General features: G+C 32.0%; 7 protein-coding genes across 7 annotated transcripts; 4 read left to right on the forward strand and 3 right to left on the reverse strand.

Annotated features, from left to right (window-relative positions):
• Positions 1-277: 277 nt before the first annotated feature.
• Positions 278-1,462, forward strand: LOC122601756 (B3 domain-containing transcription factor NGA1-like). The gene is made up of 2 exons (XM_043774494.1): positions 278-1,253; positions 1,311-1,462. The coding sequence occupies exons 1-2, from the start codon at positions 278-280 to the stop codon at positions 1,460-1,462; spliced, it is 1,128 nt and encodes a 375-aa protein (XP_043630429.1).
• A 13,377-nt stretch (positions 1,463-14,839) lies between these two features.
• On the forward strand, positions 14,840-17,711 carry LOC122600070 (protein NTM1-like 9). The gene is made up of 5 exons (XM_043772725.1): positions 14,840-15,083; positions 15,536-15,825; positions 16,478-16,759; positions 16,827-17,246; positions 17,330-17,711. The coding sequence occupies exons 1-5, from the start codon at positions 14,933-14,935 to the stop codon at positions 17,546-17,548; spliced, it is 1,362 nt and encodes a 453-aa protein (XP_043628660.1). The 5' UTR covers positions 14,840-14,932; the 3' UTR covers positions 17,549-17,711.
• Positions 17,712-18,691: 980 nt separating this feature from the next.
• Positions 18,692-20,297, reverse strand: LOC122600130 (soluble inorganic pyrophosphatase PPA1-like). The gene is made up of 8 exons (XM_043772793.1): positions 20,169-20,297; positions 20,063-20,091; positions 19,898-19,963; positions 19,693-19,800; positions 19,265-19,330; positions 19,052-19,172; positions 18,872-18,953; positions 18,692-18,752 (listed from the first exon to the last, which is right to left on the reverse strand). The coding sequence occupies exons 1-8, from the start codon at positions 20,266-20,268 to the stop codon at positions 18,710-18,712; spliced, it is 615 nt and encodes a 204-aa protein (XP_043628728.1). The 5' UTR covers positions 20,269-20,297; the 3' UTR covers positions 18,692-18,709.
• A 2,603-nt stretch (positions 20,298-22,900) lies between these two features.
• Positions 22,901-24,321, reverse strand: LOC122600129 (protein DMR6-LIKE OXYGENASE 2-like). The gene is made up of 2 exons (XM_043772792.1): positions 23,518-24,321; positions 22,901-23,364 (listed from the first exon to the last, which is right to left on the reverse strand). The coding sequence occupies exons 1-2, from the start codon at positions 24,319-24,321 to the stop codon at positions 23,110-23,112; spliced, it is 1,059 nt and encodes a 352-aa protein (XP_043628727.1). The 3' UTR covers positions 22,901-23,109.
• Positions 24,322-32,024: 7,703 nt separating this feature from the next.
• Positions 32,025-33,370, forward strand: LOC122600746 (protein DMR6-LIKE OXYGENASE 2-like). The gene is made up of 2 exons (XM_043773503.1): positions 32,025-32,840; positions 32,929-33,370. Exons 1-2 carry the CDS (start codon positions 32,034-32,036, stop codon positions 33,181-33,183), a joined length of 1,062 nt encoding a protein of 353 aa, XP_043629438.1. The 5' UTR covers positions 32,025-32,033; the 3' UTR covers positions 33,184-33,370.
• A 683-nt stretch (positions 33,371-34,053) lies between these two features.
• LOC122600889 (metal tolerance protein 1-like) lies at positions 34,054-36,068 on the reverse strand. Its single transcript, XM_043773667.1, has 2 exons — positions 35,998-36,068; positions 34,054-35,343 (listed from the first exon to the last, which is right to left on the reverse strand). Exon 2 carries the CDS (start codon positions 35,341-35,343, stop codon positions 34,186-34,188), a length of 1,158 nt encoding a protein of 385 aa, XP_043629602.1. The 5' UTR covers positions 35,998-36,068; the 3' UTR covers positions 34,054-34,185.
• A 19,188-nt stretch (positions 36,069-55,256) lies between these two features.
• LOC122600040 (beta-1,6-galactosyltransferase GALT31A-like) lies at positions 55,257-61,656 on the forward strand. The gene is made up of 11 exons (XM_043772684.1): positions 55,257-55,573; positions 58,619-58,718; positions 58,795-58,856; positions 58,954-59,132; positions 59,208-59,271; positions 59,343-59,415; positions 59,501-59,621; positions 60,224-60,311; positions 60,396-60,521; positions 60,614-60,723; positions 61,278-61,656. The coding sequence occupies exons 1-11, from the start codon at positions 55,428-55,430 to the stop codon at positions 61,424-61,426; spliced, it is 1,218 nt and encodes a 405-aa protein (XP_043628619.1). The 5' UTR covers positions 55,257-55,427; the 3' UTR covers positions 61,427-61,656.
• The last annotated feature ends 10,433 nt before the right edge of the window (positions 61,657-72,089 follow it).

Genomic DNA, 72,089 nt, shown 5'->3' on the forward strand with positions numbered 1-72,089 from the left:
TTAAAGATTTGTAATACATTTGTGAGCCCCATAATTAGTTCAATTAGCTGTATATGCAATTGTGTACCATGATGTGTTCAGCCCTTCCAACAGACAACTTTTTTTGTTAACTTGATTTCAACATACACCCTCAAAACCACTCCATATATATTCCCCTAGCTTCTTCCTTTTCAATTTTCTCTCCAATCTTTTTCTTGGTTAAATTGAATAGAATTATATATACAGCTAGATCAGTAGCTAACTAGATCTGATCAATCCATTGATAAGGATCAAAGTAATGAATTTTCTGGAAAAGGGTGGTGGAAGTGGGGAAGAGATAGAACAACCAGCCACTATAGATTCAGATTTGTGTATGTCTTCTTCTTCTACTTCTTATCACCAAAGTCAACAACAACAACAAAACTTTGGTGGTTGGCTTCTGAATCATGCCCCACTAGGTCATGAACTTTCATCTAATCATGATGAAGAACAAATAGGAGGTACTTTGATGGTGGAAAGAGAGCACATGTTTGATAAAGTAGTGACTCCAAGCGACGTGGGCAAGCTAAATCGACTTGTGATTCCAAAACAGCACGCCGAGAGGTATTTCCCCTTGGATTCATCTAACAATGATAAGGGTCTACTGCTAAATTTTGAGGACAGAAATGGGAAGCTATGGAGGTTCCGGTATTCTTACTGGAATAGCAGCCAGAGCTATGTGATGACTAAGGGTTGGAGCCGTTTTGTTAAAGATAAGAAGCTTGATGCAGGAGATATCGTTTCATTCCAACGGGGTGTTGGTGCTACTGCTAAAGATCGGTTGTTCATAGACTGGAGACGTCGTGTAAACGCCTCCAGTACTACATATCAACCGCATCATCAACTATCGTCATCATCTAATCTTCCTTTTTCATTTCCTAATTATAACTTTATCCAGCCTTGGAACCCACTAGTCTTACAATCTCTTTCAGCAAGAAGAAACCCTAACTTGGTGCTACAGCCCTCCAACATCAACCCCAATCAAATTAGTTCAAGATCGGTTTATTTGGGACAAGGTGGATTTGGAGCAACACGGCAAGACGCTCCTATGATGCAAAGAAGTGGGCTCGGGTTAGGGTTTGATCATCCACGTCTACAACCACCAACATCATCAATTCCACGGCCGGTTCATGGGAAATCATCTGGTAAAAGACTCCGGTTATTTGGGGTTAACATGGATTGTGCCGTCTCAGAAGATGAAGAAGATCATCAAGACTATGATCACCCAAGTGAATATACACACACCGCCGTTGTTGCTAGATGTAGTAACAGACCACTAGTTCCTTCGTCACTTTCTACTATTCCTTACGTGCAATTGAGGCCTTGCGAAGGAGGAACTCAATGTGATGAAAGTATGATGTTACCATCGTCTTCTTCGGTTCATGATTTCAACATCATCTCCAAATCACCAGATTCAAATATGTCACTGGATTTGGAGATCTGACTGACAAGAACTAGTCATCTGCCAAAGGAGATTTAGTACGTTTACGCTTAGCTAATTAATCTGATTATTTGGCATGTTAATTAACAGTGTATCTATACATCTGATCATGAGCAAATGTGTATCAATCATCTTCTAGAATTATGTAACATTTGAAGCTATAGATGAACAGAAATAATAAGTAATGGGATATATGTCAAATTTATGAAAGTTCAAACCCATATTCACATGTGTTGATCAAGGGCAAGTATGTAGCTGCTACCACAAATAAAAGGGAAAGAATTAATGAACAAGCAGGAATTAGCTAGCCAGATGCAATAATTACTAAAAACAAAAGAAGCTAAGTTCCAAGTTCTTAGGTACTTTATCTAGTTCCTTTCATAGTTTCATGTACAATTTTCCAGTGATTTCCAGTTAATTACAGAATTTCCTACTTGCTATTACGTACAATATATATATGTGATACTTGTTATTATTAGTTAGCTAATACATTATGGTTATATATACGCTTTGGTTGAGTTAGATTAGGTTACAAGTGCATGTTATAATATCGCTTAATTTATATGCATTTTTGAACCACCAAAAAAGACTAGCAATTAAGAAACTTAGACGGTTTTTTTTTTCTTCTGAACAGCGAGTGATCAGTAGTTTATAGTTAGTAGTCAGCATTCGAGACAACAAAGTAACCCCACTGGCAAGCTTAGACAATGTTTAATTAGTAATTGTGACATTGATCACCGCAGTTGATCGAGTAATGTACTTATCTTATAGAGACATTGTTTAATTAACTTACTTAGCTAGACTAAGTTTAGTTAAATGATATAAACAACAACCAAGTTTGGCATATATATATATATATATATATATATATATATATATATTGTGGTTAGTAATCTTGTTTAGTTGGAACTCCGTAGAGGTCCGAGGTCTGAGCCGGCTTACTAGCTGCTTAAACATCTTCACGGTGTGGTCAGAAACGGTCACAGAGATATACCCGATTAATTAATTAAGCTGAATTAATACATTTGAATAAAAAAAGACTCTCATTTCTGGTTGAACCAAGTAACTTGTTTGTTAGAGTTTATCTGGACAAAAAAATGTAAGTAAAAATCCATTGGGTACAGCAGTTGGTTGTTTGTTTTAAAGGAAGGAAATACGAGTATATATATATAGATCAAAATGTGCAGACTTATTGTTATCAATCGATGAGAGTACAAGAAGGATAGAATGATGGAAGAAAAAGGTAGATATAAATTGGGGCAGCAAATGGGGCCAAGTCTACTATGTATGTTTATTTAATTACCTTTTGTAGGTTCGTTGCTCTTGTCGCTGCCACTACTGTCCATTCTCTTACACTGCGCGCGTACCTTCTTTTTGGACAGCATGCAGCAGCTATATATACTTCTTTCTTTCTTTACAGGTACTGATCATCGATCGATCATATATCTTGTTCTCTCTCTATCTGCCTGTATGCTGCCATAATACTCTGATCAAAGTTAATTTTCCAGTGAGTGTAGTACTGTACGTATGTGTACTAAACTTGTTACTACACAACTAATTAATCAGAACAATTAAATGTAGAGAATGATATATATAACCAAATTGTATATATAAACTTGGGCATGTTAATTGTTACTCCTATATATGTAAATGTGAAATTGAAGGTTATTCTTCTCTTAATTGCTCCCTTATAAACAAGTTGAAATTAACTTTGGTTATTTTATGAACTATATATATATATATAACAACAAATATACCATGCTTCATTCTATTCCTACATATATTTTTTTTACTCTTCTATATCGAGCTAGCTAGCTAGGTATATATCTATTATTGATAGCTACAAGTAGCTAGTTCAAATTCTTCTATTGAAAAGTACACATATATTCATCATTGTTGCATGCATGTATCATATCAACTTGTATTTCAATATATGTGCAACTGCTTTTGAGTGCAAAATTCATCAACTTTATGATATCTTTTGCTTCATAATTTGGTTAAAAGAGAATGCATAAATCGTATTTTGACTATTTGTATAATTGTATTCCATATGCATTGACACTAGCTACTTCATATCCAATAAAGGGAGTATACATTTATATTTATCATATGATAAACATCTAAGTCTACATTGGTACTTTGACTTTTCTGGTCAAAGTAAATATACTTCCGTATAAAAACATACTCGCATATATTAGGTGATTATGCCGACTTGGTGAGTGTTTATAAACGTTATCTTTTCTTTCTTTTTTACTATTGATCAAAATTTGTTTCAAATTATTTGGTTTTATTAAGGTTAACCAACAATAATATAAAATCCTTTTTAAGATTAAAATCCATCGCATTGCGTTAGTATGATTTGACTTATTGTTTTAAGTGTTAGAACCAGAATATCACATTGTATATACATCTTGTACATATTTCTGACCCGTATCATGTATGAATTAAAGTTTATCAGTTAATATACTATACTAAATGCTAAGAATTCTCTAGACTCTATAGAAGTGGGGACTTTCATTTTTTTTTTTTTTTTGAAGCTTTTTATTTAATTTAGTCCCTCTTGTTGGCTATCACATTTCCTATGTCCACATTTTTGTTTCTTATCGATTCTTTAACCACCAACCGAAATTTCAATATGCGTTATTGGTAGAAATGAATATTAATACAAATGGTACTATATGGTAGTGCAAATTAAATCAAGTTGATGATACGGTTACATAAATTTATATATATAACGTACGAGATAAAGAAATGACAGAGGGCCCAAGCTATATTATACCAATTTTAGTGCATGATGAATTAGAGAGATCGAGAATCTAGCTAGGCATGTAGATTAGGGCTAACTCTGGTGAGATGGTGGAAGAAAAGCTAGGAGAGTGGGTATATGCATACATATGTATAATTAGTGAATATAAACTTCTATAAACAAGTACTTTTGCCTTTGAATTCATTGTTGGTACTTTACTTTAATAGGTACTGGCCTACACTGTCTACATATATATATAGCATCATTATGAAGGTATTAAAAATATATGTCCATACATGTGATATTCAGAGACAACCCTAACGATATTTCATATTTGGTTGAGTTTGCTTCCAAACATCCAAATATGTATATGCATATACCATTATTAATTGAATGTAATGTAAGTGACTGAAGGTTGATACCTATTGATATATTGAAATATTTGGAAGTACTCACTAGCTACTTGATACCATTTTAGTTATGTAACTGATAAATGATGTATTGAAACATATACATATAAATAAGATATAGCTAGTACGTGGTAACTTTTTATTATCATCTATCGCATATTGTAAATATTGTTATTATTGTACATTTTTTTTAACAGTAATTACTCTCTTCGTCTCATTTTAATTGTCTTAATTTGACTTTCAAAGTCTTGTTTTTTTATTTAAAATTTGACCGTAATTATCTTTTGTTTTGTTATAAAACACTTAGAATAAAATATATGAATGCATTGAGTTTTTTATATACTTTTCAATGATATAAGTTTCATCAACTATTATGAAGTACATACAAATAAGTTATTTACGACCAGAGTTAAAAGAAAAAACTTTGACAGTCAAATAGCACACTTAAAATGGAACATATTTAGAGAGTAATATTTAGACACCACAATGATATCCAATTAGACAGTGTGAAGAACTCAAACCAAACATGTACATGTTTTGTAAATGTTTTAATTTACTTTTTCTTTCTTGATGCAATCAAACAAATTAATAATCACGAAAGTGTGTCTAGCTAGCTAGCTAGCTAGCTGCAACAAGTTTAAACTAAATCCATAATCACGTGATAGTATGAAAAAGAATTGATCCGCACATACATATGCAGCTGGCTAATGTATGTGATGTGGTAACTTAGTGTATGACTCCACATAACATGGCAAGTGGATAATGATATTCCGATTTAGGTTATCTAATTAAGAATATACGAGCTAGTGTTTTTAATTCAGATATATGCAAAGCCTAGCTATTAGTGTATTATATTCCGTGATCATTTTCAAACATTTTCATGTATATGGTCATCTTCAATTCAAGATTATACCTAACAAAATCCGAACTAAAAACCTTTTGAAATGATTTCAAATGTTCATCATCAGCCACCTTGGAGGTGATTAAATGAAAGATATATATAGGAGAAAGCGGATATACCAAGTCATATATATATGTACCTAACATTTACTAGATGTATCATGTTTTCCAATTCGTAAGATCAAATTAACTAATTAATTCATTAATTAATTAATAATAATGTGATGGTTAATTTCAAGCGGTCGGTTCTTTCATGAGTTGTCATTATTCAACTCTGGCCTGTCATGGCTACTTTCCTAAAGCAAGTTGAATCTATCTAGCTAGCCTTAGATGTGAACTATATATGTATGTATAGTAGTCTAGGCTCAAATGTTGTAGTAGCTACCTTTTATTGGCCACCTACAACATAATAAATTTTTAGCTTGTGAGTTGTGACCGTTTTCAATATTTCAGTCTTGCATTAACTTTTGGGAATATATGCTTCTTGTCGAAGAACATTCTAAAAATGATTAAAATCTCTAAGTACTCGTATAATGTTTATTGATGTAATGATGAAAGATGTAAAAATATTGATGATAGTTTTTCTAGTAAGGACCGTATTATTACTACAGATATGATGGAGTATTAATTTGTATTTAAAAGTTGAATTATCAAATTACTCGTATAATTTATATTGACATAAGAGTCTAGTCGATACACATATGGTATATCCGTATATATTGTTCTTAACTATATGAGCGGCATAGAACTCAGTTACTTTACTCGATTGGTTAAAAAATCAGCTTGAGTAGAGCTAAATGAGCTCATATCAAACTTATCTTAAGTTTATTTAATGCAACCGAATTTTTCGATATCTTTTTTAATATATATTATGCATGAATATACAAATAATTAGATTAAAAAAAAAACATGAGGCATGAAAATATATGATTGTTATTGTAAACTATGCTAAAATGTGTAGTGAACCTTTAAGGTGAAATGGAAAGTAGGTATTGAAAAGGGAATGTAGGTATTTGAGACAATAATTAATTATGGCCAAAAGGTTGATTTCATTACATGTGGAAGGGTTTATATAGGCAAACTAATTGTAATAAAACCCCTCCTTAATTACAAACAAGTACATAAATACTTATAAGACAAACCCTTTAATCTAAACATGATAAACACTAAGGACATAACAAATACAAATTTACAAAACACGCACTACAGTTATAAAAACTAACAGTTATGTACCTAAGTTTAAGTATAGAACATCTTAAAATATATGAGCTAGGTCTAATAATATATTATATTGTATTATAAATATTAAATATTTATTATGTGAGATATTTTATACTTATTTAAGATTAAGTACAATCATATTTAGAAAAAAAAAAATTATATATATTGAACCTTTTAAGTTTTAACAGCAAACCGGTCTAAAGACTGGGCCGTTGGCCCATCGACTAACCCAGCCTAAGTCAAAAATAGCAAAATTGAAAATTTTGCATTTATAACCCACGTGCTCATGATCCAATTGTTTAGTGTTTACTGCCCGGCACTTGTGTACTTACTGCCCGGCACTTGTGTACGATCACATACTTTATTTGCATCCAGCTTTCAAGAGAAAAAGATGATATATTATTTAAACTAGATTATTTTCTCGCGTTTACGCGAGATAAATATATTCAACTTTTATAATAACATAAAGATTATTTTAACATGTACTCACAACGGCCACAAGACACATATTTAGGATAATTAAATTAATTTTCTTTAATAAAAAATATTTGATAGTCATTAATAAAGTATAAAACTTACCATTTTATGATTAAAATTTTCGTTTTTTTAAAAAATTTTAATTTTATTTAATGCTTCTAAACATGTGTCTTGTGGGCAGATGTTAGAATATGACGTTGTCATTAGTTAATAAATATTGTATATTAAGGATGGTTAATAATATATGTGTGTTATATATTTATATAATGATATAGTAAAGTTAAATATATATCATTCTCTATATTTACAAATATCAAATCCTAGCTAATAAAGCAACATGAAATTACATTGACGTAAGTCATTAAATATTACTCTATCCGTCCCATTTTAAGTAGCCTACTGTGACTTTTCAAGTTTTTTTTTTCCATTCAATTTGACCGTAAATATTTTCGCATGTGTTATATAATACTTTTTATAAATTATATGAATGAATTGAGTTTTAAATGTATTCATTGATATAATTTTCATCAACAACTATATAATACAAATAAAGATATTTACGATCAGGTTGAAAGTAAAATACTTAAAAATTCAAAATTGGACACTTAAAGTTAGACAGATGGGGTAACTCATATATGTTAAAGTCATGTTCATAATAATAACAAACAAATAAAAAATATATAATTATTGTATATATGTTAATTGGAGTAAAAGACTTATCATATAACATATTACTATATATGATTTTATGTTATTACTTATTAATTTAGAACAATAATGAAATAGTATATTACATGTAATGTGTTGTGAATCACATCGAAATTAAACATGAATTATAAAAATTATATCCTTTATTTATTTATTTATTCACAAAAGGTTGTACTGATCATACAAATTCTTTGTGTATATATTTATTCGATCAGACTCGTTAGTAATTTTAGAAACATGATGATTTTAAGCTAAATAATCTCTAAATATATATAAAAGAGAAGTCTTAATTCATAATTGGAGAAGTATGAATCTTTAAATAAAGTTCAACTTTTAATTAGAGTCATTAGATCAAATGATGATGTCATATACCTTATTAACTTTTTGAGATTTAATTTAATTTTAATAAATTTAAATTATTGTTATTTCCTTATTTAATTTGTAGATATTAATAATTAATGTTTTTAATGATATAATTATGAAAACTAATATTTTATTAATTTATATCAATTTTTGTCTTTAAATTTAATTTTTAAATTTTTACAATAAAATTTTTTTTTAAATGCAATACGTTTTTTTTAATTAATTATATTTTTGTATAACATTTTTATCATATAACATTTTTGTTAAATCAATGTTGTGAAAACCGGACTGAATGTCAAACCGGCCTTCTTAATAAAGAACTAAAAAACAAATATGAAGTCTATAGTAAGCTTATTCAAGCAAAACATTAAAACACAAGTACAATGACAATGCAGACATAAAACATCAAAGGAAACGAAAACCTTACCTAGCGAGACATCTAATAAATGATGTATCTATTTTTCAATTGTCTGATTATTGTTAACCGGAATCTAAACGGCCAATAATGTAACTTCATGTTTTTTAGTGGTTTAATTCCTACTTGACTAAATATTTGTCAACTTCTGGTAAGTATCTAAAATTTTAACTTGTCATTAATTTTAATGTTTTCCGCGTATTACGCAGGTAATAATCTAGTTTATATAATAACAATTCATCAAAATTTTGATGTGAAGAGAATACGGTAGCTGAGAGGAACCAACTATGGGCTTACATGTGTTTTTTTTTCTATAGGCTTAATGTTTTATTTTTATTTTTTGTTTTGTTTTGTTTTTCACATCTTTTACGACTTTACCCTTCTTTTTTTTTCTTATCCATCTATTTTCATATCTATATCTTTATTTAAATGAGTAAATCTATATATGTTACCAAAAAAACAAATAAAATTTATACAAGCTAAAAATGTGGCTACGACTGAGGAACAAAAATAAACAAAGTCTTAGAATTAAAAGCCCCTTGTTAAATATATATTAGAAAACAAATGTTGTTTATTTAGTGTCTATTTGGCAAGGGGCTTTTAAATATAAGCTCATTAGCCCTGTTTGGAAACGCATTCGAATTTAAAAGCCCCAACCCGAAAAAGCTCCTAAAAGTCCCGAAAGGTCTTTAAAATAAAAGCTCGTAGGAAGAGAGTTGAAAAAAAAGCCCCAGCCCCTAGCCCCAACCTCAAGCTCCAGCCCCAAGCCCTTAACTACAGCCCCAGTTTCAAGCTTTTGTGCCAAACATACCCTTAGTAGAAATCGACATGATGTGTTTTTATTAACAATTAAAAATATACATGTGCTATTATAACTATTTTAAGAGTAATATATAGGAGGGATATATTTTACGGATCTAGTTTCTACGTTCAAGGAAAAAACCGGCAAAAGACAACAATACCCCTTAATCATTATATCATTTATTTGACTATTCAACAATCTTCACAGTTGGATACTCGCTCAACCGTCGCCTCACATCTGCTCCTAAGATACCATATCCCCCCCCACACATATGTTAATATGTATCATGTATATATATATATATATATATATATTGTGTGTATGATTATGAGATCGATCTGAAACATCGTGGGAACCAAAAAGCTTCAAGGCGACAAGTTTAGATGGTTGATGACGACAAATTTGTAGTCATGTCTTTACAAACACAATACTACAAGTCTACAACACGTCAAACTCGGGAAGTATATAATTACACATCCCTGTTTTTCCTCGCATTAAATTAAATCGTAAAAACCGGTGTTTCACTATAATTTCTGACACGACAGAAGCGAGGCAGGATGGTCCTACAACCGTCAACATAAGGGGTTATGGGTGAACCTTTAAATTTATATGATAGTTGGATTGTTCCCAATAGTAAGGCAATGTAATATTTGAATTAAGTTCCAACGCAACATCATATCGAAGGAATTCGTGGAGCAGTGCCAATGGACCTGTCAGGGTCTTTCGGCCACCAAGATCAAGATAGATGGAGATCTGGTCGTTGGGTTTTTTTTAGAATGGTAATGCTCTTTTGAAATGGTAATATTTTTTGGGGATGGATATCGTCAACATAAAACTTGTACTAAGACAATATAAGGGTATCATTGTCTTTTAAAAGTAAAATTCCTTGTACCAATAAAAAGTATCCTTGAGCAAATCAGTTTCCTTAATATTATCATTAATTAAAGATGAAATAATTAAATTTGATCTAATGGTAATAAATTAAAGATGAAGTTCATCCAAAGGTTCCTATTTGTTTAGGAATGAAAATTTAGGATCTTATTATATATATATTGGTAGATTAAAAATATACATGTGTTATTATAACTATTTTAAGAGTAATATATAGGAGGGATATATTTTGACTAATTATATAAAGTATAAGTATTGATTTTGTCATTAATTAAAGATGAAATAATTAAATTTGATCTAATGGTAATAAATTAAAGATGAAGTTCATTCAAGGGTTCCTATTTGTTTAAGAATAAATTTAGGACCTTGTTATATATATATTGGTAGATAGTAAATAATAATATGGATAGAATATAAAATTCTTCGGATAAACGATAACAGACATGTTTTAACTGTTACCACAAAATATTTGACTCAATTAATTTAGAGATGTTTATATGAACAAATTAAATAGCATGTAATATGCACAATAACGAAATCAGGATTTTTTTTGCCAATGATGTCTAGAAGTTAGAAATCGAACGAACGTGTTGAACTAAGCAGTTAGGCAATTATGGCCCGAGTGGTCGCTTTGCTGATTTGAGAATATATAAATTAATTATCGTACACATGTTAGTATTCGGTTTGAAAGAATAGAGTTTTTGTTTCAATTTTCTTTTTCTTACTATACTATAACATTTAGTGTAATTTAATGATTCAAAAACTAATTTGTGTAAGATAGGAGTGGTTGGTCAGAGATGGCAATGTGGTTGTTGTCTTTCAAAGCGATGTTGTAAATCAATGCGTTTCAAGCTTAGCGGGAATATGGAAGTCATTGGTCATGACTTATGATTTATGAATGTGACCAAACTAGCGAAGGTACAACTACTTGAATACTTAAAAAATTAGCTTTTTCGACCGAGGTTGTCTGGTCAATCGGTTCAATGGAAAATCGTTCGAAATCCACCAAATAGAGCCATATGAATGGGATCACTCATAATTTAAACAGTCATGTCAACTCAGTTTTACAATATTGGTTCAATTTATGATGTTGGATATTTATAACTAGCAAGGTACCAAGGTATTAGAATTAGGGGTCTACAAAAAGTTAAATTAATCCGATCGGTAGTTGGCTTGGTTTCTTTTAAGACTACCCACATCAGTGAACCAATCTTCAATTAAAAATTAATTTCTCTCTCTTCCACCTAGACAACCCAATCTAACTCAAATTTTCACTCACATCCACAACCCAACCTAAATCAATTTTTTATTATATTAAAATGATGTATTATATTATAATATTAAAACTCTTTAGTATAAACTAAAATAACTAAATTACTTTTATGATAGTCATGTAAAGTATCACAAAAAATAATTAAAAAAAACAAATTTAGTAAATTAAAAATATTTCACAATTCACATTCATTAAACATAAATCCAAATTAAATAGTTTTATAAAAAAAAGGTTTTTTCAAATAGCTTCGTTTTTAATAAAACTTATGTCAAAATATTTGCAACGGAAAAATAAAGAATACTATGTTTTTATATTTTTAATAAAAGTTATAAAATATAAGATATTAAAGAAAAACTAATAAGACTTATAATTAATTATATATAATAAAATAATAAATATATAATAAATGTTATCCAGTGAAACAATTTCAGATTGGATTGACAGCCAGATCGTGAGAGTGGCTTTTGTCATTTTCTGGTTTTATTAATATTATATTGTTCGATCCCTTATCAAGTTCACCGATAAGGGTGGTCTAACAACTACTCGCTTCAACTTCCACCTAAGTTTTTGTATTTGTGTTTGCTCGAACTACTTTGTAACAATTTGAGTTCACTAAAAACTTTTAATATTTATAGTAAAATCAATTATTATAACTCGAAAGTGTATGAAACTAGGCTCATTTGTTAACCTGTGTTGGCTATATATATTGATTCAAACTCTAAATAATCCAAACAAAAACAATGTGTGTCTTGTATAGTAATCCAAAGCTTGTAAGGTATTAAGTTAGCAACCTTAAATATATTATGTTACAAAGTGCAGACATTGGTGGTTAACTAACAAAATGGTATGATGTCGCACATCAGACCTTAAATGTATAGAGTTCTTGACGAAATTTGACCGATGTTGCACACCGACCCATTTCAGTGATCGTTGCCGACCAAAATAGCTTGACGTCACATATAGGCCCGTTTCATTGGTCATTATCAAGCAAAATAACTAATGCTACGTACATGCCTCATTTCGTTGGTCTTTGTACACCAAGATGACATGACGTCGTCCATAGTCCCCCATTTTGACCATATTTTCTCCACGAAATGACCCGACGTCATACATTAGTCGATACGCCAGTCACATTTCGACCAACGTTGCCCACATGAAGTTGCACACAAGCCCGGATTCACCAAGTCAATGAAAGAAAATGGTAGGAGCATAACTTTATGCTATACAGGAAAGTGATATTTGTGCCATACAAGTTGATTAATTTACCATAACGGTGCATTAATTGTATACTCGTAATATGTTAGAATACTTGTACCTGTGGTAGATTAATCAATATGTGATACAATATGTTATATGTCTTGCCAATTGATCATAGATCAACAGGTATCGCCACCATGTGATCACATGAGTCCACAAATGAAGGTTGCAAGTAACAAGTTCAAATTTTGCCATAGGCAAGAGGAGAAACTATATTTAGTGACTCATGTGTGAGAATGGTGAGTCACCGAGCATGAGTTCTATGCAGTGTGCGCTCTGGATACCAAAATAGTACATGTGACCAGAGGGTTACCACCCATCTACCTTTTTTTATGTTATATGTCTTGTCACCTCCCTACGTATAGATATATACTATATTATAAAGCAGATTCACTTTCAACTTTCAACATTTAAATTCAACAATGTACACATGTTAATGCATAATGTACCATACTTCATCTATACAACTTTCTCTTTCCTCCATAAATCATTTTATTCCACTAATTCTTTCAAAATCTTTTATCTCAAAAACCGTACATCGATAAATTATAAAAATTATATGGGTATTCTGGCTAAGACATTTGGCTATGACATTCTATGACATATCACCTCCTATGATCTAGCACACTCCATGACCTATCACCTTCATCATTTTACCACCGCAACGCGCGGGTACTTGTTCTCGTATATTATAAAGCAAATTCAATTTTCAACTTTCAACATTCAATTCAACAATATACACATATTAATGCATAATGTACCATACATCAATGCATACAACTTTCTCTCTCCTACATAAATCATTTTATTCCTCTAATTCTTTCAAAATTTTTTATCTCAAAAACCGTACATTGATAAATTATAAAAGTTATATGGGTGTTCATAAAATTTCATGCTCTTTCATTAGAGATGTCATTCGATATACTTTCGACGAATTTTTAAATCCGAGTGTGGAGCCCGTACGACTAAGACATTTGGCTATGACATTCTATGACATATCACCTCCTATGATCTAGCACACTCCATGACCTATCACCTTCATCATTTTACCACCGCAACGCGCAGGTACTTGTTCTCGTATATTATAAAGCAAATTCAATTTTCAACTTTCAACATTCAATTCAACAATATACACATATTAATGCATAATATACCATACATCAATGCATACAATTTTCTCTCTCCTCCATAAATCATTTTATTCCTCTAATTCTTTCAAAATCTTTTATCTCAAAAACCGTACATCGATAAATTATAAAAATTATATGGGTGTTCTTAAAATTTCATGCTCTTTCATTAGAGATGTCATTCGATATACTTTCGACGAATTTTTAAATCCGAGTGTGGAGCCCGTACGACTAAGGCATTTGACTATGACACTATATGACATATAACCTTCTATGACCTATCACACTTTATGACCTATCACCCTCATCATTTTACCACCGCAACGCGCGAGTACTTGCTTTCGTAATTCGTATTATTAAATATATAAAGCAAATTCACTTTTGATTTTCAAATTGAACTTATATTTTCAATATTAATTTCAAATTTCAACAATGTACCCATTTTATTGCATGATGTACCATACATCATAGCCACATTTCATACTACTCAACTGCGCCACAACCACCACCACGAATATCCACCGCCACACCACCTGTTACTGCCACCACCGCCGCCATTAGATCACTGCCACCGCCATATCCATCACTGACGCAACGCTCAGGTACCTTTCTCGTATTTTAAAAAACATCAACCACTTTATTAAAACTCTCAATAAAATTGTTCTAGTTATAAAAAAGATTATATTATTATTTATTGATAAGCCATGGTTACTTACTTGGTAAAGCAAAGAAAAAGAAAGCACCCCAATTGTCTCAAAAGTTGATATCTTTTTCTTCCCATCTTTTTCATTTTCTGCATCAATTATACACACAACAAACATTACTACTTCTTCTTCTACTAGGGTTTCTGCATTTTCTTTAAAATTTCTTAATAATAATAAGAATGGAAGCTCTGCCCTTAGGTTTCAGATTCAGACCAACAGACGAAGAACTCATCAATTACTACTTAAAACAAAAAATCAATGGCCATCATTCTGAAGTCCATATTATCCCTGAAGTTGATGTTTGCAAATTAGAACCTTGGGATTTACCAGGTATAAATAAAACTTTTTTTTTTTTATCTATATCCATTTATACATATTGTTTTTTGTATCTATATGTTTGTATGTGAGTTTTTTTTTCTTTTTTAGAAGCATCAGCATATATTTTTGACTATGACCCAGAATTTAGAATCTTGAATTTTTTGGAATATTTGTTTGATTGATACTTTCTTTTTAATATCATTTCTAGAATATGTATATAAACGGTAAATAGAGGAAATTTTTCGTATTCAGTTTACCAAGAAAGGCGAGTTTTTGACTCAGATGTATGTCGTCTAACCGGGTATCCTGACCGTTACTGGTCCCTTTCCCTAGCAACCCCATAGTGTTTACCTTGATGGTGGTTCATGTCTAGAATATGTATATTTATATAGTTATATACGTATGTATATGTTATATGTTATGGGTATTAATATGGGATGATGTTTGTTGTTGTGATTGTGTAGATCAATCAGTTATAAAGACGGATGACCCAGAATGGTTTTTCTTTTGTCCTAGAGATAGGAAGTATCCAAATGGGCATAGATCGAATCGTGCAACTAATGCAGGGTATTGGAAGGCGACAGGGAAGGATCGGACTATAAAAACAAGGAGTAGGAATAATGCTCAAATTATTGGTATGAAGAAGACTTTGGTTTTTTATAGAGGAAGAGCTCCTAAAGGCGAGCGGACACATTGGATTATGCATGAGTATCGTGCAACAGAGAAAGATCTTGATGGTACCAACCCTGGTCAGGTAATTGTTTAGTTTGTTGATGTTTTTGTTCATCATGATTTTACCTCTGCTAGTTTAAGAAATCGTAGGTTATGATTCATAGTGAAACGTTACAGATACACAAACGTTGTAACATGAGTGCAGGATTCCTAATATTAGACCTGACAAGCGATTCAGAAAGAAATAACCTATATGCTCATTGTTAAATGGAATTTAAAGATGCAAGAACAGATTCTAAACATATAATGGGTCTAGCTTCTCTCAGCTTTCTATCGTCTTGTGCATCATCTTAGAGATTTATTGTTTAAACTGATACTTATGCACCGAAACTCGTGTATGGATGTACATGACCTTTATTTGTCGGTGTAGACAGTAGAGTAACACTCAAACGCATATTTGCATGTCATAATGTTATAGATCCTTTATTGATATTTAGCTATTTGCTTCTCTAATTAGACATTTCAAATGAAGTATGTGCAGTTGTACTCATGAGTTGGTTTTATCTGTGATTGTAGGAATACAGTGCTATTAGTCGCTTTTTAGCTCCGAATGGTTTTTATTAAATAAGCCACTTTTCTTAAATGGATATTCTTTACAAACAAAAATAGATTACCATAAACTAACTTGCAGATTGACTTTATCATACCTTGATGTTGCTATTTGTTAAATGCAGGCACCATATGTTTTATGCCGTTTGTTTAGAAAGTCAGAAGAAAACACTGATGCCTCCAAGTATGACGAAGCAGAACCATCAAGTTTATCTCCTACCACACATAAATCATCTCCCGACGATGCATCACTTGAATACAGACCATCGCTGCAGGATGTGAAATTAGATGGATCAGAGATGTGGGTGACTGACACTGCTGATAACTTGATCCATAATCCCGTTTTTCCTTATGAAAGCAGGATTTTTGATTTATGCGGACCCACTGAAAATGAACCAGCTGAGAAGGTGAGACGAGTTTTAAATATAACTCTGTTACGCTGATGCTTGTTCTAAGTGATTTCCAATATTGCAGATTATTCCGGATATAGGGGCGTTATTAGATTCACGATTTGCAAATGACTTTGGGAGTGATAACAACGGGCTAGCTTTTCAAGATGGCACATGTGAACCGGACGTATCTCTCACTGAATTGTTGTCACTGTATCAAAATGACTGTGACGGCTCCTTTAAAGATAAGCAGATAATGGGTCTGGAGCCATCAACGAGCCAGACTAATGCCGATATTGGAAGCCATCTACCAGATCGTCCTGAATTCAAGTTTCGGGCCCGTAGAAATCAAAATGAGTCAACTTCAGAAAATATCATGGGGCAAGGCACTGCATCTAGAAGACTCCGTTTGCGGGTTGAACCTTCATCTGGCTCAATCAGCCATCATAATCGCTGTAGCAATGGCTTGGAGGATAGGGAAGAAACAGGTTCAACAGTATCCGAGGTATGTTCCACTTAATTAGAAACAATGACATTGCCCAGACACATTGGCTATTATTCATAAGGTCTATTGTTTTATGTGTGTAGGCCTGTGACAGCGGTGAAGAAGATGATCAATTGCCTCTATCTGAGAAATTACAGGGCGTTGTTAGAGATCTTGCAAAAGGGCAGCCGTTAATTTCAGTGAGGGCATACTATGGTGGATTTCTCCGTTCGCCATTGATCCAGATAATGAGCATTTTCCTTGTTATATTTGTGATGATCATCTCTTTAGGGGTTAGAGAATCCTCTTTCTTTCGTGTTTAAGTAGACAGTAGACTATAGATTGTAGAAATTTATCTGTATACTGATTTAGGTTCGTTCATAGACCGCCTACTTCTATATTTGATCAGATTGTATTCAAGTTGGATTTAATGGGATATTGTAGTTTATTACTTGCATATATCCTATGTAAATCTAATTTTTGTTGTTGGGGTCTTTCATGATGTACTCTCTCTACCGTCGAATAGGGTAATGATTATCTTCATCCCCTGCCTCCTTCATGCCGCGCTTGTATCATGGTTTTATCATAGTTGTTGTAAATGGATTTACCCTTGGAACTGGGATGATAAAAAAAAAAAAGTGAACAAAATGTGCATGTCCTGCTTAATTACACAAGCCACTGAGCCAGGTGATAGTAATGAATGGAAAACTAAAATGAAGTTAAAATTCATTTCTATAAAGTTAAGTTGAAAATTCCTTTTTATAAAAGTGATGTTGAATATGTATGTGTATGACATGATTAGTAGCATTTATAATGATATCTTCTTTAAAGAGCAAATTCTTGAAAATTATCATCACTAAGATGTGAAAGGAATATGATTTGGTGGGCGATACTAAAAAAGGTTTACTACCAAACAAACGTGTCTTTATCATTGATGTATACTTTTTGTAAATTTACAAAAAGGACAGAAACATGGTAATTAGAAACTAAGAAAAAACAACACAATAATTTTCTCAATTACATTTACATTCTTATATTAGGTTTTGCTATGTGCATCGGATGAGATTTTCTTTAGTTGAAATACTTTGTGTAGACAAAATCAGTTTTAACTAAGATGTATGCGGCTTAGCCAAGATATTTCAAACACTTTACTTAAAAATTCCCAAGATGTGAATCATACATTCGTTAATTGACCCTTGATTTGGTAAAGTAGGATTTAACCTTACAACCCTTTAGTTAATAGTTGGTAGAAGTCAATACTCAATAGTATGAATTGTTACTGATTTTCTTCAAATAATAACTGTGTGCATATATTATTATCAGTAGAAATGAAGTAGTATCGTTTTTATCCACAACAAAAGTGTAACACAACGAGAGAAAATTGAACCCGTCTTAATTGACAACCCTGGTAATGGATTGATCTTCTGGTAATATATATAACCACGAACCATCAAAAGCACACGATAGATGGATCGGATGTGAATCTATCTCTTCAAGGTTTGCATGATGTACTCACCATAAAGGTCCCTGCACAAGAATGGAATATCAACATGAGGTGTTCAAAAACCATTCATTCATGATATTGTTTGATCCATTGTAAATAACTCATGATTAAAAACAGGAACTAATGAAGTTGATCAGCTTACATGGAGTGTTGAATGGCTTCAAAAGCAGTTGATGCAGGTAGAAATTGGTCGACTGCAACTTCCTTGTTTTCGTTCTTTTTGTCTATGTATGTGTCAAGGGAAATATAATAAGATTATTTTAATTATAGTTAAATTACAATATATACATAAACAGTAGGATGTAAGATGAAATAAGGATACAATCCTCAAAGAAGCGTCGGATTTCAGCCAGACGATGAGGGGGTAACTGGTTTATGTCACTATAGTGACGATATTCTGGATCATCAGCACAAACTGCAATAATTTTGTCATCTTTCTCTCCCTAAACGAACCAAAGAACCGTTCACTTGATCATTAAAATATGATAATTAATGTAATGATGTGAAGTAAGTTCGTGTAGCTTGCAATGGAAACCTGATCAATCATAGGCATTCGTCCAAGGGCCCTGGCGCGAACAAAACATCCTGGCACCACTTGTTCCTGATCGGTCAGTAGGTTAAATTACGTTATCAGTTAAATACTCTCATCCGTCCGATTTGAAGTGTCATGTTTTGAAAATTCAAAAGTCTTCAATTTTGAACTTTGACCTCAAATATTTTTGTTTGTATTGTATAATATTTGATGAAAGTTATATGAATTGATTGAGTTTTAGATATACCTTCATTGTGTATAATTTTTGTTATGTATTATATAACACAAAAAAAAATATATATATTTAAGGTCAAAGTTAAAAAACAAAGACTTTGAATAATTAAAATGTGATGTTTCTAGTGGAACACAGGGAGTAATGGTTATTTATGAAACTAGGAAAGATCATATATAGTACTCCTATATATGCAGACCTGCATTATGACTAGAACATCCATCGGGTCGTTATCTTCACATAGTGTTCGTGGTATGAATCCATAGTTATGGGGGTAGACCACTGATGAATACAATACGCGATCAACCTGCAAGATTGATTCATCATATAAATGCCAGTCCTCTTGAAAACAATGGCTGATGGCCCATAATCATCATATCATATAGTCATATACTATACATTACCTTAATCAAACCAGTTTTCTTATCTAGTTCATATTTCACTTTGCTTCCTTTTGGGATCTCAATAACCTGTAATTTTCATGTAACATAATAACCCGTCAAACCAAAAAAAGAAATAAAAACCATGCATAATGAGCGGAATATATAACATAAGTTCTTCTAACATACCACGTTGAAAATTTGAGGAGCCTCAGGTCCTGCAGTGTAGAGCAATGTGTTAATCAAATAGGAAACTCAAAATTCAAAAACAAGAAAGAAAAGTGAGATGGTGTACCGATATCAAGATCATGCCAAGGATGGGCTGCAGCGGATCTCTTGGACAAGGATGACAAGATCCTTTCATTCAAACGAGGGGCACGTTTTTGCTCAGTCATGTTTCGCTAGATTGATAACGCGATAGACTTGTTTTCAGAGATTCAGGATATGTATCTGTAAATAACAATTTGTATGTAGCTCGATAGTTAATATAGCATGAAATTGGATCAAAATGAATGCATTATGATATATTAATAATAGTCAAGGACATACACATAACATAATACATAATACATACCTTTGTATAAGATTGGATTAATGTTGGTTAATGATATAATTGGAAGCTAGTAGGATGGAAATGCATATATATGTATGTGCAAAGAAATAAGTGGACATGCATTTAAAAGGGGGAGATCGATCCGAGGAACATGTACATATCACACAAAGGGAGGGCCTCAAAATCGATTTCCACTTGGAGACAAATATGTGCTATATTTAAACTCACAAAGCCCGACTAAATGTTTGAAAATACAACCCTGTCCAACAGAGTTCAGGCATTGGTTAGAAAATATTATAAATTCAAATGATTATAGATATTCGTAGATTTGTAAGAAATACATGGTTTTGTAAAAAAAGTCAGGTCACAAAAGTACAAGACCTTGTCCCAAAAAACTAGAAATGATAATTTCCATACCATTAGAGATCAGGCCTTAAGTAGTAAAGAACTAAGAAGTAAGAACCAGTGTACCCCATAACCATAAGTCTATTAAGTGATGAAGTAACCATATCTCGGGCTTTAGAACAAAGGCTTGACATACCTAAGTTTGGGTTGGGCCAGACTGCTCTTTGATAATTATACTTTTATAAGTATATCTTTTTCTAGTAATTAATCGAGTGTTACGAGCTACATTTGTTAAATACTCAAATTATATTAAGATGGTAATTGGTATGATATCAAGCATCATTACATTATTCGGGCATTCAGCCTGGTCTCAGACAACTTTTGCCTATGCAAGTTAAATTATACAATAGCTATTGTGAGTTGACACTTAGTGATTTATAGGCAGTATTTGAAGATGGTAGTTGATATGACGTGGTAAGTAGGAGTCATCCAAGCTAGTCTTTGGTTTGTTTTTGTTGTATACCATCAAACATTATTTAAAGGTTCTAATAATAATGTGAATCATGTTTGAGGTACATATCACTTTTTTTTTTTTCTAAACCTATGCCTAAATTATATCCATTACAAAATCCATTTATAAACCAAACACATTTTCAATGCGTAAAATCGTACATTTGTGAATTATTAAAACTTATAAAATCATATGTCCGAGCGAGATGCGGCGGTGTAGTGACAGCGGTGGTGGTGATGATGTGGTTATTAATGTAATGTAAAAAGAAATCGTGTGGTTACTTTAGAGTTAAGAGTAAATATTGTAAATTAAGTACATTAAGAGTATTATAAGTTAAATACTTTGTAATGTAATGTCGATATAGCTAATTAGCTATAGATATAAGATTAAAATTAAAGGAAAATCATTAGTCCAAGTCGATAATGTGAATCACTTTCACTACAACCCAAATTTTAAAGTAAGTAATCGATCTGCCGACTAGCCCACTAACAATACATATAATATTATGATTAAATAAGACATGGAACAGGACTTACTTCTTATACGAAGTATTTGTTTTGTTTTAATGATACATCACATATACTCCACTACTAAACTAACATATATTGTGGAAACGATCATAATATTAAAATTATTAAACGAAAACTAAACATAATTAATATATTTTTAGAAGACTTTCCAAAAGTTGCACATGTTACGCACCCCTTTAAGAAGGGGTAGAATATTTAATATTTTGATCCGATGTTCCAAAAGTCTTAATTATGTCCTTATCATTGTGCGTTATTCATTTTTGTACTAATTAAATCTGCCATGTGCCATACCTATTCATCATAGTTGTTAGACGAATACAAGTTGAGTCAGTTAAATCGAACTTGTACCAAAATTATGACGACCTTTTAAGTGACTCTTATCAAAGAATAAACAATATGTAACCTCTTAAATTACAATAATGCCCCTATAATGTATTAAATAATGCATTTCTTTCAGTGAAATGTAATAATATAGTGTTATATTTTTCTACAAAAACAAACTACCGGTGCAAATATGAAGTTCCTTGCATATAGATAATAGATATACTGTAGCTATTTTCACATGACTCTTGATTATATCAGTATTCACTTGTATTATGCCTCCCCATATATTGTTTTATAAAGCATTTGACATTTAAATCTCGTAAAATACGATATTATACTGTCACTACAACAAAGTGTTTCATTATTCACAATTATTTTAATATAGATATCCACATTAAAAATGTGTAAAAAATATAGTTTACATTTGAATTGAGTGAAAAAAAAAAAAAGTATTACAAAATGATATCAAGTTATCACATTTGAAAGTGTGAATATGTTATTACAATTCTACACACTTGAAAGTATGAATGTATTACGATAAATCTCCTCATGTTATTTACCTTTTGCTTAGTTATATTCATCATAATTTACTAGAGTAATTTTCTTTTACATGACTATATGATACCATCATACCATATTACCATCCGTATATCAAAATATTTGGAATTGTAAGTCAAAGTAATAAAAGTCAAATTCTGATTCAGCATTACACCAAAATTAGTAAAAACTTAAAAGTGCATGTGCGAGAAAGTTCATGTACTCTCTTACTTTTGGATTGCACATGTAATTTTTGGTGTCTTTCCTTAAAAATTAACCAAAACATTGCACTTATAAAAGCCGAGTTTTGGACCCATACAAATGTTTCTACAAAAAAGTCAAGATACATTATTCAGCAAATATCAAAAGTCCAAAATCTAACAAAAGTATCCAAAATGTCTCTTTTTTTTTTAATCAATCAAAGGTAGATATATAATCAGGTTAATGAAGATGCCACGAACAGATCCAAGCAGTTCTCAGTTGCAAGCCCTCTCTTCCAAAACTTATCATAATATTCTCCATATGTAAACTTTCTGTAAACACACGGCTCGTCGTCGGTTACTAGTTCTGGTGCAGGGCCTATTACTGCATCAGGGGACGGACAGTAAAACGTCGGTATTGATATTCTTTCTCTGTCACAATTCACCACTGCTCGGTGCAAGACACTCTTGTATCTATCATTGCTCAAAACCTACAAAACAATAAAATATAAGCAAAACAGAAACATATTTATGGAAAGACCCATAATTAATAATATTTTATATGTATAGTTGTAGTAACTACTGACTACTAACTATTAACTACTAACTCGCTGTTAAAAAAATATTGTAGTATATAAATATACCTGAATTTGATCACCAATATTGATAATGAAAGTGTTGGGAACAGGATTAACTGCAACCCAATGACCATCTTTCAAGACCTGCAGACCAGGCACCTGATCTTGAAGCAGGATGGTGATGAGGTTAAGATCAGTGTGTCCGGGCAACCCGTAAGTCAAATCGGGTTGTGGGCATGGTGGGTAGTAATTCAATGCCATATGTTGCGCATGCCTCCCCAATTGTCTACTTATATAGTCTTTATCAAGGCCTAAACTTTCTGAAATAGCCTCAACCAGTTGTAGTGCCAGCCCTCTTGCACTCTGGCAATACTCTGCCACGTGGTCACGAAATGCCTCCGGGTTGGTGGGCCATTCATGGATGTAATCTTGAAGAGGGTAGCAATGAAGTCTTAAAAAATCTCTCCAATTAGCAACTTTTTCGGTACGAATGTTAAAGCTTGTTGATAGCCTTGTGGTTTTCGTGGGGTCGTCTGAATAAAAATCGAGTCTTTCTTCTTCTGGTAAATTGAAGAATTCTCTAGCGATGTTAATCATGTTGGCTATAGTGGATTCGGGCACTCCATGGTTTTTGACTTGAAAGAAGCCAAAATCGCGACAGGCTAGACCAATTTGTTTGATCACGTGAGCGCGATTTGGAGTGTGTAAATGGTGAAGATCAACGAGAGGGATTGAATGATCGCCATGGAAAACATCTTGGAGATTAGGACGTTGAGAGAGAGGGCGAATGTAGTTCGATGGGACTCGGTCGATTTTATCGGATGAAACAAGGTCACTAAGTAGTAATTTCTTAGAAATGGTTGCAGCCATTGTTTCAGAGATGTGAGCTTTTAAAGGAACATGTTCTTGTATATATAGAGCTAGCTAGCCAAGTCGCCATGGATCTTTATTCTTAAATCATGAAAATCATGCGTTTCGGATATTTAATTTACTACTATTTTCATATACTCAACGTTTTTCTTTTATAATAATAATATACTAATAATAATCATAAAACCTTTCACTTTATTTGAATAGTAAATCACACATTAATAATATTCAAACGTTTTCTTATATATATCTATACTATATTATAAAGCAGATATGGTTTCAACTTTCAATTTCGACAATGTACACATGATAATACATAATGTACCACACATCAATGCCTACAACTTTCCCTGCCCCCCATAAATTATTTTATTCATCTAATTCTTTCAAAAAATTTTATCTCAAAAACCATACATTGATAAATTATAAAAATTATATGGATGTTCTTAAAATTTCATGCTCTTTCATTAGAGATGTCATTCGATATACTTTCGACGAATTTTTAAATCCAAGGTCGGAACTCGTACGACTAAGATATTTGGCTATGACACTTTATGACATATCATCACCTATGACCTACTAGTCTATATCTATATCTATACTATCTATACTATATTATAAAGCAAAAAGGCATGTTTAATTTTATTCACCTAAAATAACTATATTATTTTTTCTCTTTTCAAATTTCAACCAATCATATTTTTTCTTTCTTCTCCATAAATCATTTATTCTTTCAATTCATTCAAAATCTTTTTATCTCAAAACCGTACATTGATAGGTGTATTTAAAATTTCATGCTCTTTCATTAGAGATGTCATTCGATATATTTTCGACGAATTTTTAAATCCGAGGGCGAACGGTCAAGGCATTTAGCTATCACACTCTATGACATATCACCTTTTATGACCAATCAAACTCTATAATCTATCACCCCACCATCTCACCGCCACTAACTCGACGGCCGCTGCAACATGTAGGTACCGTTCTCGTATTAATTAAAGATAAAAGTTTTCTTTTTAGGTGAATGGTAAATCACACGTTAATGGTGTTTTATAAATTATAGATATCGTTAATAAATGTTTTACTAATTATTTATCGATGGAGAGAATATATTATGATACGAGAGCACATGAAAGGTGATGGCTATAGTTATAATAACAATAATAATAATAAATGTGACATAATGTGTGACGAATGTGAGTGACGACATGAGAGGGATGCATAATGGCTTTAATTTGATAAAGATTGATTGATCATGATTTCGGCGCACAAGATGCCGACCTCTTCAATTTCTATTTTGTAATTTAAAAAAGAATTGATATTTAAGTTAAAACACAACTTTATTAGTGAAGTTGTCATTTTGATTTTTGGATTAAAAACAAAGGTTAAAAAAAACTTAAAAGTCATATTTGAATCTTGACTTTTGATTTTAATCCATTTTGAATCCCTTTTTAGCATTTGTTTTTAATTCAAAGGTCAAGATGTGCTCAACTGAAACACAACTGTGGAATATCTTCATCCTTTAAAAAAAATACTAAATGAATCCTCTAAAAGTTTATTTAATATGCATAAAAAAGTGGTATATTTCCATATTAAAAGCGTATCTTTGAATTTTATGGTAAGCGTATAATTTATTAATGCACATTAACGAAAGCCCTTAAGACTTTAATTTATTTTATTTTTCATCATATTCATCTTTTTTCCTTAAGTTTGTTAAATAGTGCAGTTTGAGACGATTTATTTTTTTTTATCCATTTCCAAAAGGAAAATGATTTATAGACCTAAAGATACATCTAATGTTTTAGATACTTGACTCATTTATCATGTGTTTTCTCAATTATAATTTTTACCATTCATCATGCCATGTATCATCATCTTATTATTAAACTCATTTTTAGACATACCAATTAGACTTATTAATCATTATCTATCACAAAAACACCACATTAGTATCCTTTTCATTCATGTTATACTACTAGCTAGTTGCTAAAAAATAAATTTCCAAACTACTCCTTTCATGCACTTGCTATCATATAAAAAGTTAATTATACTGACATATACATGTATACCAAAATCGGTGATCACTGATTAGTTAAGATTACCACATCCACTACACCCGTTAATCCCTATAGTCACCACCGTTCTTCCTTACCAACGCCACCGTTATTCCTATCTGTCGAATATATGTTTTTAGAAAATAGAAACAACATATTTATTGATGATAACGATATAGACACATTTTAAGTTGTTTTGTTGAGAAAATGTTTTACAGACATTCAGTGAATATCCATTTGATCATTTCATTGGATATGGATATGAATGAATGAAATTTTTTTTAAACAGATATGGATATGAATATCGATAATAAAATTTTTATTGAATATGGGTACGGTATGAAGATAATAACATCCAATGCAGATCCGTTCCATTTTCATCATCCTTGATAGCTATAGTTAGTATAAGGAAAGAAAGAAACTGTTCAGTGTCGTTTTTCATGTCTTTTGAACCTCAATACCTCAACGGTGTCTAAATGAGATTAAGATGTAAGCAAACCTTACCTCTACTTAAGCAGCGGGCTACTTTCGTAAAAATCCATTCAACCTTTACATGAGATGAAGATCGAATCCATGACTTTTTGTCTTTAAAGGGCAAAGTGTTTACCAAACCGTGCTGCGTAGCTATACTTGGTATAATGGAGACATAATGTGAGTGACGACTGAGGAACGCGTAATGGCTTTTGGTAAGATTGATTGATTTCGGCCGCGCAACATGCCGACCTCTTCAAGTTCTGTATTTTATATTTTTTGTGAATAAATTAACAAATTATACCTTTTTGTAAGCATAGACTTTTTTTCCTCATATTTTATATAAAAGTTTGAATATTAAACGTGATATCTGTTGAAGTCTTTATTGATGTATGTAACGTTTTCTAAGGAGATCCAGAAATTATTCATATGCACTATTTACATAGGAATGTTGAAACGTGAAACTATCATAATTTTTTAGGTTAAGTCACTGGATGAACTACTATCTTTTATTTACATGGTTGTCTATTGAACTGGATTATCGATATATATCACTCGTAAACTTTTCAATTTTTTACATGATTGTCCAATTGATGACTTGATGACCTGTTATAACAGGTTAAATATTATTATTTTTCTTTTCCTTCTAAAAATTCATCTATTAAGTTGAAACAATTATTAGACCCGTTGAGAAGGAGGAAAGAAGAAACAAAATATTAATGAATGAAAGTGAAAAAAGAAATAGCTATGGAGCAAGCCGCTAATATGAATTTTTGGAAGAAAGAAAATAGAAAATAATATTTAATCAGTTATAACAGGTCATTAAGTCACCGTTAGTCAACAATGTAAAAAATTAAAAAGTTTATGGGTGATACATACCGATAATCCAGTTTAATGTGCAACCATCTAAATGAGAGAAAATATATTGTTCATCTAGTGACTGAACCCTATTTTTTTTTTTTAATTTGTCGTATTTATAGTTTTTACAGTACATTATACAAGTCACATGTGGTATATGATGTAAACGTTTCATGTTCTACTACATTTGTCATTAAAAAGGTACCTTTTGGAGAAGAAATTTGTAGAACTACTTGCATTACATTGAGTTGTACGTGTCTTTTGTAAGAAGAAAACTTGGGTACGCATTGCAATTTTAATAGATTACTCACTTATGCATGACACACATCTACGTGTCTCTATGATCTCACACACACATCCCTGTTATGCATATCATGTTTGGAACTTTTTATGGCTACCGTGTAACTATGTGGAATTACATAATTGTTGTTATGCCAATGGCATATTTTTTTAAACATCTATAAAAATGGGTATCTAATTACATTGTTTTAGTTAGGTGTGGAAATAAAAAAAATTTAAAGCGTGTTTTTTTGTATCTTCAAAAAAGGTTTTCTATTTTCAAAATTATATTTTAGAAAAGCACATTATATCTTATGCTCTATAGTTTTGATTTAATTGTGTTTTCTCTTTAAAAAGAGACAATTATTACATCAAACATTTTTATCAAAAACTATTAATTAAAATATATCTTAAACACAATTCCACACACTCTACTTACAGCTAAGATCCCCAACAACTATCATAAAATCTACTAGACAGTTGACATGTTTATCGGAATTAATTATTTACAGTTGAGTGATGATATGTACGATTTGACAACATTAGAATTAATTTCAAGATTTTAATATATGACATATAACTTCAATTCCATTCTTTATCATAATTTAACTTCCGGTATATCAATATTTGGTAGCAAATTTTTAGAAGTTTCTAGCTTAATTCTAACTTTTAAGGAAAAAACACATGGCTTTTATATTAATGTCAGATTTGTAAATATCTTTATATAGGTTTTAGGTAAAATAAAATATATATTAAAGTAAAATAAATAAAACAATATGTTTCTCTTCACTGAAAATCACCGTACATCATGAAAATCACTGTACATCAAATGCTTCATGAATTTTCGTGCATCAATATAACCATGATCTAAGGGTCAGGATCTTGTCTTATTTGTTTTATTTTAATATTTGTTTTATAATACTCAACCTCTCTTTATATATCAATTGAATTAGCGCATCAATATCTTTAATATATATTAAAAGAGATCCTTTAAACATCAAAATAAAGTAATCTTAACCCTTCATTAAATTTTCATCTTTAATCTTAACCTTTAGATCAAATTGTTTACACCATCTTTGATCAAACTTTTAAAGAAAGAAGATATTAGTCTTTCAACTTTAGATAATTTATTTAAACTAAAATACAATATTAGTTACACATATTTATCTATCCAACTTTTTATTTATCAAATTCTTCTTGTATTCTTAACAACTTGATAGTTTGTTCTTTTTCTTAGGCATTTTCAATCATGAGCTCTTGTCACAAAAATATATTCACATATGAAAATTTTTATATTTTGGAGATTGATATTCTAAAATATTGTATTTTTGTGTATGATGATTTAAAAGTTGTCACTAAAATCATAATCTCGTGTTATATACAAATTTTGTACATATGTTACTTGGTGTAATTTGTTCTGATGATTGACTCCCAATTTATAGTTTTTTTTAAAGTAAATGAAGATGCATAAAGCTATTTATGTTTTCTTTTTATATATTTTATATATAACATTTAATACTTTATTTTAAGTCATTGTGACTCTTTGGTACATCATAATACATCAAATAGCATACATATTAACCTACATTGTTTTTTGAATAGCATGCCTTTTTCTTCTAATCAAGTATTTGTTAAGGAAATTTATTTAAAATGATATATATGTTCAATTACCATATATAGGCTTTACCTAAACATAATATTTTTGGTCTGGGGCCTTTTTATTTTTGTCACGGCAGTCTTTTTAAGAAGAAAACTTCGGCACGCGTTGCAATTTTAGTATATTATTCACTTATGCCCAATGTTTTAAAAACCGGTATTTTAATTATACCGGCGTGGGAAAATTTTCCGGTATTATCGGTATTATTGGTAATACCAGAAATACCGGCCGGTACGACTATTTTTAATTTATTATATTTTTTTGTGTAAAAATCTTACAAAACTTGTTACAATTTAATAAAAATAGTCAAAATGCAATTATAATTTACTCAAAAATAATACCAAATATGTATTTCATAACAAAATATAGGTTTTAAAGTTCACAAATAACAAAAAATAACATTAAAATATCATAAAAATAATTTTTTAAAAAAATCATTTTTTTTTTGAAAATACCGGAAATACCGGTATGGTAATACCGGAAAATACCGTGAATACTAGAAATACCGGCCGGTATTGAATAGTGAAAATACCGGAAAAATGCCGGACTTAAAATACCGACATGGTCTCCGATACCGGTAATACCGGTAACACCGGCCGGTATTTACCGGTATTTAAAACATTGCTTATGCCTGACACAAATCACATCTACGTGTCTCTATGATCTCTATGATCAGACACACACCTCTTTCAAGTTGTGCATATCATGTTAGGAACTTAGTAATTTATGGCTCTCGTGCAACTATCTGGATTTACATAATTGTGGTTTTGCCAATCGCCTTTATTTTAGTGGTTAAGATATTGACATATGGTTTATGTATAGTAGTAACTGTTTAATTCTTGCAATCTATATTATATCTTTGTAGCATCATCCTTGACGAAGGATGATTGCTGGAACGATCAGTTTCTGGTTTGATCAAGAAACCGACCAGATTTATTACTAATGAGCCTTCGGATGAGAAGGTGTTTATAGGAATGTAGAGTTAAATAGGCTAGGATTTTCTTATATATCTATATCTATACTATATTAATAAACAAACTACCATCTCCTCTTTTCAACTCTCTACTTTTAAAATACTCAAAATACCCTTAATTTTTAACACAATCATAACTCATACACTAAATCTACCCAATAAATCTCTAAAATATTTTACACTCATATTTATCCAAACTATCTATTTATTTTATTAATTAATTATCTATATCCTTTATTAATTAATTTAAGTATTCTCACTTATCTCTATAATATTTTTAATAAAGTTATTTACAAAAAATAGACATCTCTTAAACATAAAATAACTATACTACTATTTACGTCAATTACTTTTAGATTAATAACCACATTGTTACCACCACCGCCACTAACACAACCCGTTGTCGCCACCACCGCTGCATTGCACGGGTACCCATCTCGTATAAATAAAAAAGATTTAATAGATGTTTTTTTGTATTTTTAAAATATGTTTCAAATTTGTATTTTAGAAAAGCATATTAATTATTATTATATGATTTTGATTTAAAAGTGCTGCTCTCTCTTTAAGAAAGATATATAATTAGTTTTACATTAAACATTTTTGATTATCAGATTATTAATTTATTTAAAACACAATCTAAAATATACACTCTACTTACAGCTAAGATCGACAAGCATGGGCGGTACTAAAGGGGGGCAAGGGGGTCCAATGCCCCCTCCAAATTTAAATTTTGTCATGTATTTTTAAATTTTTTATAAATTTTTAAAATTTTTTTTATAGGTTTTTAACATTTTGCCCCCTTTAGATTTATTTTTCATAAATTTTCTAAGCTTGCCCCCTTTGAAATTTTTTCCTGGTACCGCCTCTGTGACGACAAACACTATCATAATATCTCCTAGACGTACAGTCAACAAATTTAATTTGCGGGATTATTTACAGTTGAGTAATGATATACATAATTTGATAACATTAGAATTAATTTTAAGATTTAAATACTAGACATGACTTACATTCATTCTTTACCATAACTTCTAGATATATATTTATGTTTAAAAAACTTTTATAACTGGCATCTAACTGATAAAGAAAAACTCATGCCTTTATATCAATACCAGATCTAACTGATAAAAGAAAAACTCATGCCTTTATATCAATACCAGATCTATTGAATTGAATTGGCGCATTTGTTATTTTTATTAACAAGTTTATGGAATATTTTTGTGTACCAATATTGAAATGATATGTGCTTACCTAAGAGTCTTCAAGACTAAACACGTAATCAAGCTTATGTCACTTAGATTACGTCGCATATGGAGTGGTCATTTGCCTCACCATCACGACAACAAGAACTTAAATTCTATACCTCAATGGTTATATATAGCTTTGGACATTTTCATTCGAATGTCACATCTCTCAAACAATGGCTGCAACCATGACCTCTAAGAGATTACTACTTAGTGACCTTGTTTCATCCGATAAAATCGATCAAGTCCCATCAAACTACATTCGCCCTCTCTCTCAACGTCCTAATCTCCAAGACGTTTTCCATGATGATCATTCAATCCCTCTCATCGATCTCCACCATTTACATGGTCCAAACCGCGCTCATGTGGTCCAACAAATTGGTCTAGCATGTCGCGATTTTGGCTTCTTTCAAGTCAAGAACCATGGAGTACCCGAATCCACGATAACCAACATGATGAATATCGCTAGAGAATTCTTCACGTTGCCAGAAGAAGAAAGACTCAAGTCTTATTCGGACGACCCCACAAAAACCACAAGGCTATCAACTAGTTTTAACATACGTACCGAAAAGGTTGCTAACTGGAGAGATTTCTTGAGACTCCATTGCTACCCGCTTCAAGATTACATCCATGAATGGCCCACCAACCCAGAGGCCTTCCGTGATCATGTGGCGGAGTATTGCAGGAGCGCAAGAGGGCTAGCACTACAACTGGTTGAGGCTATTTCGGAAAGCTTGGGGCTTGATAAAGACTATATAAGCAGACAGTTGGGGAGGCATGCGCAGCATATGGCTTTGAATTACTACCCACCATGCCCACAACCCGATTTGACTTACGGGTTGCCCGGACACACTGATCTTAACCTCATCACCATCCTGCTTCAAGATCAGGTGCCTGGTCTGCAGGTCTTGAAAGATGGTCATTGGGTTGCAGTTAATCCGGTTCCCAACACTTTCATTATCAATATTGGTGATCAAATACAGGTATATATACAACTATACAATATTATATATAATTCTCACATGATTTTGTTTATGTTTTGCTCATATTGTATTATTTTGTAACTTGCAGGTATTGAGCAATGATAAATACAAAAGCGTCTTGCACCGAGCAGTGGTGAATTGTGACAAAGAACGGATATCAATACCGACATTTTACTGTCCATCGCCTGATGCAGTCATAGGCCCTGCACCAGAACTAGTAACCGACGACGAGCCATGTGTTTACAGAAACTTTACATATGGGGAATACTATGCTAAGTTTTGGAATAGAGGGCTTGCAACTGAGAACTGCTTGGATATGTTCATGACCTCTTCATCAACCTGATCTGCCTAACTGCTTTGAATAAGTGTTACCTTTGAATAGTTTTTTGTTATTTTTTATGTTTCAAATTGAGACTTTTCAAGTTTGCTTGTTTGGTTAGAACTCTCCAGTTGTGGTTTCTGTTTTGGTCTTTTAATACTCTTGCAGGCTAAATCCTTTTCATAAATAAACTAAGAGCACCATGTCACTATATTATAAGGAAATAATTTATATTAGGTTCTCAAGTTTGAATTGTATAAGATTGTATCACCATACAGTTTCAAGAGTAGAGTTTTATATGGTCACACATACAACTCTTCTGAGTTGTTAGCATTACTCTTCTATATTGAAATCTGCAGAGTTTGTGTTTTATAAGGAATCTTTCATTTGTCAACTATAGATATAAATTTAGAGTTTTATAAGCAATTTATTCCCACCATCAGTGGCATTCTTATGATGCATCAAGAATAAATTGGTGAAAGGCAGATATTCAAATTCCAATGTCCTTAAAATAGAAAAGTCACCAAAAAGGCACTTTATAAACAAAATAAGTATATGTAAAATGATCATGTGATAGGACAAGCAATGTTCTACTTTACAGTTTACACATTGACATATGACTTTCACCATAATCAAACAGATTCCTAAGGAAAGGTGGAAACTTTATATTCTTGTAGAAACTTTATACTTTATAGGCAAACACCAAAATTCATGTAGAAACACATTGACCACACATTTACACTAAATCTACATAAATTTACAAAAATATTTTCCATGGGCATCAAACCCACAACCTTTTTAGTTGAGTCAACACATATACTATAGAAACATTTTAAGCAGAAAATTGAAAAAGCAAACAAAAAGCTGATTAATAGAAGAACAAGTAGCCACATAAGATGCATCATATATTGAATTGCAAATACTCTAATGATGCATCATATAATTTGTGAAAGGCAAATACTCATGCTAAAAAAAAAAACATAAACACTAAAGAACTAAGAGCTCAAAGTTACAAATACCTGATTTTTATTCTCTCTCAATTTGAATTGTAACATGACTAATGTTGTACTCCCTCCTAATATAATCAACAACTTTATCAAGAACCATATCAGCATCCGCTTGACGCCTGATCTTGACATGGCAAGCTAACAAAACTTTGCCAACAGTAATCGCCCAAATATGCAACTCATGAATGGCAATAACTTCTTCAATCTCACAAAGCCCATGCTCCAAACGAGTCGCATCTATCTCTCTTGGTGTGCTCTCCATCAAAACCTCTAAAATGTCCCGTAACATATTGATCGTGGTGTACAACACTATGATGGAAAACAAAAGTGTGCATATCGGATCAACTATAGTCCATTTGGGATTATACCATATAATTGCAGCACCAATCATTACCCCAATACTTTGAATCATATCCCCGAGCACGTGAAGATAAGCCCCCTGAACGTTTATATTACCCCTCTTGTTTTTACTTTCGCACGACGTCTGGTATGATTTCAACAAAGGCTGTGTATGATCTTCATGTCCATCATGATGATGAGTGACACTAAGCCCATGGACATGTGTATCCTCATGATCATTATGCTGATCATGCCCATGATGAACATGATCGTGATGTCCATGACCGTGTCCATGGTCATGGCCAAGTATGAAAATCATAAAAATGTTAACAACCAATCCGACGGTGGAAATACCAAACATAAGCCCCCCTTCAACTTCAACTTTACCATGAAGTAATCTATCTATAGCTTCATAAACAAGAATCCCAGTAAGTAACCATATCAACTGAATCGACACCAATGTCCCAAGAATCTCAATCCTAAAAAACCCATAAGATTGACGAGGAGTGGCTTCCCAACCAGAAGCCCAAACCGAAAATAACGAGATAGCAAAAGCAGCAACATCAGATAACAAATGAGCCGCATCTGTTAAAATAGCAAGACTGTTTGCTTTAATACCACCAACTATTTCTATTGCCATGAAAATGAAACATATTACAACACTGCCTAATAGCTTCCTTACTGAAGCTGATCTTTCTTGGGCATCTTTAGAGCTTGTTTTCGCATCAGAGAATCCGCATGCTGCTCCTGCACACACTTTACTTGTAACATAGTTTTTCTGTGTGGATTGTGTATCTGATGATATTTCAATCGACCGATGATCATGTTTATGATCCATCTGCAAATTATAATAAAAATGCAGTCTATATATAGTAAATAAGTGACATTATGGTAAATTAAGTAACAAGTAACAATGTTTTCAGGCATACCACTAATACTAATACTGGTCTTGAATTATAGATATACAGAATAAATATATAGAATATACAGTTCAACTCAAGAACAATAATTTCGAGCATTACTTCCTATCCAGATACTAATTTTTCACTTAGGAATTTTATCAAACACCATAAGTGTGCAATTAAAAAACAACCATGTCAGATTATTTGAAGGGCAATTAACTACATAAAATTATACCCACTTAATTTGTCAGATTATTAGGCAACCATTTTATTTTTTACTTACTCAGCAACCATATAAATTGTCACGTCATCCTACGACATACTCAACTTATTTCACTACGTCAACACTTTACATGGATGTACACAAGTTTCATGATTTTCTTTATGAGGAAAAAACACAAACCATGTGAAATGTGAATGTGATATGTGTGTAGGATAACCATAACATGACAATATGAAAAGTGTTGTTGTTACATATGATCATTGACTATAATATATATATATATATACAAATATGTAATGATAATATATAGGCATGCAATATAAGAATTTCAAATGCGGAACAAAAAGGTGGGGATTAAAGGTTTTACCTGAAAGTTACGGATTTTTGGATGGAATATGATTGTGGAGGATTTATCTTTGTTTGTTCAATTGATTAATGGGAAATAGGACACGAATTAATTGTTGTGAAATGTATATGGTAAAATATGATGTGGGCAATCATAATAGGAATGTGATTACCTCATTATAGACCGGAATAAATGAAAAAGATATGATTTTCGTCATTAATAATATTAAAAACATTAAGGATGATTAATCTTTCTAACTAAATAGCTTAAAAGTCATTTTAACTATTGGATGATGATATGTGAAAAAATCTAGGGGAAATATTAAAAAAAAAAGAATTAGTTGATATCACATGTCACCTTCTTAAAGTGTTAAAGGGATTTTTAAGCTATTTAGTTAGGAGGATTTATCATTTTCCAAAACATTAAACATGATCAGGGTCATTTTTTTTCCCAATGAAAGTAAAAGTATATTTTTTTTAAAAACGCATTCCATAGTGAAGGCCAATACTCGAAATTACAAATGTAAAATAAGAGCCGTTATTAGTAATTCAGATAAAAAAACTTTTAAGCTCGACTTGTGACTTTTAAATAGTCAAATTCGTGATCTGAAATAAAACTGGGGATGACTTTTAGCTAGTTGATTTAACCTTTATTATTAAGGATGGAGTTTTACAACTTTTACTTACAAAGTATGAATTCTATTCTTAGGAGTTACACACCTTGCTCTATGGTAACCGAAATATCATAAAAAACACTCACGTTTACCTCGTTATAGTTGTCATCGAAATGCACATTACAAAAGAAGAATAAAAATCCGTATGATTAAAATGGGTTAATCAATCATTTAACAAAAATGCTTATTTGTTGATTCATAAATTACAACTATATTTATTGATTCACAAACAAGTATATATGCAAGACGAGTTTTATGATACTGATTTTCAGCTAGAATAAATCAATTGTGTTATGTTTTAGTAATCATTTTATTTGAATAATAACTTACTTTATATATACACAAGTATTACATTTATGAAGTTGTGTAAGTTATGTTTGGAGAAAAACAAAATTGATATGTTTAAAAAAAATTATATTTGGGAAAATATTAAAATGCAAACTTTAATGACGTAAAAGTATACAAAAGGAAAATTAATAAATGAATTAAACTTTATCATTAAAAGTGCTAAAGTATTTATTTATTTATTTATTTTGACAGGTTAATTTCGCAGTCGCACTCGCACCCCCGAGATACCTCGGCGAACTTAATGCGAGACACCACCTTTGTATGAAAATGCTAAAGTATTTAATTAGGATAATGATAAAACAACTTAATTGGTGTGCCTAAAGATATGTCTAATAGTAAGATGATGACATGTGGAAAACTCAGGGGGCAAGATTAAGAAAGAGAATTAGTGGAATCCACATGTCAAATTCTTAAGGTTTTAGGTTGATTTTTAGGTATATGAGTTAGGTTGATTAATTATTTTCTATTTAATTAATAAAGGATTTTGTAAGAGAGTTCCTTTCGGGCTTCGGTTTTAAATTTTTAGTATAAACGTTCAAGAAACTTTGATGGACTACATGGGCTTAAAGTTATTGCCTTCCTTTGGGTTTCTTGCTGACATGCTTTCCAGACTTGTTAGCCCAACAAATAATCTTCAGCTCTTTAGTCTTTACTAAAATAATTAGTAAGTTACTAACTTTATTCAAATTGTAAAATAAAAGAATTATTATAAGTAAAGACTTCAAAATATTGATAACTTGGACGAACTTACGGAGTTATAACCAATTGACGATATGACAACAACAAAAAACTCAGAATAATAGTTTGTTCGAAACATTTGTACTTCATTTTTCATTAGGCTGTCGTCATCATAGATCAATCCTTGTTTTAAAATATGTTCCTTGTATATGCACACGTCTGAAGGGCATGACACTTTATAAATTCAATAAAAATTGGTGGCTCTCAAAAGTCAAAAAACTTTTTTCTTGATGTCGTTCCTTGGAGATTGGTTTGTCTACTAATAACAAAAGTTAGGCTTAATTACTAATTTGAACCCCTTAACAATCCGAACTTAGCCGAACACAATGGGATACATGTAACGTACAGATCGTATGTTGATTAGCTGGTTGCCTGGTTGTCGTTTTTGCTAGTTAATTAATAAATCGATCACATCAATTAGACATTACCACGTTACGTTAATCTATGTGTCCTTGTTATTACGTACTATTTTATTTTTCTTTTGGTTTTTATGCATTAACCTATTACAATTAAATGTCACAATTTTTAACAGCTGCGATATGAAATATATATTCCCAGTGTCTTTTTACCGCTTTTTCGCTTAGCTTGGACGACCAAATAAGCTACAGGTAATGTTAGAGCAAGCAAATTACTAATTGTAATGTTAGAGTGCTGTTTTATAGCTTTTTTATAGTATGGAGCTCAATACACTATATAGTTGTTTTTTTTGTTTACCAAAGTGTATAAATGGGCTTTTACATGTAAACTAAATCATATGGTATAATATTTGGATGATTATTTGAATTTATAATAGGCTTAGTTGATCACGTATATAATTCACATATATATTTAATTACTTTAAAAAAATTTAAGAAATCAAACCTCCAAAAAAATTCAGACATCGACCGGTCGTAACTTCTGGAACGTCCACGCCAGTCTTGCGCTCAACCTTAGCCATATAAAGTAAAAGTGGTGTTTCAGAAAAGTATATATGTTCTCTCCATTTGTAATATCAAAAGTATACATTACCCAAGGGTTACAAAATCTTTGTGAATAATTCGACTTCCCTATATGGAGCAAAAGTTGAAAGTCAAAATATATGACCAGTATGACTTGTGGGTTGTGACTTGTGGGTTGTGACTTGTGAGAGTGATGTCCGGGTGTGGTGTACCATTATTTTCTTTTAACAGACATTTGTATAAGAAAAGATTATACAATTTTTATACATCAAAGCAACATTAAGCAAATGATTCGAAGTTGTTTGTGACCAACATGACTTGTCTAGATTTTAATTGTGTCTGATATGGATTTCATTTCTCCCTTCATGTGGTTACAATATAATGTAATTATTATAGATACATAAGTTTTCATCATGAAGAAAAATCTCTATGACTCTATCCATATACTCGTACTAGAATCCTACATCGTTCGACTTGCTAAGATTTGACAAAGTCCAAATACATACTTGTATAACTTTTATCCTAAAGGTAGTGATAAATCTATAATAATCATTAATACAAATTTACATGTTTAACCGCATAGTATACAATTGCATAAAACATATATTGTTTTAGATGACTAATATATATTATAGATATATTATTCACTTTATCTTAATTAAACATTAAAAATGATATATCAATTAGTAATTCATAAAGCAAAAACTTGAACTGGTACTCAAACTTGTTTATGACCACTAACTAGCATGATTTGATGGTCTCATACTTTATCTCAATTCGAACAATAAATAAACCTTATTTTATTTTATATTTTTATTTTATTGTAATAGTATTAAAGTAAGAAACAAGTCATATATAATAACAAATGGCCGACTGTGTCTTTCCTTTTGTTCATATCCTGATTTTGCAAATTGAAAGATCTAAACACACACCTTATATAAATCCCTTCAAACACAATTCCACTTTACATATATATATATCTATGTCTATATCTCTATATCTATAAATCTATAAATTTTCTATATCTATCCATGGGTTTTATATATCTAGCAATAAAAATCCCACAAATAATCACCACAACAATCTTTTCAACCATCACATCTCACATCATCTCCTTCATTCTATCAACACTTGCCCATCTTGGCCTTTTCAAGTCACCACCGGATCCCGACGACATCACTTCCGGCGCCGGTGCCGGCAGCAACTACATCTTAATCCTAGACGGGTCATCCCCGTCTCTTTTTCCTGTCCCTATCCATGTTGCCACAGCCGCCATCAAAGACAAAGTACCCATCATAAGTTACAAAGATTTTGTCCGATGTCATGGTGGGGTGGCCCACACAACTATGTGTAGTGTGTGTTTGGAATGTGTTGAAGATAATGATTTGATTAGAGAACTTATGAATTGTAAACATGTTTTTCATCAAAAGTGTTTGGATAGATGGGTTGATGAAGAACAAGTTAATTGTCCTTTATGTAGATCTATACTTCTTCCTCCGAAAAATTTGTTATCCGGTGTCAGAATAAGAAGTTCTAACACCGGATTATCGACTTGAGGAAGTGATGAGATTGACCCGGCAATGTAAATTGAAGAAAATAGTGAAACATTATAAGTGATTTATTTGCACACGGAAAAAATGGCTAGAAGTGGTGAAACATCAAAAGTGATTTGCACACGGGAAATTTTTTTAATGGAAATGGACAAATGGTGAAACATCAAAGGTGATTTGAACAAGAAAATAAAAAAAGAAGAGTTGCGTGTATTTTTTTTTTAAAGGTGAATTTCGTTCGATAACTTCGTGTCGCGATTCGATAGCGGAAGATCTAACATACGTTGTCTTAACTGGGTCCGTGTTAGAGAGCTCCCTCGAATGTAAAAATGCATATTTCAAATACCCGATGGGGAAAACCCCTTACTAATCCGCCCAAAGGCACGACGATCAATAGGGGTAAACCCTGACTTCTTAGACTTGAACCTGGTTATACCTAAACCAAACCTTTATAGAAAGACTTTTTATGTATTTTCTAAATTTTGAACTCAAGACCTTCTGCTTATAAGACAGATGCTTAATCAGCTAACTAGTAAGTACAAATGCGTGTATGTAAAATGCATAAGCAATTAATTGTGATATAAGTTTTAAATTATTTGTATTTTATATGTATGCGTTGATATTTTTGGTGTGTATGCAACCCACCTTTTAATTTGTTAAGTTGACATTATATGTGTCTCTTACTAATATGGATATATTATTTTTTTTTATTATAGTTATGTAAGATATGTCATTTAGATTATTGTATATATATATATATATATTAGAACTAGCTTTGTACTCACCCGATGCAGCGGGATATAAGAAAAAAACGTTGGTTAAGTAGTTGTACCGTGTTATTACATGAATGTATGATTTAACTCAAGTGTTTCTTATTACTGTTATTATTTTTAGAGTGAGCTTTTTTTATGTTGATTGATTATTAAATTCGGTAACGCATGTGTGTATTTTGGTATACTATGTGAGCAATTTAAAGAAAGAAAAGGGATACGCGTAAGGTTTTTTTTAAGGGTATTTTTGGAATTTCAGGAATAAAGTATTTTATGATAATATAGATTAAAAGGGTAAATTAGAGATTTTAAAGGTAGAGTGTTAAATTTTAGGGAGAGTAGTTTGTTTATAAAAATAGTATATATATATAGATGGTGAAATGCAAGATGTTATTTTTCGAAAGGGAAAGGCAAAGGCATTTATTATCGGATGTTTAGACTTGTGAAAAGCAAATTCAATTGAATCTTCATTAATTATGGAAATGGATAAAATGGAACATGAAGAAGTCAAGATTGGATATGTATGTATTTATGGTCGCAATAATTCCCCGTTTGTTTATTTTAAGGTTTTATTGCTCGTGATGGCCGTACCATGAATTTGGGAGGTATATCATATCGTAATGGTTTCAATAGAGACCGAATATATAATTGTCTTTATATCATCTACAAAATATAGATTTATTCTGATATAATATATATTTTTGTTAACAGAGTAATTAATGGCATTTGTGTGGATGCAAATTTGTGTGATAGTAGGAACGTAGATTTAGTTAACGTTTTTGTTTTTATGAATATTTATGTAATCGTTGAATAATAAGTCGTTATGACATATGTTTGTGTTTAATGATTACGTTTGAACTTCAATGTAAGATCAATTTGTGTTTATTGTTATGTTTGTGTGTTATATTATTGTTTTGCAGGTACAAGGATGTAGAGCCAAGGTTATAAGTTTCATAGTATACTTAAACGGTGGCTAAACGTTATGTAAAATGCAAAATAAAGGATCCAAGAGACGCTCTTCGTGCTGACGTCAGCAGTACGTTTAATTGATTCCGTGTTGACGTCAGCACGAACACAATATGTGTTTTATGGATCGGGCTCGATTCACTTCGTGTGAAGCCCAAGTCCACACTAACCATAACCCTTTTAGTATAAATGCATCACTAATTCATGAAATTAGTAACAATTTTAAACGAGTTAATACTTAGAAAGTTGAATTGTTGCTCGTGTGACCTCCTACGTGAACTAGCACTTCGTGTGTGACCTTAGGTTGATTAATTACTCATTAATTGACAAAAGCCAATAGCAATTTAGTTATCTCAAGAGGATTCCGCACCCTTGACATAACGAATCACGCCTTATTTACGATCTATTCAACAATAAGGACTTACAAGTGGTATCAGAGGCATATTTTTTTGTCGTTGTTATATATTCAAAGTTTCATAAAATATTATATAAATGACATACAAAATTTGAAATATAAATATGAGTTGTTTTGGTTTTGAGTATACAAAATTTGAAATATAAATATGAGTTGTTTTGGTTTTGAGTAAAATTTGTATAAAAATGAAGAATGTCGTTAAAAACAACCTTATAGTACTCTCATTTGAAAATATAAATAATAGAAAATTGGCCAACTAATGTGAGATGACCTTCCGCAAAGATTTTTATTTTAGCAAGACTAGTTCATGAATGGGGATAGTTTTAGGCCCAAGCCCAAACTTGGGTTGTAACCCTACTATAGTACTACGCCTATATATACATAATGAACTTCTAGTTCCTCTTTCACAAACCTCATTCCTCACATCCAAATAATACGCACTGCTAATCCAGGTTTATTTTGTATCTATTTTCTAATTCATCATCATGTCACTTGGGTTTGTTACTTAGGTTATGATATATAAATAATTAGATATCATAACCTAGATTATATCTCGCCGAAAATGCTTTCATATCCGTTTAAGTTCCACCACTCACTTTAGCACCACTCCTGGGTTTGTGTTACTATCATTATTCTTTGATGACCATGATTACTGAACCGTTTAAGTTCTACCACTCACTTTAGCGCCACTGCTGGGTGTGTTACTATATTATTATTATTATTATTATTATTATTATTATTATTATTATTATTATTATTACCTTTAAGTTTTAGCTTTGTATGTTCTGTTGCTTGATGCAATTGTTGTAAATATTTTTAATTTTAGCTATGTAATGTGAAGTTGTTTAATGTAATCATTATTTTAGCTATGGACTATGGTTTTAGATGGGTGTTTGTTGTTTATTGTTTTGGTATATATATTTTGTTCATAGAAGTGTTTGATTTACATTGTTTTGTTGGAAGTGTTCCAATTTTTTAAAGGAAAAAAATGGGTTAGGCATTTGTAGCATGAACAAAATCTATATCTAATATAAAAGTTAACTTTTGAATCAACTTGTGTTGAACCTTTTGGTCTCGAGTTTATTTTTTTTTCTTTTTAATAAAAATAAATCTTAATTCTGGTTTTTGCTTGGTTTCACTTTCACATTTTTATTCAACTTATGTTTGATTTGCTAGGTTTGTTTCATGTTAACAGAGTAATTAATGGAATTTGTATGGATGTTGGTTACTAAATATACTTTTTTGCTATAAGGGGTTTTGGTGTTGTGGATGGAGTATACTTCAAAATAATGGTAGGCTTTTTTTCTAATAAGAGCACCCCTTATGTGTTAGTATTGGGGGCGTATTCAACGTTGAATACAGTACACACCGTACACACCATTGGGTGTGTACCGTATTGATCGTGTATTGGGCTCCGTATTAGAGCATTCGTGGTGGTGAATACGGATGGTTTTGTTGATTTGTTTTTTTTTCCTTTGTTAACGGCTAGTTTGCATAATTTTTTTTTTTGAATTTAATATATTTTTATTCAAATAACCTTTTAAACAAACACATTACTTTATTAAAACAAACACATTACATATTAAAAAAAACACAATTAAAACACGAAACATTACATTTATTAATCACGAAACATTGCATTACTTAACACAAACACATCACACGAAATTAAAACATTACTTAACACAAATACATTAAATAAAAATTAAACACTAGGAGAGATTGCAGGTTTACGCGGGTTGAAAATTCTGCCGTCATGATGAAATCCAGACAACGAGGATGCAGTCCTCCAGGTTGAACTCGTGGTGGAATGGGTGATTGAACAGGGGTACGAGTTGGTCCGCTTCGTGCTCTGCCTCGTGTGGGTTGCCCTCGTGCTCTTCCTCGTCCTCTGCCTCGAGTGGTTGCGGTTGTCCGATAGGACGGGTTGGTTCACTTGGTGCTCTCCCTCGCCCAAAGTTCATGGTTATAGTGTGTGGTTTGTGGATTTTGATGAAATTTTGAGTTGTGTGGTTATAGTGTGTGGTTTGTGGAATGAGAGGGTGAAGGTATTTATAGGTGAAAAATTATAAATTTGAAAACTAGCTGTTACTGTTCAATGTACTCGTTTTTATTAATAAAATGGTATTTTGAATTATTTAGCCGTTGAGGGACTAAAAGTGAAAATATATAATATTTGTGTTTATTTTATAAATTATATTTGTGGTTTTATTTATTAAAAGTTTGAAAAAAAATATGTTGGAGTGTATTGGTTAGTATTGGATGTATTGGGTATTGAGTGTGAATTGAGGAAAATGTATTGAAAAGAGGTTTTACTGATGTGGCGCTGTATTGGGTAGTATTGAAGAGGACCATTGGGGGTGCTCTAAGAAGGGCGGTAGGTGGTTAGAGAGAAATGTGATCTTTTAAAAAATTTAAAGTGATACGATATATTAGATAATGTAACAGTCAAAGACACCTTTGGTTGCGATTAGTGTTACAGATAGTCATATTCATAAACTTGCCGACTCAACCTCTTGTGAGTGCTTTTGGATATGTTTGAAAGGAAACCAAGGCTTGGTACTCTGGTTCCCAGCTCATGTAGATAAAGATTTCTATTGGCAATGACCTGGTGGTCTCAGCCTAGTTACATAAATTCCCAAAGGACTACTAGTGATGAATATAATTAATCATCATGTCAACTAGTCAAGTTCTGTGATAGTGAGAGATATAATCCATCAATTTTGTTAATTTTGATGGAAATTGAAATTACAATCTTATGTTGCTTCAAAATACATCAATCTTGTTCCTATCGAGATGTTCTTTTCCTAGTCTTATAGGTTTATGTGAACTTCACAATTTTTAAGCACAATTAATGAATCTTATGTTAGGCGCTTTTTAATTCCCAAAATACATAAAATTTGGTGAAACGTAAAAAAAATTTTTTTTTTTTATGTTAACCAACATCATAAAATAAAAAAAATTCAAATTTCATACCATCATAATATCATAATAAATTAATAACTAAACGAAGAGTACTATAAATGAAAAGTACATTTAAAACGCAATTAAATCATATATGTAATATCAAGTGTTATATAACACAACCAAAAATATTTACGGTCAAAATTGAAAGATTAAGAGTCAAAAAAGTAAAATATGACACTTAATAGAGAACGGAGGGAATAGCCGGTTCTTGCAACCTGATCATCTCATTCAATTTAAAAACATCAAATACTCAACGTGGTCATGGTCACGGTGGTCATAGACACCCCGGGTGGTCGAGAAACAAACACATCCTGCAAAATGCAAATGTTTGTTGATATTTTTTTTCTTTTATTTTCCAGTTAAAGGAACAAATCAACTTTGTGGACTTTGTAGCTTTGCCCACAACTTGTTACTTTATGATGCATTGGCTACACATTATATATTATGCATCTAGAAAATTTGTCTTTTATATATAGACCATACGCCTTTTTTCACCAATTTTATCACCCCACTTTCCATTTCAAAACTACAAAGGGGATCTGACGACAAAATAAATGAGCTGCAGTTTCTTATTGAAAGAGACTTAAGATATGAAATGTCGGCTTGGTACTTGTGAGTTGTGACTTTTAAACGTTGTATCCACCCATCCCATTGCAGTTATCTTTTTATTTTTTTATTTCTTGCATTGGTTTCCTTTTCTGATTTTGATTTTTGTATTTCGGATTACTAGCTTAATTGGTACACATGTAATAGACGGGTCGAATAGTAGTATGCAACTTCTTAAATAAGAAAAGAGGACGATGCAACATATTGTTGTTAAGTTTTCTTAATCTTTAAAGAGATTGAGATTTGAGATAGATGTTTTATTCAAGCAGTATGCATTTCAAATTATGTACATGCATCTTTTGTACAAGTAGTATGAAATCTAGCTTGTTCTCGATCTTTTACTAACGGCAAAGGAAAAATTCCATTACAAACTCAGCCGATCGAAAAGCTGGAAGAGTATAAGTTATAGTCTGGAAGGAGGAGAACCCAATGTAGCCGAATACCTACAAATTAAATATACAGAATTGAACATCTTGCAATTAGAGTTTGTTAACATGACATTTGACTCGTGCGTGCCGATTTTACAATTAATATCCTATATGTTCAACAATGTAATGAACCATAAGAACTCGTGGTTATGTTTACCGATTACTTAAGGCAAATAATTAAGACTTTTATATTTTGTGGAAATGAATTGTAATAAAAACATCAGTCGTCTTTTTCTGGTAGAGTATCACCAAAATCATTTTGGTCTAGTTCGTCAAAAACAACCGAAACCCCTCACTATAAAGGGCAGCATTGTAGGGTCGCTAACCTGAGAGACAAAATTCATTTATAAGACTAAAGGGTGTCCTGGATAATTACCTTTTTTTTTTCCATCTTGTAGATAGTCGGTCAGGGACATTATTTAAGAGGAAATATCTATCATTACTTTCTTCTTAATCATCATTTTTTATATGGCGATGTCTTTTTTTGTCAATTTTTATGAAGATTTCCATATAACTAAAGTTCATCAAACACTCATACAAAATGACTTTAATAATGATTTTTATTATTACTTTAAAAAAGTATGTATATAGTTATACATGTAAAGGCCATTCATTTTTAAATGATATGCTTGTTCTCTAACAATAATAAAATGAAAATGAATGTGCATTGTGTGTTCAATGTTGTACTTAATTACGAGTAGTTAATTGCACTACTACTTTTGTCTTTATAGTTAATGTCCATTATTCGCCGAAAGAATGCTTAATTGATTATTGTATACAAACAAATAAGTAGAAAAGAAATACTATGAGTATTCAAAACAACACTAATAATTAGTGACACTTATATTGATTAATGACAAAACTTTCGATTTTATTAGTTGATATGTTTTGTATTTTATAAGGCATCACTTGTACTAATAATTACATAGAATATACGGTGATAGACATAATCATCATTTCATTTTTAGTAATAATTCAAAAATACTAAAAAACAACATAGCATAGTAGTAGACATTATCTAAGGTTTCGTGTTCGGCGTCAAACTTATTTACCTTCATATTCGTGTTTTTCATTATGTATACAGTTATAAATTAAACATCATGGTATGGTTAAGTTTTTAAAGATATTCCTATCTTGTTGCACTATCAATACTACTCTATGAAAATTTATTTAATAAAAAATTGAACTATTGTTGAAATATGTCAATATCATATCCTTAATTCTTATTTTCTATGTTCAGTATTATGTAGGTACTTGGACTAAAGGAGCTAAACTTATCAAAGAAGGACTGTATATGTCAGGCTGGATATTCCTGAAGTAACCTTTGGACTATATTCATTTAAGAAAAGAAGATCAAGATCAGAGTGTCAACTTATCTAAACTTGGAGGACTTATTATGTATTTTGAGTGATGTGACTGTTGTTCATCTGTGGCCTTATATACACATCTCTGTCACTTAGCCATTCATTCATTCGACACTCTCTTTTGTGACAGTACGATGTAGTATTCCATGATTGTTCGTTTGAATCATTCCTCTTTTATATTTTCCGTTAGAATATTGTACTAAAACCCTTTTGTAAATAAGTTTCTTTATCAAATTCAATCAATCATTCAGCTGCGTAATTATTAGCATTATTTCTTTATAAAAGTTTTCATGGTATCAGAGACAGGTTCCTTCAAATTCAATCAATTGATCTTCGTTATCTCAAACTCTTCTTAGGATTTGGGATCATCATTGATTGAAAATATTAAAACTTTCCCAATATTAAAGATTCTGCTCCTTTGTTTTTTAGGGTTTGGATTATTATTTCATATATAATCAGAATTATATTGATTCTCTGTGTTGGGCTCAATCTTCTTAGATTCTGAGCTTGACCATTGAAGAATCTTTTTTTCTTTGTCCCTGGATACATATTTCAGTCCCGATTTAAGTATTAAGGAATTACTGTTGGCGACCCCACTGTAAGTTATCTTCTCCTACCCATATCAGTAGCAAATAACCCTTACTTGAAGTGCTTCAAGTCTTGGGAGTTTGGCCTATAGGTTGGGACCCCTACTTGGTTAAATTCAGTGTTGCCCTTTCTTTTTTTCTGCATTCTTGTTTGAATCTGGTTGTTTGTCTTTTTTCTTGGAGTATTATTGTTTTTTGCTTGCCTGCTAAGTGTTTATTTATTCTAACTTGCTATGGCTGATATTAATCCTATTGCTGATATAAATCAACAAAATAATGAAGACTTCAATGATAATTCCAGTGACCACTCTTTTTACCCAACACAAATAAGTAAACTTGATTTTGGTGACCCCTTGTATCTTCATGCAAGTGACACCTCTGGAACACCCCTTATCAACTTTAAACTTAAAGGGACTGAGAATTACAAGGTTTGGGCTTGTGCTATGACTTTAGCTCTTGAAACAAAAAACAAAGTTGGTTTTATTGATGGTTCTGTTGTTAAAAATGAGGAAGATGAAATTTTGTCAAAACAGTGGGACAGGTGCAACTTTGTTGTCCTATCTTGGATCTTAAGTTCTCTTAATGAAGAAGTGTATATGGGTCAAATTTTTTCAAAACATGCTAATCTGGTATGGGAAGAACTAAAAGAGACCTATGACAAAGTTGATGGCTCCATAATTTTTAACCTTCATCACAGTATTCACTCTCTAACTCAAATGGAACACCCTTGTCTGAATATTATCATAAACTGAACTCTCTTTGGAAACAATATGATGCCTTGGTACATCTGCCTACTTGTGTTTGTAATGCTGCTAAGGAAATTAAAAGTCATACTCAGGTTATGAAACTCATGCAGTTTCTGATGGGATTGGATGATGAATACATTCCCATAAGGAGCACTTTGTTGACCAGAGAACCTTTACCTACTGTAAAAGTTGCCTTTGCCATTATGTCTAGGGAAGAGTCTCACAGAGGAACCACTGTGAGAGACTCCAGGCAGAAACCACAGGCCTCTGCCTTTGTGTCAAAAAGTTTTGAAACCAAAAGACCCTTCTCTAGACCCACCTTCAACAAGGGTTCAAATTCTGAAATGAAATGCACTAAATGTAACAGAACTGGTCATACCATTGACAAATGCTTTGAAATTCATGGTGTTCCTTCACATTACAACAACCCTAATTTTAAAAGAAACTCTGGTATGCATCAAAACACTTCTAGATATACCATTCCTCAAAACAGATTTTTTAATGAGCAACACAGATTTTCTAGTGACACTTATGGCAATAGAAGGTTCTCTAATAACATGGTTCCTGAAACTGTTCAACCTAATTTCAATTCTCCTTCTTCCTCTTCTCAAATTATCAATCCTTCTTCTATGCAATTTACCCCTGATCAGTTTTCTCAAATCCTGAGTCTCCTTAATGAAAGGAATGGATCTCAAAAGACTCAAGCCAATATGGCAGGTACTATTCAAAACTCAAATCATTTTTTCAATCAAAATTTCAATAGGTTCTATTGTGCTACTGTCCATATAAAACAGGACAAGGAATCTCTGGGTTGGGTTGTAGATTCTGGTGCAAATTCACACATGGTGTGCACTGAAAATGATTTAATTGATCCCATTGACATTACCAGTCTCAACCTTACTGTTGGACACCCAAATGGAACCAATGCTAAGATCAGAAAAATTGGGAATCTTAAAATTTCAGATGAAATTACTATCTTTTTGATGCTCTGTTTGTACCTGAATATTGTGTAAACTTGTTATCTATTCATAAATTAGCTAAAGATAGTAAGTTATTCATTGGATTTGATGAGGATAAGTGTTATATACAGGATTTGAGAACAAAGAAAGTCCTGGGGACTGGTAGTGAGAGTGGTGGCCTTTATCTATTTGATTCACATAGAAAAGGTAGGAGTTTTGTGCTTAGCAATAATACTTTAGGCAGTACTTGTTCTACTAATATTTGGCATAATAGACTTGGTCATCCTGCTGATCAAGTCCTGAATGTTTTAAAGTTAAAACTGGATAACTCTTCACCTTGTGAAGTCTGTCTTAAAACCAAACATGTGAGGGAACCCTTTCCCTTAAGTGACCACACTAGCAAAGCTATTGGTGATCTTGTGCACATTGACCTTTGGGGACCATATAGGGTCACTAGTAGAGAAGGTTACAAACTGTTTTTGACCATTGTTGATAACTTTTCCAGGGCAGTATGGGTCTATATGCTTAAAACTAAAGCTGAAACATTTGATAACCTTATGAATTTTTACAACTTGCTTCACACTCAATTTAATGTAAGGGTCAAAACCTTTATAAGTGACAATGGGTCAGAGTTTGTAAATCAAAGAATGGATGATTTTATGAAAAAGAATGGAATAGTTCATCAAACAACTTATGCCTATACCCCTCAACAAAATGGGATTGTTGAGAGGAAACATAGGCACCTCCAAAATGTTGCTAGGTGCCTTATGTTTCAGGGGGGGATCCCTCTTAATATGTGGTCTGAATGTGTTCTAACTGCTACCTATCTCATTAACAGGCTGCCTTCCTCTGTGCTTGGTGGATCTTCTCCTTTTGAAAAGGTTTTTAATAAAAAACCAAATCTGTCTCACCGTAGGGTATTTGGGTGTTTATGTTTTGCTAAAGTCTTGAATAATTTTGACAAATTTTCTGCTAGATCTGAAAAGTGTATCCTTGTGGGTTACTCAAATGACAAAAAAGGATATAAGCTTTACAATCTAGAAACAAAAGCTATTATGTACTCTAGGGATGTCAAATTCTTTGAAGAAATAATACCCTTTAAAATCAACTCAACCTCTGATGAGAATAAAAAACCAAATCAACTAAATTTCTTTGATTACTTGCAATTCATGGACTCAAATACCCACAGTCCCTATGATGAAGAGATGGATGATGCTTCAAAAGGTGATGGCAATCCTGCCACCTCACCAAATAGAACTCCAAGTTCTGAAGGTGATGGAGGCACAAATGCAACACCTTCAATTGAAGAAAACTCATTCTCTGAGGGCAGTTCCACTCATGTTTTACCTCCTCAGTCTACTTCTTCTAATCCAAGCACAGAGCAAATAACTTCTCCTTTTACCCCTGTTCAACCTAGGAGAACTGAGAGACAGTCCAATCTGCCAAGAAAACTGGCAGATTTTATGCTTGATGGTAAAGTTAAGTATGGACTAAATAAAGTTGTAAATTACTCTAGGTTAAGTCAAGAGAATTTATGTTTTTCCTCTAATCTAAATAAAACCATTGAACCTTCTACCTTTTATGAGGCATCTCAAGATAGAAATTGGATTGAAGCAATGAATCAAGAAATGGAAACCCTTAATAGAAATGGGACTTGGATCATCACTGACCTACCTAAAGATAGAAGTCCTATAGGATGCAAATGGATATACAAAATAAAGTATAAGGCCAATGGTCAAATAGAGAGGTATAAGGCTAGGTTAGTGGCAAAGGGTTACAGCCAAAGGGCTGGCCTAGATTATGATGAAACTTTCTCCCCTGTGGTCAAAATGGTCACTATTAGGTGCCTGTTGAGTTTAGTTGTCAATAAGCAATGGCCTCTTTATCAATTAGACATCAATAATGCATTCCTATATGGTAATATTAGTGAGGATGTCTACATGACACCCCCTGAGGGGTACTTTAATGTTGGTGAGACCAAAGTATGCAAACTGGTGAAGTCCTTATATGGACTCAAACAAGCACCTAGGAAGTGGCATGAGAAACTGTCCAACACCTTACTTGAAAATGGTTTCACCCAAAGCAAAAATGACCATTCCCTTTACACAAAAAACTCACCTTCCTTCTTTATTGTTATTCTTGTATATGTTGATGATATTATTCTCACTGGTGATAATCCTAGTGAAATCAGAAAGGTTAAGGGGTTTTTAAACTCAAAATTTATGATAAAGGACCTTGGAAAACTTAGGTACTTTCTAGGAATTGAGGTCCTTGATACTGATGAAGGCATCTGCTTAAACCAAAGGAAATACTGCTTGGAACTTCTGGATGAGTTTGGATTGCTTGGCAGCAAACCCTCACCCACTCCTCTTGAACAAAATCTTACCATCTCTGTCAAAGAAACTGACAGTGACAAACTTCTTGACAATGTCACTGAGTATCAAAAACTCATTGGAAAACTTATTTACCTCACCCTAACTAGGCCTGACATATCTTTTGCTGTGCAATGTTTGAGCCAATTTATGCATTCTCCTTTGCAATCTCACTTAAAATGGGCTTTTAGGATCTTAAGGTACCTCAAAGGTGCTCTTGGGCAAGGAATTCACTTTAAAAGAAGTGATTCCTTATCTCTTAATGCATATGTTGATTCTGATTGGGGTAGATGCCTTGCATCTAGAAGATCTGTTACTGGTTTTTGTGTTTATCTTGGCAACTCCCTTGTATCTTGGAGAAGTAAAAAACAAAATACTGTTTCTAGATCATCCACAGAAGCTGAATATAGAGCCATGGCCTCTGTGACATGTGAACTTCTGTGGATCATTAAAATTCTAAAAGATTTGAACATTTCTGTGAATCTGCCCATTGATCTATACTGTGATAACAAATCTGCTATTTTGATTGCTCAAAACCCTGTTGATCATGAAAGAACCAAACACATCGAAATTGACATTCACCTTGTAAGAGAGAAGGTAAGTGCAGGTATTGTCAAACTCAAGAAAGTTGATTCTGCTTATCAAAATGCTGATATTTTTACAAAAGGTTTAGGTATCAAGCAACATGAATTTCTATCCTCAAAACTTGGACTTATAAACTTGTTCAAAGCAAAGGATTGAGGGGGGATGTTGAAATATGTCAATCCTTGCTTATTATCATATCCTTAATTCTTATTTTCTATGTTGAGTATTGTGTAGGTACTTGGACTAAAGGAGCTAAACTTATCAAAGAAGGACTGTATATGTCAAGCTGGATATTCTTGAAGTAACCTTTGGACTATATTCATTCAAGAAAAGAAGATCAAGATTAGAGTGTCAACTTATCTAAACTTGGAGGACTTATTATGTATTTTGAGTGATGTGACTGTTGTTCATCTGTGGCCTTATATACACATCTCTGTCACTTAGCCATTCATTCATTCGACACTCTCTTTTGTGACAGTACGATGTAGTATTCCATGATTGTTCGTTTGAATCATTCCTCTTTTATATTTTCCGTTAGAATATTGTACTAAAACCCTTTTGTAAATAAGTTTCTTTATCAAATTCAATCAATCATTCAGCTGCGTAATTATTAGCATTATTTTCTTTATAAAAGTTTTCTAACTATGTCTTAAACTTTGAATTGTATGTACAACAAAAGTATTACCAATAAGTAACAAACATAATTTATAACACGTATAATTAGTGTTAATAATCTAAAGCCCGCAGTTGACAATCGACCTAAAGTTTACGAAAACAAATTTCAGTTGAATAATCATTCACTGTCACATTCGTGAGGGTTTGATTAATAGATTGAAAAATTCCCTTTATTTTTGTTTTTTGATTAATATGTCAACAGAGGTAGACCAAATTAGATATACTAGATGGATACCCGCACGATACTGCGGTGGTAGGCGGAAGTGACAGTGGTTGATGGTAGTAATTTCTATATCAGCGTTAACAAAATTGTGGGTTACAAAAGAGGGATAATTGTTAGAGCGTGCCTGATTTTAGGGTGGAGAGAGTATTATAGGAATAAAAAATGTTTAAGGGCAAATAAGATGTTTCAAAGACATAAATAATTAATTAGAGGGGGGTTTTTGCTTTATTAGGTTGTATTTTGTTTTTTCTGTGTTTTGCGTATGAGAAAAAGATTTAAAACAATTCTTTTTTTCTTTTAAATTGGTGGACATATATTATACAATAAGACTAAAGGGAGTGGCATAGTTTTTGGCCGACCCTCGCCCCTTTCCGCCCGACGTCGCCCCCCACACCACCCCCGTCCACCGACTTCTCTTTTGCCCGACTCACCCACCTCGCGCGACTCCTCTTTGACCATTCCGAAAATCAATACCTTTTCCTCTTTCCCATGCCATTAACGGCTCTTTTTTTTTTCTTCCACCTCCTATAAATAACTTCATCTTCTATAAACCAATCATTGAAAGTGCCACATGGCACAAGTCGCCCCTTACTTAATAACCCACCCATTTCCACCCTTTTTGAGGGGCAACTCTTTTTATCCTCCATGCTACATTGCACAAGTCGCCCCCTCCTTTCCCCGACACCACTCCTCTTAGTCTAACATCAATAAATACTTTGTCATTGCATGTTTTTTTTGTTACCTATTCAAGAAAACAAAGAAAAAAGACACATAAAGTCAAAATAAAAACAATTAAACATCGAGTCATTATCCCAAGAACTTTGTACATACAATAAAGGGAATACTTTAGCTAAGGCTTGTGTCTTACGTTTGTAACGCCTTTTGTGACCATGCATTATTGAAATTCAAACTAAAATATAAAATATTCAAACTAAAATATAGAATAAGGATAATGATAAATTAACCTAATTAATGTGTTTAAAGATATGATTAATAATAAGATGATGACATGTAAAAAATTCAAGAGGCAAACTTAAAAAAGAAAATTAGTAAAATTCACATGTCAAATTTTTAATCTTTTCGATTGATTTTTAGATATATAAGTAAAATTGATTAATTATTTTTTTATAAAATAATCACCTCCATATGTTGAGCCAAACATGTTACCCACTATCTTTAATTTTTTTAAATATATATAGCCATATAGGATCCATTTCGAGAATAAGAATGATTGCCATAAAATCTTAGGTGTCCAAACATCACTACACTAAAATTACCACTAATCTTATTACTTAATACTCTTATTATTATTATACTATTAAAAACATACATATACAATTTTTTGTCTGTTGATGTCTGTACTTTGTAGGCTTGTACCCTTTTTCAAACTCAGTTCAATCTCCTTAAATCTTGCTGCTTTTTTCTTGAAAATCCATCCAATGAAGTTTCTTTAACAGAAGACTAATAAAAAGCAACAAACTTTTAGATTGTTTTTTTTTTCAAGATTACCATAAAGAAGTAATCTTTTTGACATTTTGGAGATGGGTTTGATGTATGGAACCAAACAGACCCATACCCACAAGCAGCTTGGGCTATCCGGGTCAGGTTCAGGGTCAGGTGTTTCAGCTCGATGGGTCACATTCTTCTGCATTGTTAGTTTTTCTTTGGGTGTCATCTTTATTAACAGGTACAATTATCTTGTATGCCCATTTGCAGATTTGCTTTCTTGTTTAGTTTTACATTTCTTGAATTTTGATGTGCATTTTGCTTTTTCTTTGATGTTTAAGTACTTATTTTTAGAAAAATTCATATTTATTTTAGGGAATAGGTATGAGTTTGAGGATGATAGAATGGTTCATCTGTTTTATTGGTCTAAGGTCACTATCTTGAAAGGTTATTAATTATGTGATTTGGTGTTTGATGGGCCACATTACTTAGATTTTGGATCTTCCAACGCGTAAATGGGTAAACGGAGAGGGATCCCTGTTTAAGCTACCTGGGGAAGTCGAGCCTTTTGTGGCCCTTTCCTAGAGTTTTTCAATGGTCATCCCAAGATGTTTACACTGTGAGATTTTAGAATCCAAGTGTCTTATTAGGCCTTTTGGGACGCCATACCACTAGGCAAGCTAGGCGATGGTTTGGGAACTTCCAACACCTTAGATGATTACCAATGAGTCAATCGGACAGCCTACAGCCAATGCATTTTGCATGTAGATTGAAGGATAGTTGTTTTTCCCTTTTTGGTTTTGGACTTTGGAGCAATGAAACTTGTTGCCCCTTTTGAGGGATGATTCTGAAAATAAAGAATGGGATGAAAATGTTGAATAACTCAATATTCTATAAAGTAATTGTTTTTTATTCAAAAATTGCTGCCACTTTACACTTAAGCTGCTTTCAGATGCGAAGAGATTGAATGTATGTATATCATTACAACTTCAAAAGTAAGTGAACTGAGAACCACAATCAGAAAAGGATTTCTAGTAGTCCATCATAAGTATTACGGTAGGATATTGTGAATAGGATCATTGAGGCTAAAAAAGTCGAGCTTTTATTGATTGTTTTGAGCTTGTACTCATCTTAATCTTATTTTAAAAAAAGGAGCTGAAAACATACAAAGAATCGGACACGGGCTTATAAGGACTTGAATAGAATTCTAATCGAGGTTTTCAGTATTAAAGTGCTGATATACATTTAAGTTGGCTTTGCTAAGGAACCTGGAATTTATCGAGTTATTTGAGCTTGAATTAAAATTGATTGAACTCAACTCACAACTTTGGCTGTGATCGAGCTTGCTTTATCGAGTATGGCTTCTAGTGTATAATTTTTTTCTATGTGAGCTTGAATTTTTCCTAAGGCCGACCTAGAGCTTGCATCATGAAGGTTCGTTGAGCTATATAAACAAGTTCTAGCATAGTCTAAATCTGTTTTTCAATAATCCCAATTGGATGAGACTTTAGACATAAAGAGTATAATTTGGAAGATCATGCTAAGAATGAATGGGAGTTACGTTTTTGGTTTGGCTAAAACAACTTTACTCAGAACTAGGATTTCACAAATAGGCTATATCGTGTTCAAAGCCCCCTTTTCAGCAATTCAGCAGTTAATATTGAAAATAGGAGATTGGGTAAAAATATCAATTAACTATGTAGAACAAAGTAGTGAAGCAACCACAATGTAGCCACAGGACTTTAGCAAGTAGATTGGAATGATGAGGACTTGAATGAGTGCTTTTTTCTTTGTCATATAAGTTTCCAGCTCCAGTTGGTTATGTTAACGTATGAGGCATTTGCGAATGCCATGCGTAAACCTAGTACCAAACCTTGAAAAGAAAGATTACATTTAGTAATTTCGAAGATTGGACGTAATTAGCTGCATCCAGATTCAGTGTTCTTGAATGTATATCACAACTGTAAAAGGAAACGAGAATAACTATAGCCCAAAAAATGTGTCCATCAAACATTAAATTTTACTGTGGAAACCGGTAAGGCAAGTCAAGCATTTAGCGAGTTTTAGTAGCTCGATCTTGACTTGAGTTTGTTTGACTACAAAAAAAGAGCTCGAAGCATGTAAAGACTTGATTCAAGTTGTTATCAAGTTCTAAAAGCATTGTATATATAAGTGCTAATTTATCATTGCAGTTGCTTAGGATCGAGTTTTTATGTAGTTATTATAGCTCATTTCAGTTGAACTTTGTTAAATTCTCAGTTTAACCTAGCTTGCTTAATCAAGTAAGACTTCTAGTTAATACTTATAAGCTTTCAAAATGAGCTTGACATATTCACATTTAGCTTATACCATTAAGGCTAGTTACACTGTCAGATGTGTTATAGCTTGCCTGTGAGCCGAGCTTAAGCTTAAGCTCAGATCAGCCAGGCTTATTGTCAGTTGAGGCATATTTAATTAGAATAAGTCCTAAATGGCATGAGACTTTTGACTATTTACATAACATATTCCGTTTTAAATTATTTAAGTATGTTTGGCACAATTTTTTTTATTAGCTTTTGACAAACTAAGCCTTTGAGTTTGAAAAATTTAGCTTCCATTGAAAGAAAAAAGAAGCCTTCTTTGATTGACAGAATTTTAGCTTTGATTTTGCAAAAATAAGGTTAGAGCTTCTGAAAGCAAATTCTCCAGGTACCATATCTCACATACCAAATGAAACCTTATTTGAGTGTCCTACGTGAACTTACATTTCTCAGTTATAGCTACGACTAATTTTGCCAAACACTTCCATAGAACTAACTACAGCTCAAAGCTCCGTCTAAAAGTCATGGCTCACAGCTCCAACTAATGTGGCAACATGCACTTTCTGTCTAAAATATTAACTCTTTTTTTTTCCCCGAAAATCAAGAAGTCTGGCTTTAACTGCAATGCATATACGTCATGTTTCGTGAGTGGTTCCGAAGAATAGATGCTCCAATGTCGAGGATTTGACATATCGTTAAATTTGGGCGATGTGTTGATCGATCTAGAGCAAAATATTCAATATTTCTGAACTAACTAGGTTGAGATAGGACCTGTAGAAATCATATGACACACAAAAAAACCAATGATAAACCCAAAAGGAAGAAGCAAACTGTAAGTACTAATTGTTAAACATATGATATAAATACTACGAGTATTACATTATGGATACATTAGTGAATAAAGAAAATTGGATTGTTAAGAGCCTTATCTCCATTTATCAAGATTTTCACATTTTCATCTTCTGTTAAATGTTTCATCGTTCTAGATTTGGTGTTACTCGTGCTCACATCGAAACAGACGATAATGTCATACCCTTGGAAAGACAAAAAGAACTACTTCACCCTGCTATTGACTGTGAGAAGAAGGCAAGTGATCTATATAATTTCTCATAGATGTCTAGTTCCATCGACAACTCTAAGCCCAGTTTTTTTGTTATTGCAGGATGCTTCAATTGAAGCTGAAGACATTTTCTCTGAAGTTTCACGCACACATGATGTCATCATGTAATTTTCTTCTTCCACATATATACAATATACAAAATTACTATTTCTTTTGAACTCCTTTACTCAATTATGCATCAAGAAACTTTAAAACTTTCAGGAATCTTGACAAAACAATTTCCTCACTGGAAACGCAGCTTGCCTCAGTAAGATCTGCTAAGAAACCTGTATCCAATGCATCAAATGAGCGTCGGAAGTTCTTCTTTGTGATGGGCATTATGACTGCATTTAGCAGCCGAAAAAGAAGAGACTCCATTAGAGAAACATGGATGCCTAAAGGTTCTTAACTTTTAATGGTTTGAGACTTCAACTTTCGTGTTCTATATGCATAACTTCTTGCTTTGATTCATTCAGGAAAGGATTTATCGAGGCTGGAAAAAGAAAAAGGAATTATCATTCGATTTGTCATTGGACACAGGTGAGCTACTCTCATACCTAAAAAAATCTGTCCTTTCTTCCTTTAAGTTTCTAATGACAAACTATGTGCAGTGCTACACCGGGCGGGCTTTTGGATCATGCCATTGATGTTGAAGATGGACAGCATGAGGATTTTCTGCGGCTGGTATGTTAAAGATACATTCCGAGTCAGTACGATAAGAAATGGATTTATTTGTATAATGGTATAACCTAATTTTCTGTGATTGCAGAACCATGTAGAGGGATATCATGAGTTGTCCTCTAAAACTCAGATTTACTTTTCTACGGTTGCTGCAAAATGGGATGCTGATTTCTATATAAAAGTAGATGATGATGTTCATGTCAATCTTGGTTAGCACAGCTTGTAGTCTATCTAAAACATAAGCTCTCAGAACACTAAAGGTGTTATAATGGGTGGGTTGGGCAACGGTTTAGGAAGAGCCTGGTAATTTTGGTACACATAAAAATGGGCCAGGTGACCCAAAATGCCTTTATTCAGATCTTCTCTAGCTTTACCACTATAGTGGTGGTCCATTGGGACTTGTGCCTCTCAGTGTAGAGGTCAGAAGTTTTATCCTTGGCATAAACCCCCTAACGGCCACAGAGGCATGCTATGACTCGGGGCCTGCAAAGTAAGTTGCCTTGGGATTAGTCTGGTCACAGAGCGAGTGGGATCACCCAATCTTGTAAGAGGCCAAAAAACAGACCTTTACAATTTTTTTGTAAATGATGTTGGTGGTTTAAGCATAATAAAAATAGGTAAGTTAACTATTTCTTTATAAAATGACTTTCTGCCCATGACCCGTTTCATTTATATCTTTTATTTTGGCTCATTTGGAATAAAAAAAAAATATGTCTAGTCGACCAATCTTAAGTGAAGGGTCAGAACATTATCTTCTTAGAAATACTGATGTAACTCTATCGTAGGAGGTTAATTTGGTCATTTTTCTCAGGTATGATCGGCTCTACCTTGGCTCGTCACCGCTCTAAACCTCGTGTTTATATCGGTTGTATGAAGTCGGGTCCTGTTCTTGCACAAAAGTAAGATTTATTATCTTTTCCGTTTAATATTTGTTATAAGTTTTTTTCAAAATACTATTCCCCTATAATCCAAGTCAAATACAGAGGGGTGAAGTACCACGAACCTGAGTACTGGAAATTTGGAGAAGATGGAAATAAATATTTTCGGCATGCAACTGGACAGATATATGCAATATCCAAAGATTTGGCTACTTTTATATCTGTTAACCGGTTAGCCTTTCTCGTCAAATTTGTGATGCCTTTTCTAAACTTTGTTCTGAATTTCTGATTATTAATGAATAATATATAATGTTTGTTTTCAGTCACATGCTGCACAAGTATGCAAATGAAGATGTTTCATTAGGCTCCTGGTTTATTGGTCTTGATGTTGAACATATTGATGAGCGAAGCCTCTGCTGCCAAACACCCCCAGGTAAAATATATCCCCTTCTTATATTTTAATTTGTATTTTTACATTTTGGTTATTCTTCAATGTTGATATTTTGTTTTAATATATCTCCTGTTATATAGTAAAATAAGTAAAACAGTCTTTATATGCTTGAATCACTAATTCTCAACACGTGACGCCATAATTGGACATGATTACTTCCTCTTTCTGGCCTTTCATTTCTTTTTGGCAATCATGATTTCGGGTCACTGGTCGGTCATCCATGGGGTCCTAGTCCATCACCACACAAACTCGAACTTATAAAGCTATCCAAAGGAACACTGTTTTTATTTTTTATTTTTTCCCTTTTTGCACTAGCCTAGGTTTGAGCCGTGGACTTTCAGTTACTCTAATCTATTTAACTAACTTTTACAATTTTACTTCTCACTAACCATGTCACTTTGACATCCCTTAATGGTTTTCTGACCTTCCATTTTGATATAGATTAAGTGAAATATACTTTAAATTAATCCTTTATGTTGGATTCACTAACTAAAAGCTATGATTAATAGTCCATTTTGTTTATGTTGACGCACTAGATTGTGAGTGGAAAACCCAAGCAGGGAACATGTGTGCAGCGTCTTTCGATTGGAGCTGCAGTGGCATATGCAAATCAGTGGAACGAATGAAGGAAGTACACCAATTATGCGGTGAGGGTGATGATGCCATCTGGCATACCAGTTTCTAGCTAAATCGATGTTTGACTTCATTTTGACCGACCAATGTGATGATTTCCATGATCACCAACGGCCCGAATTTTGGCAATGATTATACACGGGCCAATTGTAGATCATCAAAAAAGTAATGATTTTGCACATAAGTGTAGTTCATCATGATCATATTCTAATCTTCTAATATATCATGAGCTTGTAGATCTGTTTATTGGGTGGAAATGCATTTATTTTTATGCTTTTTATCCATTTATGATTGCATATGGATCATTTCAGCAACATACAAGTTCCCAAAGTGCTTTCATCTTATCAATCGTTTATATTGGAAGTGTGGTCACTTTCTTGCATCGAATATTTAGTTAGCGCTTTTGTACCTTTATGAAAAGAGCCCATAAATCTACCGCATTATACAAGTTATACAAGAACTCACACCAAACTATGTTTTGATAAGTGATTGTTATTCGTTTAAACACGCATGTGAGTGACGGACCCAAAAGAAATATGCTAAAAATTTAAGAATACATAAGATTAACATGGTTGGGCTAGTCACTGTAACCAGGTTTAATCCATAAATGATTGACGACAATAGAGATACAGATGAGCTTTTTTCTATTCAGGTCATTGGTTATTGAGAGGATGAGTTTTTTTCGACTCAAGTATAAGCGGCGTGACCAGGGTATTCCATAACCATTTTCAAACACTTTCTCAACCACTCCAAAGATTGGACATAGCAAGATTCTAACCTAAGAACTCGTGGAAAGATTTTAATATCTTAACCAAGGTTAACCGCAGCTTGGATTTTTTTTTTTTTTATTATTATTATTTTTTAAAATTTATTTCGAACTCATATTTTACAATGACTTTCGGGTCATTCTTAGTAATATGGCTCCATTTGGGTTAGACTTATGATTTTATTTTGTTATGGCTAAACCACTCTAACATCAAATCAGTCTCCACAACTTAGCAGAAAATTACAAACACTAATACGGAGTATCTTATTTCTATAAGAGTCAAAATTCTCAGGCTTTGATGCAACTTTCTTTTCTACATCTATTTTTATGCATATAAAGGTGAATTGAACGTAAAACACGTGCCTACTGGAAGTAATATCAGGACCCTGGGCTAGTAGTGGGCCAATGACTGATGTAGCAACAATGCTAACTGGCCCATGTATCTATCATCTGCAGTCTGCAAGTCATATTCCAATGCATGCTAATAAGCATATCAAACATCAAAAGGATCTTGTAAGAATTCATGTCACAATTCCACTGCATAAAAAAGTCAAAAATAAACGTTTATCATGGAAATGCATTAAATGTTAAAATTGTAAAGTCATGATATATTTTGAAAACTGAAATAAATGAGTTGAAATATGTGTAGGTGTAGTCGTGTAGAGTTTGCTACGTTATAAATTTGTGAAGTGTATATACCGATATGCTACACCAAACTATATTACATTTTTATAAAAGTAGTACTTAAGACTACGTTAAAAATGTCCACACATGAGCATAAAATAATGTGCATTAAAGATAAAAGTAGTTGGTAGTTATATCCAGTGTATAACTTTTTCATGTCCTACATGTTAAATGTTTAAATATAAACGACAGTAAGTATCCACGCGTTGCGGCAGTAAGATGGCGGGGGTGATAGCATGTCTAGAGTATGATACGTCATAAGAGATTATATGTCATAGAGTATGATAGTCAAATGTCTTAGCCGTACGGGCTCCGCCCTCGTATATAAAAATTCGTCGAAAGTATATCGAATGACATCTCTAATGAAATTTTAAGAACACCCATATAATTTTTATAATTTATCGATGTACGGTTTTTGAGATAAAAGATTTTGAATGAAATGGAAGAATAAATAATTTATGGAGGAAAATGATTGGTTGAGATTTGAGGAGAGAGAAAGGGTAATATAGCTATTTTAGGTAAATATATAATTGATATGGGGGGTATTTTGGGAAAGTAAATGTTGAAACTTAAAATTTAGACAAACCTTTTTGCTTTATAATATAATACGGGAGCAAGTACTCGCGCGTTACGGCAGTGAGATGATGGGGTGATACCTAGGTCATAGAGTATGATAAGTTATAGGAGTTTATATGTCATAGAGTATGATAGTCAAATGCCTTAGCCATACGGGCTCCGCCCTCGGATTTAAAAATTTGTCGAAAGTATACCGAATGACATCTTTAATGAAAGAACATGAAATTTTAAGAACACCCATACAATTTTGATAATTTATCGATGTACGGTTTTTTAGATAAAAGATTTTGAATGAATTTGAGGAATAAATGATTTATGGAGGAGAGAGAAAAAAGATAATTGGTTGAGATTTGAGGAAAGAGAAAGAGTATTATAATTATTTTAGATAAATATAAAATAGATAGGAGGGGCATTTTGGGAAAGTACTTAAAATCAATATTGAAAATTTCAAGTTCAATGTTAAAAATCTAGGGAAAATCTGCTTTATAATATAGTATAGATAAATAAATATAAGTATAATAGTCCTAATACCCGTATGATATATGGTAGCTATATAAATTGTATCATAAAAAAATTTGAATATGTCTCTTACATGGTTTGTGATTATGAAATAAATTGTGGTTAAAGTATACCGATGATCAAAGCTAAATTATAATAAATAGTAATGATAAATATAATATATGTTTAGTTAGAGTTTTCGATTTACCTTAATTTTTTACAATCACATCAAAATTGAAACTTGTAAACATAGTGGATGACGGCAAATAGCCTTGTCATTTTTTAAGTCTTCAATGTTAATAACTTATTATTATAAGTAATAGAAGCTAAAAAATTGATAAAAAAAAATGAGACAATTTATTAATGAAAAATTCATCAATCAAAGAATGTTATAATGTGTTTTGTATCTATAAGCCAAGAGTTGAAGTTAAATTTTAACTCTAATAAAAAAATTTAATCTATATACAATTAAAAAACTACTTTAATAAAATAAATAGAATAAAAAAGGACATTAATCCATTGCCGGAAATCCTTCTTGCTGTCTGCCCTTTCCACTGTAATCTAAACCATATGCTGTGTCGATCAAAGATTACGCCAATCAGGAAATTGAATCTATATACAATTAAAAAAGTTACTTTAATAAAATAAATAGATAAAAATAAGGATACGTATTGATTAAGGATTACGCCACGTGTCGTTTTAAGGCGAATATCTCAATCATATCCTATTTTAGTTTATTGGTAGATAAGAGATGTATATCTCAAAACTCGGTCATCTAAGTAAATCAAAGGCAAATCCCTAGAAATTATAGTTAGTATTTTACTCAAACTTCATAATAAAATCATAAGATGATCATGTAATTATACTTTGATGAAGCAATAAAGAATTTGTGCCTTATCTAAATAAAAAATAATTTTATAAGTATAGAGGAAAAAGAAAAGTGTTTTAATCTACTTGTTATACATTTAACTAAATTTTGAACACGTACTATGGTCTACAAACGGTAGATGGACGATGATTTCTTTGTTCCGGTCAAATAAATAGACATTGTTATTTCATTCAGATTATCAAAAAAAGATGAGTTTTGACCTAAATTTATGCATCTCAAAATGTATGGGTACTTAGTGACATTCGAACCTTTTAACACCTTTTGTAAAAATATCAAGGCACCAGGCCGTGGTTTGAAGACTATGGTCTACAATAACAATATTCAAGAAGTAAAAGTTAATTAATTTGCTGGATATGGTTGCAGCTACGTTTCCTTTTAACACTTGAAATAGTTAATTTTGGTTGGCTCCTTTGTTTGTAATTCACCTCTACATGCACACTCATTTACTTCTGGAAGATAATCTTCATGACACTTTAACTATGCCACATGTTTTATTTGCAGAGATTACTTACATGACTTAATATAAGAATACTGAAAGAAATACATTAATTTTTCACCGTTATTTTTTCCTTTTTCAAGAGATAGATAAATTGGGTTAAATCTAGTAATTAAAAGAAATATATTAGATTTAATTAGAGGGTTTGAGATTTATACTTCTCATTAGTGATTGAGCATCAGTTTTATATGTTAGAGGTCTTGAGTTTGAGACTTTGAGATATGAGAAAGACATTTAGAGAAATTTTACAAATAAAGTCTTCCAATGAAGCAGAATTGAGTCCTGCAAAACGGGCAAGATTTTACCCCAATTAAATGTTATGTCTTTAATCGATTTAGTTAGGGGTTTCTCCACCTATGAGATATTTATGTTGAATTTTGTCAGAATGTATATACTAAGTATATAAAAAAAATCATAACTACTACTATAAATCCAGTCATTGAGCATTAGCTCAATGGTCGAAAGATCATCCCCTAATTCATGAGGTTTTGTATTCAATCGTCCCTTTATGAGGGCTTAGGTTGGGTATACCTAGGTTCAAGTATGAGGGGACATGGTTTACCCCTATTAATCGTCGTGTCTTCGGGCGAATTAGTAGGGGGTTTTCTCCTCATTGGGTATTTGAAATGACATTTCTACTTCGAGGGAGCTCTCTAGCACAGACCCGGTTTAGATAACGTATGCTAGACTTTCCGTTGCCGAATCGCGACACGAAGTTTCAAGCAAAATTCACAAGTTACTTAATTATTTGAACAGTTTGAGATAAACCATAATTCAAAATAGCAAATTAAAATAAATCAAAGTTATCATATATTTTGCCAGGAAAACTAAAAGGATCAAGAATCAATCCACTTAATCTGGAGTTTCATTGCAGTTCGGGCCTTTGACAAAATTCTATATATACTTATACTTTAACATATAGGGTGACACTCCGGTAAGAATACTTTTAAAATAAGAACGGTGAGAACACTTACAAACATCATTTTGATGCATTAAAAGTCCATAAAACTAACATAGTGCATAATTAATTATCATTATTTAAGTGTTTAACAACACATTGATCCGTCAAAATCGAAAAAATCACGGGTTTTGTTTTGTGCATCCATGTTGGATGCATATTCATCAAAATGATGCATCCAACAAAAAACGTGATTTTTTCGATTTTGACGGATCAATGTGTTGTTAAACACTTAAATAATGATAATTAGTTATGCACTATGTCAGTTTTATTGACTTTTAATGCATCAAAATGTAGTTTTTAAATGTTCTCATTTGTTTTCATTTTAATTTGGTTTTCATTTGATAACCACCCTTAGCATATATATATATATATAATATAATTATATACGCTAATATATAATTATTTGCTAGTTTTAAACTACTTATGTCAATATGTCATGACGTTATTACAATTCACAAATATATTCAATTAGATCATGATGCCTCTTGTAGTCTTGTAATATAATCTATTATTAGGACTTTTTAGGAGTTAATTACCAAAATGATATATTTGTAAAACTTAATTACTAAAATGATGTATTTTCAAAAATATTTATCAAAATGGTGCTTTTTTTAAAAACTATTTACCAAAGTGGTGTTTTAGCATTAGCATCTAGCTAGCTGGGTTGATTTTGTATGGCAAAATAGTTACTAATAGTATCTAGACATTTTTAAACCTATGTAAACTAAAGTTACCCATAACTCCATTAGCATCCTCTATGGCATGTTCATGGAATTTCATCGTCTTTTTTATTCACAAACACCTAGACTTCTTTGTTTCTCTAGGACAGAACAATATTAGACTAATTAACAAGAATATTGTTGAGAACTCGATTACAAATTTAATTAACTCCGATGCCCAAGCTTGCGACCAATCAAAGAATAGAAACAACAGGACACTTATGAATTAGAAATTGCGTAGTAGCTCACGTGACTTCTTTTCATGAAACGTACAGAAGCAAGTAATTGTACGAGTAATTGTTAGACACTCTAAAACAATTCTATTTATTCGATACTGACTTCGAAACTACAACGCTAATATATTCTAAGATTAGAAGACTAACTTCTAAAATAACGATTGCATGAAACTATGATTATTGAAGACGGACTTATACAACGAATGACGAACACAATCAAGGCTTTATATAACCAACACTAATCTAGCTACCTCGACTCTAATACTAACTAGGACTTTGACTCAAATACAAACTAACAACTTGAGTTCCAATCGAATACTTATTTGGACGGAGCTAATCCTAATTAAGACATAAACAAAATTGCGACTATGAACACATAAAACATATAAGATCACGAATAAGCGCAACGAAAATAATCGAAACATATATGCAATCACATTAATTAACAAAGAGAGAATTGAGATATGTAACTTATATGCAAAGATCCAATAAGAAAATAATAATAAGATTATTATTAATGCTTAGGGTTTAAAGCAAAACCCTTCCACAATCGCACACTAGACACCCTGAATAATGTATGCTAGTGTACCCGATCACGATAAACAAAACCCTTTGTTTATTCCCTTAATTCGAAAACCTTATGAGCTGTAACCAAATTGTTGTCCCAACAATTCATGTACAATTAATAATAGGCATTAATTGTATCTAAGTATCATATGGATTTTGAATGTCGAATGAAACCAAAACCCATTAGATATGGTTTCGGCCGAACCAAATATGAAGGGAGAGAGGAGTATTAATTATGTGTGAATGAATGAATGAAAACCTTGGAATTAACTATTGTATTTATAGGGAATAATTAGGTTAACAATAACTTGGAAATTAAGCAAACATCAAGGCTTTGGAAAGCCTTAATGTAGCCGTCCCATGATGATGGACTTAGGTCTAAGTCCACTTTCCAATTTTCACATTTTAATCTTCCTTTTAATCAATTAAATATAATTAACCATTTAATTATGTTTAATTAATTATTTCGTGATCAAATTAATTAATATATTACTTTAATATATCAATTAATATTATCGAGTTACCGTGTCATTTCGTGTGACCCCGTAGGCTTAAACTATTTCCGGACATGCAACTTATAATAATATGATCATATGCCAACCTGATATGCACCAACCGCCCCTCAAGATTTACCACCCTTACGTTAACATTGTTTGATTTTAACAGTCACAACATAGTACAAGATCATCAACCAAAACCACAAATAAATGACACAAACTTGCATAACCAAGATCATATTGTATAGGCATGTAGCAAAACACGTGGGATGATGTTAGAAAGTTGATTATATATTGGCAAAACAAGGTCGATGAATTTACAGTTTGTAATGTTGGGGATGCTGTTGGTTTTTGTTAACATTTATATTAAAAAAAAACACCCTATTTTGATAAATACTTTTAAAAATACACTATTTTGGTAATTAAGTTTTTCAAATAGGCGCTATTACTCTATTAATATTAGTAGTAAAGATCAACTAGTCCAACTTAGTTATAAACATTCTAGGTTTTACCCAAGGTCTTGAGTTCGATTTTTAGAGATAATAAGTTTTGGAGTTTTTTCCTCTGAATACTTGTAACGGTCCATGGTCAACATCTCGTTGTCTAGGGTACGTACAAAGTTTCACAATTATATGGGGAGGGTTCTCTAATTTCGTATACCGACTCGATGTTCGGGAAAAAAAAAAAGTAATCGTAGTAAGTATCCATTTGTAGAAAGTAATGGGCAACTCCATTTTGTATTTACGTTATTTTGAGTTGACTTTCAAACTTACATTCTTTGCGAATGTATCTACGTATTTTTAGGCATTAAAGCGTTGCATATAAAATTTCTTAAAAAACTTTTAAATACGTTGTTCATCACCCTCAATTTTATAGCTAGGTAATGAACTAATGGTGTATTTTGATTGGATTATAACAATTTTAGTAGTAGAAGTTTCATAGAAATATAAGTTCACTATGAACCCGGTTGAACTGTTGACTCAATCGGTTTTTGATTCTCAATAATATCAATTAGCTATGAAACTAAAATTATATACCGGTTTTGAAACAGTGCCCAACAAATGATGTACCATTAGAAAATTAATAATAGATAATAGATAATTATTGTTGTACGTGTACATAGTTAAATCATTAACTCAAACAAAGACTTATCTAGTATACATTTACAGCTGATATTAAATCGAAATTGAAAACGATATGTATTATAAAAAGTAAAGAATGACATAATATTCATTTCTGGATGAGTTTTACGGAGTAATACTTATCTTGTGTATTTGGCACGTAGACACTATGTTGCTTTATCATTGTGACGTAAAATACAGTTTAACGTATACAAGTAATAATTTAACATTAACATCGCTTTAGTTAAGCAAATGATTCTTAAGAAAACGGATTTACTGATACGAGTATTAATTTGACCAATAGTTAGGTAATATGAATCCATTCAAATAAAAATTAGTTTATATGAACAAAATAACGAAGAAGTCAACAATTTTAATGATGTACGTAAAATACACATATGAAATGTAATTAATAAAAAATTGTACTATTGGTACTGACTTCTAATAATCTACTTGTGGAAATGTGAAATACGTACTATACTAAGCTGAAAATTAAGTGCTCGAATTTTAAGCCCACCATAATCCTTTTAACATCTTGTATCTCATTTTTCGTTCACATTTGCAGGGTTTTTATCATTTGAAAACTAAATTTTCGTGAAAACCAGAAAACTGACTAAAACACACTGTGATCTTATTTAACACAACGTGTTTTTAATATGTTTTTCAAAAACACATTATGTTAAGTTTATATCACAGTGTGTTTGAACAATTTCTGATTTACAGCGCTACCAAAAACACACTGGTGATTTAAAATTTAACACAACGTATTTTAAATTACACAATAAAACCACATTGTGTTATATAAAAACACAATTAAAACACATTGGGTTAAACTTAGATCACAGTTTGTTTTGACAGTTTTCTAATTTTCACAAAATAATTTAGTTTTCAAATAAACATTTCACCACCTATGAATGCAACCAGTCCACTTGAGCAATTTTCCATTATCCCATTGATTCCTAGTCTACCACTCATCTTCTTTACATATGTGTCTTGATCTCTCGTTATATATGTCCCTTTCACTATATATCCCTCTTTATCATTGTTAGAAATGTATGATAATTTTTATCATTTATTTCTTTATAAAATAAATTATATTTTTTTTTTTTTTTTTAAAGTTTTTATCTTTAAAAAATCTAAGATATCTTTTTAACGCATCCATCACATCTATCCAAAATATTTTAAAATGATTTTCAACCCTATCTATCCAAACTAACTCTTCATTATTCACTAATTTAAATATTTTCATCTACTATACCTATAATACAATTAACAATTTATACCTTTTGATTCTTAAAATAATTACAATGTCCATTTTACATCAATTTTTTTATATTAATCCATAACCACATTATTACTGCCACCATCACCATCACCACCCGTTGTCGTCACTGTCGCCGCATTACGCTGGTACCTCTCCCATAATTATAAATGTGAACAATATAACTTCAACGTACTTCATTAATAGTGTGTTGTATAAGTTGTAGCAGAACCATCATAACCGATCTTCCCATAGAAATTATGGCTTCGCGCTTGTTATCATACTTGTCATCGTCTATAAGTAGCAAAAAATGATTGAGGAACAAAAAGGTCAAATGTTTGTTTTTCAAGCATCAACATAACGAGACTTTAAAAGGTAAGATTATGGGCAGAAAATATTATTCAATCTATATATTAAATGTGGTCCGCGTATAATATTAAGATTTGTTGATTTGACTTTCTTAACTCTCTTTCGCTTTGGTCTATGTTTGCAAAGTTCTAGTTTAGTCTAAAAGATCCTTTTGCCGCTTTCTTCCGACCATCTTAGTCAACAACTCTATAGTTAAATGTTGTACCACCGGCCATTAATCATAGGGTGTTTTTTGTTTGGCATCTTGAACTCATTGTGCTCTTTATATTCCATCAAAGTTTTTGGTAAGTCATTGACAACTACAAAAACAACATCCAATCATGTAATTAACAAAATACATAAATAAGACGAAATGTAGATAGTTGTATTTTTATCATTGAATATGCAAAATGCATCCAAATATACTCCATACAACTATCACACAACATCCATTAAATTGTATTATCATAGACTTCCTTTGATATCTTTTGAGAATATGTGGAAGAGGGATACATCAGTTTTAGATGCCATTGAAGTTGATTTTTTGTTTTCTAGAAGACTTTTGTGATGTTTGTAAACCACATAAACTTGTGGTTACATGCCAAGCTGGTTTTTTTGTCCGTCTCCACAATATTGTACATATAAACGGCAAAATATCAATACGACAAAGTAATTAAATCAAGGAACTACATGTTGAATATGCTTTCCGTTCCATTTTAGTCCACTTACTTGTGGAGTGAATGCTTAAGCACTCGTGTCAATTTCCTAATCATGCCAAATTGCCAATCAAACAAAAATGTTGTAGGAAAATTAAAAGAGAAGTTTAGCAAGGACATAATACAAATAGTTATGATAGATTAACCGCTACAACATAATACAAAAAAGTTAAGAAACCATTTTACATAATATACTCATCGAGCACAAATGATACTTTGTCAAGCATTACAGGAACAATAACAAATGAATATCATCAATATGGTAAGCATTATAGGAACAATAAGGAAATTTAAATCAGTATGGTGTTCGTTAATGCTATCCCATTATCTAAATGTATAATCCACTCGGAGTAATGGACTAATGGGTACTATCATAGTGT

This window comes from Erigeron canadensis, chromosome 5 (assembly GCF_010389155.1).
Source record: "Erigeron canadensis isolate Cc75 chromosome 5, C_canadensis_v1, whole genome shotgun sequence".
Classification (NCBI taxonomy): domain Eukaryota; kingdom Viridiplantae; phylum Streptophyta; class Magnoliopsida; order Asterales; family Asteraceae; genus Erigeron; species Erigeron canadensis.

Coding starts and splice junctions, on each gene's coding strand:
- LOC122600130 (XM_043772793.1), bottom strand. CDS start 20,268: ATGACTGAGCAAAAACGTGCCCCTCGTTTGAATGAAAGGATCTTGTCA. Junction 19,801..19,897: donor AGAAAACTGGTTTGATTAAG/GTAATGTATAGT, acceptor TCAATCTTGCAG/GTTGATCGCGTATTGTATTC. Junction 18,954..19,051: donor CCGACGCTTCTTTGAGGATT/GTATCCTTATTT, acceptor ACACATACATAG/ACAAAAAGAACGAAAACAAG.
- LOC122600040 (XM_043772684.1), top strand. CDS start 55,428: ATGGGTTTGATGTATGGAACCAAACAGACCCATACCCACAAGCAGCTT. Junction 58,719..58,794: donor CTATTGACTGTGAGAAGAAG/GCAAGTGATCTA, acceptor TTGTTATTGCAG/GATGCTTCAATTGAAGCTGA. Junction 59,133..59,207: donor AGAAACATGGATGCCTAAAG/GTTCTTAACTTT, acceptor TGATTCATTCAG/GAAAGGATTTATCGAGGCTG.
- LOC122601756 (XM_043774494.1), top strand. CDS start 278: ATGAATTTTCTGGAAAAGGGTGGTGGAAGTGGGGAAGAGATAGAACAA. Junction 1,254..1,310: donor CTATGATCACCCAAGTGAAT/ATACACACACCG, acceptor TTCCTTCGTCAC/TTTCTACTATTCCTTACGTG.
- LOC122600129 (XM_043772792.1), bottom strand. CDS start 24,321: ATGGCTGCAACCATTTCTAAGAAATTACTACTTAGTGACCTTGTTTCA. Junction 23,365..23,517: donor ATATTGGTGATCAAATTCAG/GTATATTTATAT, acceptor ATTGTTTTGTAG/GTTTTGAGCAATGATAGATA.
- LOC122600889 (XM_043773667.1), bottom strand. CDS start 35,343: ATGGATCATAAACATGATCATCGGTCGATTGAAATATCATCAGATACA.
- LOC122600746 (XM_043773503.1), top strand. CDS start 32,034: ATGGCTGCAACCATGACCTCTAAGAGATTACTACTTAGTGACCTTGTT. Junction 32,841..32,928: donor ATATTGGTGATCAAATACAG/GTATATATACAA, acceptor TGTAACTTGCAG/GTATTGAGCAATGATAAATA.
- LOC122600070 (XM_043772725.1), top strand. CDS start 14,933: ATGGAAGCTCTGCCCTTAGGTTTCAGATTCAGACCAACAGACGAAGAA. Junction 15,084..15,535: donor AGAACCTTGGGATTTACCAG/GTATAAATAAAA, acceptor GTGATTGTGTAG/ATCAATCAGTTATAAAGACG. Junction 16,760..16,826: donor AAAATGAACCAGCTGAGAAG/GTGAGACGAGTT, acceptor CCAATATTGCAG/ATTATTCCGGATATAGGGGC.